A 71,811-nucleotide genomic window follows, 5' to 3' on the forward strand; every position below is an offset into this window, starting at 1 on the left:
CTTTAGGCGCTCAATCTCCTAACGATCAGACTGTGCCTTAATGGGCATCATTTTAGGGTTACCTAGGCCTTAGAATAGTCAAAATGTGCCATTTTCCCAATTAAATTCAATATTGTGACCACTGAGGATCCATGTGCAAAATCCTAGGAAAACTGGGAAAGTTTCAGGGCTGAAATATAGTTTTTGGGAAGGTGATGTGAATTCCAACTAAGAGAGGGGGTGTTTCTGTGAAAAATTGAGCACAGAAGGGCGCCTCTTATCTGCTAAACCCAGAATGGCGCCTCTCATACTATATTAGCATACTCCCCTCTCCTTAGCAAACCCTAGGATGCCTCCCCACTCATTCTTTTCACCTTTAACAAACCCTAGTTGCCCCTAACTGCTAAATCCTCACCTTCCATACCTTTTAATCTCCACCCTCCATTCTAGGATGCCCTCTCTTTAGTATTCTAATCCTAGGGCGCCGCCTAACTTCTAATCCCCACCATTCAGCTTTTAGCCACTAGATCTCAGCCCTCTATTTCACTCTCTATCTCAGCTATTCAATCTAGGGTGCCACCCAATCCTTTTAATCTTCACCTTTCAATCCTAGGTGCCCAAACCTCCACTATCCAATTCTAGGTGCTCAAATCTCAGCCCTACATAATATTGGGCAATATATTTTTGCAAAAACCCTCAATTCTCAACCTTAGGATCACCTTAGAACAATCCTAACCTTCAATTCTCAACCCTAGGGCACCCATATTTATGCAAAAACCAAGCTGCCGCCCCCCTCTTTCTCTCTAATCCCAGTTTTATCCACCATTCTCTATAAAAAGGTCCCCAAGGGCCCTGGAGAAAGGGTTGGTCAATTCACCAAGTTCACAAGGCTAAGGTTTCTTGAGGAGTTTAAGGGTTGTAGAAGGGAAGGATGCCCAAATCTTGTCAAGAGGGGTTCCTTTAAGCAGTCTAGCCAATTTGCAACTACCGCCACTGGATTTGATCAACCATTCTTTACATTTTCTTTATTTTCTTTTATGTTATTTTTATTCCAACAATCTTTTAGATTTAATTTCTTTTTGCTTGTTTGTTTTGCATATTTGAATTCGTCCGATTCAAGGCTAAGGTGTCTCGAGGGGTTCGAGGGCTGAACGGAAGGAGAAAGCTTGTATTTCATCTTCCTGAACACTTACCGCCACTGGATCCAAATTTTGGATCACTTGTATTTGTTTCTTTTGTTGATTTCAATGTTCTTTAATTTCTGAATTTCAATTATTGTCTTGTTTAATTTCCAACCTTTAATTTCTGCATTAATAAATTCAATTTTCTTATTTTCTACAAATCCCATATCCATTTTCCTTTTATCTGTCCAAAACAAAAAAAAATACAATTTTTATTCTTGGTTCCCTGTGAGTTCGACCCCTTCCTCACCACGTACTACGTTGTTTAAGGTTACGTGAGGATTGAAAAAATTTATAAATCTCTAAACTGGTGTTCCGAAGTGATTAACGACACACTTCCGACTATCCCAAGTTTTTGGCACCGTTACCGGGGAAGCAATGGAGAAAATTTGTTATTTGTTTTGTCTAGATATGTTTCATTATTTTTTTTTTATTTTAATTCTTGTTTTCCTTTGATTTTGTAGGATGTAATAGCAAAAGGTGGGGTACCTAAGCATTGCTAGACTACTGAAGAAAAGAGAAGAGAAGAGAAATTGGGAATGCGATTCAAGTGTAGTCGTCCCAATTTAGTCTTGTATTTTTGTTGTTTTTATTTTTGAATCCCTTTTTGGTAAAATAGTGTTTTTGAATTCTTAGTTAATTAATTTTTTTTATAGATCCGATTTATTTTTTTAGTATTATTTTTTTTTTGTTTTTAGATCTATTTTTCTTTCTTTGTTTTTATTTCTTAAGCGAAATAGGTTTTTGTTTAGGATTGTTAGGTTCTATCTTTTTTCTTTATTTTCAGATTAAAAACTCACTTCATTTTTTCTTATTTTATTTTTTTATTTATCGTCGCATATTCTTTTTTTGTTATTTTTTGTTTAATCCTTAGAGTAGGGATTTCCCTTGTTAGTATTTATTTTTTGTAGTTGTTAATTCTTTTTTTTAGCATAATTGATCCTTTCATTTTTGGTTTTCAGTAGTTATTTGTTGCTTTACTTAATTGCCCTTTTAATTAAATAGTTATTTAATTGATTAATTAATTGTTGATTAGAATATTATTCAAAATTTCGAATTTGAGTTTAAATTTCAAATTTGAATTCAAAATTTGAATTTTAATTCGAATCTGAATTTGAATTTAAATTTCAAATTTTAAATTTCAAACAAATTAAAAATTAAAAGAAAATTAATTAGTATTTTAACATTTTTGCATTTTCATTCCAACATATAGGGTTTGATATGTTCTAGAGCATGCATCATATAGGGTTATTTAATTGCTGAAATTATTTTTTCAGTTGTTAATGTGTTAAGGTTTTTCATTTTTTTAATTGCTATTTTTACGGAATTAGTTTATTTTATTATTTTATGTTAAATTGCTGAATTGCATATTAGAGATAACTATTCATGCATTGTAATTAGTTGCATTTATTTTGTTTATTGTGTTTTTTTTGTTAATCCATTTAAGGGCAATCCAATTTAAATAAGATAAGTTGGGGATTTCATCATCCTTCCTTGGCCCAAAAACCACCACCCTTTCACGTGTGGTTCACCCTAAAATTTAATTTAAAATTTGGATAGCAAGATCCTTTAGGGGGCTCCACACGTTTGGTTCAAAAGTGTGCTAAATTTTAGGGAAGCTTGTGATTACTTTCCATAACCGGCAGTTGGTGTCTAAGGAAAGAGGTTAAACAGCTAAGCCTAAGCGGGTTTTGTGATTACTTATTTAGGTCCTTGCGAGAGTAAGGGGAGCCTCCCACATCCCCACCTCTTACCTGGCTAACCAAAGGAAGTGTAATTCCAAGTGAATTTAAGAGGATTCGCATTGGTTGAAATTCTTTCATCTTTTTTAATTTAAAAATTCAAATTTAAATTTAAATTTCAGGAATTTAAATTTCCAAATTTAACTTTGAAATTAAATTTCAAAAATTTAAAATTGGAATTAGAAAAAAGAAAATAAAAAATTAAAAAAAATCCAAACTTGAGTTTAAATTTAAAAATCTAAATTTGAAATTAAAATTCAAAATTTAAATTTCCAATTTAAAAAAAAAATCAAAATAAAATAAAATGAATTCAATGTCCAGAGTTTGTGGAATGAAAAACTACTTCCAACCTGAGCCACATATAGATTGGAACCATGTGTCTTAACAACTAGATAAGATCAATGGGATGACCCAAAGACTTGATCAAGTCCTTGCATTTCATGAACAAATTGGCCCATACCCAACCTTGTCATCCTACCCAACATGTTCCATCTGTGCAAGCCTGACCCATCATGTTAGCTAGTGCCCTGTGGCGGGCCCATGTTAACCAGTCATTCCATAGCAAGTACATGTGGCCAATGGATTTTCCAACCCAATGTTAACCCATTCTTTCGCCCATATAACCCTAAGTGGGAAAATCAGCCCAACTTCACTTATAGGGCCCAAGCCCAAGAAACCACCCTACCAGATGTGCACTCTCTCAATGGTCTGAAGCCTAGATTCACTGTGAGTACAATGATTACCTTGGGACTCAATCGGCTCAGCCATGTCAAACCTACACACTGTCCCAGTAGTACCATCCATCTACTCCATGGCCCAGCAATTTCAGAGGCCACAGGTGCAGAGCCAATTCCAGCAGACTTACCCTAGGAACTAGCCGGTCCAACCTTATCAAGTTTACCCACAACCTCCTCAAACCAGTTCAGTTGATGACAAATTCATGCAGCTTCAACAGTTGATTCTAACCCATCAATAGTCCATAGCTAGATTAGAGAGCCAAATAGGATAGCTAGTCGAAGCCAATGTGAGGAGAGAAGTAGCAAAACTACCAAGTTAATCAGTTGCGAACCCTAGAAATCAGCCACCGGGTTTTCCTCCTAAGAACCCTCAGTTCGAAAATGCTAAGGCTATCACAACCTTAAGGAGTGGAAGGATTTTAGAGGACTCGTATGAGAAAAAGAAAGTTAGTGAAGAAGAGGAGTAAGAAGAACATAAGTTGGGTGGGGGGGGGGGAAGAAAAAGGAAAGGAAAATTTAGAAGAAGAGCCTATAGTGAACCGACCTATAGTTCCCTTTCCAAACGCACTCACAATCGGGCCGTTGCAAAAGACGAAGAGATCAAGGAATTATTCAAGCAAGTCCATATTAACATCCCACTCCTTGACGCGATCCAACATGTCCCGACCTACGCCAAGTTCTTGAAAGAGTTGTGTACTCAAAAGAGGGAGCCACGATCGGCCCTACAAAAAGTGATGCTCTTGGTAGATGTTAGTGCAGTTCTCCTAAACCAACTCCCCTAGAAAATGAAAGACCCTGGTTCTCCTTTAATAAGTTGTGTCATCTCTGGGATCACTTTCGATTGGGCCCTATTGGATCTTGGGACTGGTGTAAATCAACTCCCCTCTATTATTTATGAAAGGTTCAGGATCGGTAAAACCTACCCCAGTAATTTTGCAATTTATTGATCGACCAGCCAAGACTTCTTGAGGTGTTATTGAGGATTTCATTATCAAGGTAGAGGATTGTTACTTCCCAGTGGATTTTATCGTCCTAGACATGACCCCAACCGAGGAACTTAGGACATTTGTTTCTATCAACGATCAATGCAAACATCGACTGTAAATTGAGAGAAATGAACATTTCGTTTGGAGAGTAGAAAGCTTAGTTAAATGTATTTTGTGCCACTAAGTATCCAAACCTAGGGGAAGATGAATTCAAGGTAGATGTAGTGGACGATTTTGTAGATGCCCTATCTACCCCTTGGTTAGCCCAATCTGAGTCTTATATGTGTAAAGAAGAAAACGAGTCTAGGAGTGTAGATGAGAGAAGTGTGTGAATGCGTCTGACTGAAAATGTTAAACTTAGCACTAGTTGGGAGGCAATCCAACGTAGTTTTCAATTGCTTTTGTTTTTAGAAATTAGAGTTTTTGGTTTCTTTTCTTTATTCAAGACTAGTTGGTAGACCTTGAAGCCCTTGGGAAAAACCCTCTTGAATGTCCCCTTTGGCCCAAGTCCCTTTGCAACATTCTAGTCATGCAATTGGGGATAATGGAACTTAAGTTGGGGGGGTGAGGAAAGAGAGAAAAATTGAAAAAAAAAGTGAAACCTTTAAAAATGCAAAACTAAAAATTTTTATTAAGAAATTTTTAAGTTTTTCCATTAAAAGAGATTCCCAAATAGAAAAAGTTAAGGAAACTGATAGAAGAATATTGAATTTTGTAGAAATTGGTAGCAAGTGGCATGAATTAAATTGGTCTTATTTTGAATGTTGTCAAAATCGTTTAGAAATTGAAAATACTCCCAAGTTTGCCCCTGCTAAGATAAGAAGAGAAAGATTGAGAAATTAGACGCAAAATTCTTCAAATTATTAAAGGACAGTGGACCACCCTGAACAGTGTTTAAAAAAAAAAAAGGAGAGAATAAAAGGTCAATTGACACTCTAGACTTAGTAACCGGGTCTCTTCACCTAAGTTAAGAGTCGAGATTCACATCAAACAGAAAAGGGAATGCCAAAGACAATCACCTAACACTTAGTAATCGGGTCTCTTCACTTAAGGCAAGTGTCGAGATTCACATCAAACGGTGGAATGTAGCAATAAAAATAAGTGTGTATCTCAAAGTTCAATGGTAGAAATCCATTGTAAGAAATGATAAGAAGAATACTTGTCAGATTTTGAAATCAATCTCAGATTTTCTTGATAAATTACAAATGGAAGAGCATACAAGATTTTTAAGCTAAGTTTTTGAAATATTCAAAGCAAGATAGTTTTACCCCTTAAGCCCAATACTGATCTATACAAAGTTTGAGAATTCTAGAATTAGGATACTTGGCTGATTTTGTCAAGGATGATCATGCTATGGGAATGACTTCTTTCTTTACTCAGTGTAATTTTAAGACTACATTGCTAAGGGACTAGGGACCCGCTCGAGGTTCCTGATGAGAATAAAAGTTATCATATTTTTATCCCTAAATATTCAGTCTTTTATACTTAATTAGTACTTAATTGGACTCCTTATGTGTGTATTTCAATTCAGGGCATGAAAGAAGGCGTCTGGAGAAAAACAAGGCTAATCAGGTAATTTTGTATAGTTTCGGCGCCGCTTAGTAATCTGGGCATAACTCTCCTATCCGAACTCCGATTGAGATGATTCAAGATGCATTGGAAAGATAAGAAAGAATTCTATAAGTTTTATATTTTGAGTTTTGATAGATTCGGAATGCATCAAAGTCAAAATTGGGCCCAAAATCTAAGCAAGTTTGTAGGGAAGCCCAGCTCGCAGCAGAAGCCCAACTCGCGGCAGAAGCCCAACTCGCGGCAGAAGCCCATCGCAGCAGCCCAATTCATTGAGGAAGCCTAATACGAATGCAAGAATAAGAAACTGCAAAGAGTCCTATCAGATTTAATTTTCTGATGTAATTCTAAAAAGATAAAGGAGATTGAGATTACTAGATAAGAGATAAGAATAGGATTAGATTATGACTTTCTATTTTTGAGGAAGAACTCAAAGAAGGAGTTGGAAACAGCCCCTCCTTTTAAAGCTATATAAAGGGGCGGCAGACTAGCAGCAAGGAATCAATCAATCTCTGGAGAAATCAAGGAGAAATCCTCCAAGAAAGCTTCAGCCTTCAAGAAGGCAGTCAACAACATAGGAGGAGAAAAGGAGGAAGGCAGCAGCAAGGAGAAGACAAGCTCATCAACCTCAACCTCAAGGGCGACATCATGAGTTCTTTCTTATACCTTGTTTGTTTAAATTCCTTTATCATGAATTAGTTTATTTATAGCTAGGGCTATGGAAAGCCTAACCACGACCATGGATTGATTTTTATTTAATTCAATCAAGTTGTTTTTATTTTCATATTGTCTATGAGTTATTATGCGTAATGCGATTAGGAGTTTGGCCATCTCTTAGTTGATTTAGTTTATGTGGGTGAATCGGAAGAGGAATTCATATAATAGACTAAATAACTCATAGTGTGAATTGAATGGTATATAGGAATATATATACATGATTCATCTGATGATACAGGTTTTTCATAGAACTTAATGCACTTTCTATCTCGAGAACTCTAGATGAGGAATCAAAGGGTTACTTGATAGAAGTATGTTTGATATATCCTGGGAGGGAATATTAAATAAATTAGGAAAAACTTCAGCTTATGAAAATAATAAATTATCTTGGTTAATTTAATAAATTGATGTTCATTGGAATGGTTAGGTGGACCAATAGTCCTAGCGCTTTCAATTAGATCGTTGTAAGTTTAGTCACTGATTGCCCTTGTTTTTATTTTTATTTTTTGTCTTTAATTTTCAGAAGTTAAATTTGTTAGATCCAAAATTCGGTTGTCCAAATAATCAAAGGGAAATTATAGTTTTAGTACTTATTTTGTTAAATCCTTGTGGGAACGATATTTTTATACTACTTGATAACTAGTGCACTTGCTAGGGTTATATAATTATTGCTATCAGTTCCCTCAAGCTAGCGTTACTCGCACAGCTGATGTCTTTTGGCCCGAGGGTCCCGGGCCGTTTCTGTAGGGCGCTTCTATGCCTGTGTCTTCTTACGGCCGCTTCAACCTCGACCCATTGTCTAGCTGCCCCCTCCTCTAACTAATGCCAAGGCATGCTCCTAGCAACTGCCTTCCTGGCAGCTCTCTTAGACGCTACCTCTAGAAACTTCACCTTTTTATTGCCCTCCATTTCTACCAACAAGAGAAACAAATGGATTAGAAGAGTGCCAACAAAATTCAAGCAATTTCACAACTAGCACATAGCGGGACCATCCATACCAAGGGAGCAGGACTAAGGCCGGCCATCACTAAGGGTCTGGCATGAGTCGTCTCGCCCAACCCAAGTCGATTCATCACGGCCTTTTCATCGCTGATGCATGGCTTAGTCCTCTCGGTCAACATATCTAGGTTCCCCCAACCAGACCGAAAGGTCCAACTTTGGGGGCAACTAACAAAGAAGAATTTTTTCTTCTAATTGTAGATAAACAATGGGTTGTCCACTACCCTTCATCATTGGCCTTGGAAGTACCACAAGCTGCCCCGTTAGGATGCTTTCTCAATGTGAAAAAAATCAGAATCATTGTCACTGACACCTCTCGGAGATGGGTCATAACCAATATGACTATTATCATCCTATTGACATTAGGAGCGAGCTGGTTAAGGGTGAGGTTATAATGGTTCAGGATCTCGAGAATGAGGGGTGCAAGGGAAACTAGAACCCAAAGAGAAGGTAATACTCATGGAGGCACACCTCCGCTCAGGAGCAAGCCATGACCTGTCACCCGCGGAGGGGACTCTAACCCAGTAGTTCCCTGGAATGTAGTACTTCTCGTCCAGCATGCTAACTTGCCCCTTATTGATTGTGATGTCTAAATCAGAGCGGGGATAATGCCCCAACATCACGCCTCGGCCCATTCCTCAACTTCTTCCACATTCACCACATCAGGGTGCCTAAGAACATTCCCTAGAGCATTGGCCCTTGGCCGCGTGGAACTGTTATTCTCATTGGCAGAGCCCACACTCTGTTGGTCATGCTCAACCCTGCAAGATACGACCCCTCTTGCTCAATACTTAGATGCTAGACGTCTGAGAGGATCTCTCAAAGTCACTATTGTCACTCCCATCACTACTAGAAGTGTTGCTAAGAGTACTCCAGTTATGAAGGTTATAAGCATCACAACCAGAATCCAAGGCTGACATGTTGAGGACAAGAATTCTTTAAAGAAAAATGTATGGCTCATATCCAATTGATCCAACGGCCATGGACTTGCTGACCTAACAACCCAAACCAACAGGCTCCACGTGGCACTAACCTCAGGAGAAAAAATGACGCCAAGAGACAGGGCTGGTTCAACTGTTGACTTCAGCTTAAGGATGCACCCGTCCTATGTATGGACCTAAGGCGGATGATGTCAACACCCGTATAGGGCACATGAAATGCAAGCGAATAGCCTGCACCTATACAGACCATAGTCACACACCCTCGACCTGGAGCAATCCTTTACTGACGCAAAGAATGAACGGAGAAGTAGGTGCCACAGAGCTACTAAGAAGAGTTCCGCAGTCAAGGTTGATGCCTCCATGTGAATGTACTATATTCTCTTTAGTCGAAGTTGAGACCTCGACACAACCCGTCAACCAACCTCGACTGATATGGCCTCAAGAGTGGGGGGCAAGTAATGTAGGTGTATGTGGCCGACCTGCAGATCTTGACACGTGGCATCGGTCAAATCCATCCCGACCATCCCACGGATCCTGACACATGGCGTTGGTCGGACACACCTTAATCATTCAACACCAACCAGTGCCAACCGCTGTCACCTGCTCCTAATAAAAAAGGGTTCCCACATTGAGATAAGCACTCTTTGGAACTCAAGCTCTAAGTCTCTCTCTTGCTTGATTCAACCCCTTACAACCCTTTGCTAACTTGACCGTCGAAACCTTCACCCTAGGGATAAATCCCGGGGCCTCTCACATGTTCTTTCTCTCTCTTAGCAAATTTGACCTGTCGGCGTTAGACGGTAGAAATTGTTGTCGTCAGCTCCGTATTTGGCAACAACACATTTGAATCATATAAAATTTTATTTTGACTTGTTTGCAAAATGCTGCAAGGAAAAGCCTAGAAATTCGTTCAAATAGATGATGTAGGAACTGTTAGGCATTTGTTTAAGCCATAGCCATAGGGCAAATTCATTAAACAATCAAAGGATTAAATCTCAGAGGAGATCAATGACCCTACAAATACCAGTTCATTGATTGAGAGCTCCTGATAGCAAATTTGGTGACGCCGCGTTAGCGCTACAATGACGTTTTTGAGTTCAACGTCAATATTGTGTCTAGAGATGTTTTGCGTTAAAACTGTTATAAAATACTTTACATGTAATTTCATGTTTGGAGGTATTTTAAGAAACAATATTAATCTGATGTTTCTTTCTTTGGGAAGCAAAGTTTCAACATCTTCGCTGATGTGGTGCTGAAATTGATGAAAAACATACATTTTCAAGTACAGTGGTATTTGTGTTTCGAGTATAAATTGTTTTTCAACGCAGGTTGAAACTCCAATCCAATGATACCAAAACACAACCCTAGTGATGTGTGTGTATGCATTCAAGAAGTCCGATTTCTAATACTTCAGCTCTTTTTTTAACTACTCATCCAAAGGATTAATATTTTCTTTTTGTGTAGTTTGACCGTTGTTTTTAAAACGTGGTTGACCTAGGCGGTTGAATCATTCAAATTGGAAACCGACCAACATTTTGGTCTCGTTTATCACTTGATCCGTTGTTTTTGAAAAAATGTTGATTTGGTCAATGAACCGCATTGACATGAACAGTTTGATTATTGAATCATTTGACCCTGATAACGGTTCACGGGTTAACCACAAAATCATTAAATTATTTTGTTAAGAAATAAAATACCAAAAACACTAAGATCTGGGATCTCTATACCGACAGAAAGGGATTCGAGAAAAAACAGAGGGAAAAAAAGAAAGTTAGAGAGAAAGAAGAGATCTTTGAGAAGGAAAATAGAGGAAAAACTGAGATCTGGAAGTAGAATTGACAAAGAAGCCACTAGTAGCGGAGATTTGAGATTAGATCAGGAAGGATGAATAACCAGATAGAAAGAAAGAGGAACACTGATGACCGGGCAAACCGCTAGCTGCAAGTCTGCAATGACGGCAACAACAACGGTAACTAGGACGATCATGGTAGCAAGCGTGAAGCGGCGGTGGAAGCGCCAACACCTCCTCTTTCCTCCTCCTCCACTTCTTTTTTCTCCCCCGTTATTCCCTTTTCTTTAAACCAAAATGAAGCTTTTCTTATAGTTGGCCTTGCACATATCCGACACAAAATATCTCTCCCTAACTCTCTCCAACCCCTGAAACAGAAAAGAAACGACACATTATTAACTAATGCGAAGTAGTGGATGATTGATAATATCCATGTGGATGGTAGAAGAGAGGCCTTGGAAAGCAGGGAACCATCTATGCAGGGACAGAGTAAACAGGTGGCCCATGGGAGCCATTGCCCCCCTCAGGGGTGTAAATGAATAATCCGATTCGAGATTTGATCCGATTTGGTCGAATTCTGATCACCCTTGTTCGAATTTTTGGATTGGATTGAGTTGGATAAATGGGATCCGATTAGAAATTGGATTGGATTTAGATCACCCCCTATCTGATTCGATATATATGTTATATATTTATTTAAATATATATGTTATTTATTTATTTATAAATATATTATTTATATTGTATTTTTGTAAATTTATTATATTATTTATTCTTTATAAAAACATGTATATATATGATGAAAATAATTAAAAAAATACTTATAGTTTTTTCTTTATTTACATTGGTATATTTTATTTTTTTATTAATTTATTAAATTTTAAAGAAAATAAATCGGATCGGATTAGATCCAAATATTCAACTTCTCGATCAGATTCAAATCTAGATTCATGTCTATCAGATCCGATCAAATATTTGGATCGGATCTAATATGCAATTAACAGTGTTGGATCGGATTTGGATATACTTCAATTCAAATTCAATCCGATCCATTTTCATCCCTAACCCCCCTACCTTGAAAATTCCCACAACACTCATTGAAATCCAACTTATATTTTGGGCCACCTATCCTTGTTTACTAGTTTTGGTCCCCTCAACAAAATAACCTAACTCCACCCTGTAGATGTGAAAATAGCAAAAGTGCCCTCTTCTATCCCTATGTTTGCCAATACATCAGTACATCGATTGCACTCCCTCAATGTATGAGAGAAAGAGATGTTCATCTGATTAAGAAGGCATTGAATCCTCTTCAATATGTAAGAAATAGACCAAAAGGGATGTAGTACCTTTCATGATGCTAAGGAAAGTTTTGTTATCACTTTTGATGCGACGCAATCTGGCTGCTCCTAGCTAGAGGTGATTTTGCTTCCAGTGGATGACGGAGTTGGTTGATCTGCATAGAGAGAATCAGAAAACCTGGGGGTGCTTACCCGACAAGGTTGCTCCGATGCTTAAGTCAGTAATTCGCAAGATGATAGTGGTTTAGAGAGCAAGAGAGCTAGTAAGCAAAGATTGCGCGTACCTTTTCCCCCGAAGGGTTGGAGTCTTTATTTGCTAGAGTCCTCACGGGTTTTTCAGAGTGGTTCCGGGATTCTTGTCGTGATGAGGCCCGTATCCATATTAGCAAGAGATAACGTTGCCAGCTGATAGGGTTTATTGCTTCCACCCGATTCGAACGGGGGAGATAAGGCTGGCAGTTACGAGGTGTGATCCCGCAAAGCATGGAATCTAGTGGCGATATCTTTGGGGTTAACATGCAGAGGTCGATCAATATTACCCGAACTAGTGCCCCTTGGGTCCATCCTGGTATGAATGCCGAGGTGTCTTATAACCGAGGTGATCTTAATGCAATCGTGTCCCGAAGTGGACTTGCTTCAGAAAACGGTGTTGCATCTGTAGCATTGATGCCAAACATATACATAGAAAGCAAGTAAAGGGAACGAACCAACAACACTTCTCACAATACCATCTCAACCACTCTCTCCCAGGTTGCCATGGCTAGCTCTGTCGATATTTAATTTGAATTGGTTAATATTTGGAAACTTTAAGGAAACCCAATGAGCATCTCTCCCTTTTGAGAGTTATGATTAGGGGTGTTCATGGTTCAGTTAACCAAACTGCCTGCCTATTTTTGAGACCGAACCAATACTATCGGTTTATGAAAAACCAGTAACCGAAGCCGAATGGTTAACCGGTTGACCAGTTCAATTCGTTGGTTTTTTGCTTTTACAATATATATTATAAAATATATAAATACATAATAAAAACTATAAATATATATAATATTATATTTTAAATAAAAAATAAAAAATAATATATAGTATATTATAAATATATATTTATATATAATGCATATTTATTAAATTATAATATATATATATATATATATATATATATATATGTGTGTGTGTGTGTATGTGTGCCCGTGTGTGTATATATGTATACTGATCAATTCGGTTAACCATTAGTTTTCTATATTGGTTAACCGAAACTGAATTGACCGATTCAGTTAACTAAATTTTTCAGTTTAATTTTGATCAGTTTTCTGGTTCGATTCAGCTTTTCAATTTTTCTTGCTCACCCCTAGTTATGATAGGTATCTTTAGAACTTATGAGCAAGGGAGTTTGAGCTGATGTTCTTTGGATTTTCCATGAGATTGTTGATGTCTACAATCCACCTTGTGACTTTACTAATAAGCAGTTGACAAGACCAACCAAAACCTTCATAGATACGAGAGCATCTATCTTTCCAAAGAACCCATAAGATAATAGTGGGAATTATTGAGAGCGAATTATGCTAATTAGAAATGAACTTCGGAGTCAAATTTGCTGAAATTCCACAATCTCCTGATCTATCAACTACAACAACAAAAAAAAAAAAAACTATTCTGATTCCGATTCTAGAATCAACAGGAATGAGATTTCACTCCCAATGGTGAATGCCATTTCAGTAGAAAGGGGAATAGAATTCTGATTCCACCCAACCAAACAGTTAAAACCGGAATAGCTCATTCCGATTCCGGTTCTAGACCCTTATTCCTGCGAACTAAACGGGGCATTAATAAAATTTGTGGAAAATCATAAAGAATTTTCCCTCAATTTTCTGTTTCCCTAATTTTTTTTTATAAAATGAAATAGAGCCTAAATATTGTCTTTTTCGTTCATGTACAATGGGAGAAAAGTTAAACAACCATAAACATGAACGATATGATAGGAAGAAATTTTTTTTCTCTTTAATCAAAAGAATTTTAGTTGGAATCTGACGCTACTAGATCTTAGGTGGTTCAAGAACCGAGGTCAAGTCAGATGATCCTTTGCAACTGGGTAGAGCCGAGGTGGAAGGATGGAACTACACAATGAGGTCTACGAGCAAGAAACAAGTTAGAGGCCTGAGGAGTTATCTCCGGTTAGGTATTCCAACGCTCAAGTCAGTAGAAGGCAATGGGTGATTGAGCCAAGCAATTGGAGGACAAGGCCGGTCCGAGCAAAGTAGTAGTATGAGAATCAGAAGTTTGACCCCTTACCTTGAGTGGGGAGTACCTTTTTATAGTCGAAAATCCGTGTCCTGATCGGATTAGGCTTCCGGGATTGTCGGGATGAGGCTAACTGCCGAGGTCTTCGGGATAAAACCTAATCCCCAGTGGTGTTGTTCCCATCTGCTCTCCTATCTTGGTCGTGTCTATCCACATGACGTAGAGTTGTCATGGCTAGAAAGGTGGAGTGGGGCTGCGAAGGTGTTGACGTAGCCGAGAAGATAGAGCGACCACGTATACGCCACGCAGTGTCCAGAGCCAACTCAACCATAACCTGAACAGATTGATTAAAGAAAATAGGACAAAATACAATTATGACATCAAAGGCTTGGGAAAATTGACAAAGAGATAAATAATGAGGTCCAAAGTCTATAAATCATTTCCCATTACTCCAGTTTATTTTCATTAAGTAGAGTTTTCAATGGGCTTATTTTCATTAAGTAGAGTTTTCAATGGGCCAGGTCTACCTGTTAAAATTGAACCAACCAAAATATAATCAGGTAGAGAAGCACCTGCCTAAAGATTTTACCTATACTATTATAACATATTTGCCTTAACTTTGGTACAAGACATGAAAGTTAAATTAGATTATAAATATCAACTTATTTCTTTACCTTTCACATATACATGCCCTAACAATGCAAGGGAGGACGTAGCCTCACTTGCCTCAAACCCCAGATGCAATAATCTCTCTAGCTAGTCCTCATGCATTCAGACCCAGCCAAAACAAAATAAAAACAATTAAAAAGAAACCTAGACACTGATAAACTAGAGTGCTCATTGCAGAGCAGCAATTGATTCAAAGCATTCGTAGCTGAATCAATACCCATATTTGCAAGAGTATGCATGTGGACCTGTATATGTGATAGAAAGACATTTTCTTACCACGATTATAACTAGCATTTGATTATCACATTCCACCAATATATCATTCCAGCCTTAGTTCAAACATAAACGAAGACCATCACAGAGGGCATTCATTTCGGCTTGTATCAACATGCACTAGTCATATAAAGAAAAGAAACGTGAACTCTGCCTTGATTAGGGCCTGTCTTCTAAATGCTAAATGCGAGAGAGTGGAGATATATTTAAGGATTTAAAGGGCAAAACACAGGCTAGCTAGGAGTAGGGGTGTCAATTGGACTAGATTTGGTCCAATCCGATCTAGTTCAATGTGAATCCATTATAAATGGACCAGGTCTAGTCCAGTCCAATGAATATTTTGAATCAGTCTAATTCAATATCTGGATCATCCAATCTGTTCAAATTTGTTTTGATTTAGATTGGTTTCAATCCAAACCTAGTCCATTGACACTTATATTGTTATCTTATATCAATGGATCAGATATTAGCTTAATCCAACCCAATCCAATATAAATTTATTACGAACGGCTCAAGTCCAATTCAATCTAATAAATATTTTATACCAAATTGGTCCAATCCAATTTATCTTGCTGGTTCATTCAATCCATCCAAATTGATTTTTTAAACTGAACGGGGTCCAATCCAATTTGTCTCGTGGACTGAGGGTAATACAATCTCATGGAGCTGACAAGTTGTCTAATCTCTAATGCGGTACTTGTATCGAAACCTTTGTCTTTGAGAGTGCGCTATGACTGCTTAGGAGGGAAACCATGAAGCACATGTGAACACGCACCATTCCTTGAGTGGCTCTCATGGTCCCTGGAATACATGATTATTGGAAAAAAAGAGATAAGATTTGCTTCTCGCATGTTTGTTAAATTAAAAAAGATTCTAGAAATATACAGAGCCATACGCATAGCCTATATAAATATATAGCTAGGAGGTGAACACCTCAACGAAGGTATATTTTTCTTAGCCATTTTTATCCTAATTTCCTTTGTTGTTTGGCCTTTCTTAGTTTTCATTGTCTACCTCTCTTTACTTTACCTTTAGGCTGTGTTTGGTTCAAAGGAAAAAATAAACCTATTATAAGTTTCTTTACATTTTCCTTCCTTCTCTTATTTTTTTCTTCAAACCAAACATAAAGTCCCAACTTAGAAAGCCTACAAATTATCCTTATTCCATTGGTTTACACTTTAATTGCTTTTGACTTGTCCACTTTATCCTGAACAAAACCTTACACATTGATGATCCATGTCTAGGAGTGAGCTTTTCATCAATGATAATTATTTTCAGCCCGACCTGGCCTCGCACGAAAGCTGGTTTGTTTTTACTTATCAAAAACTAGCCGGTATGCTTTGGTAAATTACCTAGAATTAGTTTATCAAAAACTAGAAAAAAAGATTAAAAAAAAAAGAAAAAAGAAAAAACTACTCCCACACTTAGCAGAAGGTGCTAGAGGCTTTTGGGAGTAGATGCTTAGCCATTTGCCGACTTTTCTCAGTATTTAAGAATAGATTCCCTATCCTTTTGGCCCGTATTTGGCCCTTTAAGATACATAAACTTCATAATGCAATAAAAAGAAAAGAAATTTAGAAAAAAAAAGGAAAAAGAAAAGTTAGCCCAATTGGGTATTCGTTGTTCTTCTCTACATGATCCCATATACTTTTGCAACGGAAGGGCTCATGTGGCCAATCCACATCCATCCATTAGAATCAAATGCTTCCTACCATTCTATTCCACATTAGCTCTTTCTGAGTGATATTAGCCATGAAAATACTGATTTCTTTTAATTGTCCACGAAAAAATTTCTAGTTAAAATCATGCATATCGGTGAAAACCCCCAAATAACCTTGACAGCAAACCACTGAAACCGACTTCTATCATATCAAAAAAATTTTCCTCGACAAAATTGTTGGTGTCACACATTTTATACCAAGATTTTTATTGTTCAGTACATTCTTCTACCGCATAGTTGGGATAGGTGTCGGGTCGGAATTGATGTTAATACATACACCAGTACCGATGTTTAGGTGGAGATGTTTAAAATTTTTAATTATCATAAGTCTCCATTAGAAATAAAATTCTAATATGGAGTTTAGTGTAATTATTATTATTATTATTATAACACGTGTCCTTTTCTAGATTCTTCTTATCATCTCCTATCCTCCGTGAGTCCCATCTCTCACACAAAGAAGACGCAAGCAAGACAAATTTCCTGGACGAAGATGACAATCAGAGAGGAGAGATTAGCGCTGCAGCCGGAGATCGTCGGAGAAGAAAAAATAAAGAGGTACAGGTACAGGTACCACTGCGTTAAACAAAGTTTCGTATGATCAAATGATGGAATAAGCTTTATCGAAAATCAGTTGTAATAAATTAGCAATCCTTCCACTGAATCAATCGGATAACATCAAAAAATTTGCTTTTCTTTTTTGTATTTTGTTTTCTCCTTTCCAAATGCCCACATCAATAACAAGAACAAATGAGGAACTGGAGAATAACAGAAAAAATAGAAAGAGAGGAAAGAAAAAGAAGAAAAACAAGAAAGCTGAAACAAATTATATATCCATCATATCCTGCTGGAGAGCTTCTTCCAGATACATCTCAGACTCTTCCATCAAATCAGGACTCAATCTGAACATGAGAACGCAAAACTCCATCTGATTGAGAGCCCCATCACCGTCGACATCCCCTTCCCTCAACATGCTTTGCAGTTCGTCGTCTGTCAATCCTTGTAACCCCAAAAGGGCGGCGTTTCTCTTCAAGCTCTCGAAAGTGATGAGTCCCTTATCAGGGTCCATGAGCAACTGAAACCCATTGCAGATCTCTTCGATCAATCCTTGCCCACCCAACTTTTCGGCCATTATTGGCAAGAAATCTTCGAAATCAACCGTCTTTCGTCCCTCCATCTGGTGAATGAATTATGATGCTCTGCTTTTAGTTTTCGGTTGCTTGGGGAAAAGAGAATAGAATAGAAAGGAGAACAAGTTAAGACAGGAGGTGGGATGGATGAGGAGAGTTAAATAGGCAAAGGAATAGAACTGAAAGGGGGTGTTCGTGGAAGGAAGGAGAGGGTTGTGTGTGTGGGTTCATGGATGGATGCCAACCAAGTCCAGTCGGAGTAGGGAGTGGGTCGATTCATTCCCGCAGTTGCTTTCCTCTTTCGCAGAAGGTCGCCAAGGGTAGAATCGTCTCTCAAGAAAGAATGGTTCTATTTCTGTTGTTTGTCTTTATTCTATTCCCGTTAATTTCCTCGGGGTCGGGATGAGCTGGTGCCTGGTGTGCCGGACTAGAACATTATTCATTGACCGAAAATTCCTTTATATTCGAATATATTTACGGGAGTACAATGTTAATCGATGGACCTTCGTTTGGTGGATTAGTCATTAGTCAATGGGTGCACTTGCACATGTTAATGCACTTACACATGTTAATCGAATTGGTCTTTACACGTGATGAAGGATAATTTTATCTACCAATGATATCATGATATGTGGCATTGTAGAATAGTAGGATGATATTTTGGTATCTCATAAGGATGATATTTTGGTATCTCATAAATAACCCTTAGTAGCACCTTGAACACTTCATGAGTCATGACTATGCCATCGGCCTCAGCATAACCCAGTAAGTCGAACTTCAATCAGCTAGCAAGACCTTAGGTTGGTGTAAGAGGCAATTTGCTTCTATCGACCTGACCTAACTCTGGTTAATGATCTATTTTGCATGTCTATTGCCTCCGAATTCCCCAGAATCATAATGTCACGTTAGAAGAGCTACCCATCAGCCACCCACTTCGGGCGAAAATGGATAACCATCATCTACTTATATGGAGTCTGCCTCCAAGCATGAAACTACCTCCGAACCAGACGACGGGCTTCAAATTCTAAACATGTTTTGTGAGACCTATGATAGTTCGCTTATATAAAAGCCTCACCTCCTACCCTAAAAGATACATGTGATTTAGCATTCACAGTTCTCTTATTTTCTTGCTTTCTAGCTCACAAAACCTCCAATTCGCTTCACTGATTTAATCATCAAAATATCCACATCAGATAAAGCAACCAGAACACTAATTCTATCTCTTTGCAATTCAACCAAGTGACCTGCCTAATCTAACTTCTGAGCTTTCCTCCAACAGCGAGCTACCATATCGCACATCATCTACACCTACCTCAGAATTTATAAATTTTTGAAGAGCAAATCAGATTTCCCTTGGATTATCATCATCGGTATCAAATCAAATGGATAGGACGATCCAGAGACTTCGTCGTAGTCACAGCGGATGTGCAGTCGAGCTACAGACCAAGACCACGCACTTTGTTTTGACCAATGTTTTTTTAAATGAAGGGCGTGGTTGATAGTTGACAAATACTTGGAGAGGATGAGTTGCAAAATGTCAGAGTGGAAACACATCGCTGCGGGGGTCAAGTTTGTAAAATACCACGAAAATGATTTTACCGCCAAAAGTTAAGAAGCGATCTGCTATTGCCTATTGCCTATTGGCTTATTAAATTTGTCTAATTGCCGGAGGCAGGCCGAGTCAACTCACCAATAAGAAGCTTGGATTCCTTTCTGGTTTCTACTATACTCCTGGCGAAGGAAGTCAGCGGAATTATTATTATTATTATTATTTATTAGCCATCATGTCGTTAATGGGATACAATAGCTGTATTTTCAATTCATCTTCCCTCAGTTCATACTGTTGTTGGATTATGTCGCTTATTTACGTCAAACGTCATCGAAAAAGTTATTTTTACTTCTATGGTAGAAAGGGCCTTCGGTTTATATATGGGCCTTCTCGGCCTGGCCCATCGCCTAAGCAAAGACCTGGACCAATTTCATTATTACATGACTCATAACCATATATCTATTTATAGACTTGAATAAATTTAAAAGATAGGAGGATCGTAAATTATATGGAAAATGACCCTTTTCCATGTAATATATATGTATTATATATTTTATACATGGAAAATTATATTATATATATTATAGCGTTAAGGCTGAAAAACTACAGATATAGGCATGACTGGGTCACCGAGGGTAAGGGACTAATAAGATGTAAAAGCGGGCTTTGCTGGGTTTAATAATATTAATACCTTACACATATATAGTTGAATCCAGCTACAAATTAAGTACCATGAAACAACAGCTTGCATTGAACAATGCATGCAGGTCTAACGACCTTCAACCACACTAATTGTGACTTCATTAATGGAGCAAGATGCTGTTCCTGTGGCAGATGATGATGAGTCTGCATATGGAGCTCTCTTCATTATAAAAGCAGGTTGATTAGGAGGTGGCATAATAGTTTGATTGGAAAGCATAAAAACAACATTGGACATGGTAGGCCTGTCCGACGGACTTTCTTGAACACACAAGAGACCAACATGAATGCACCTCAACACTTCATCTCCAGGATAGCAATCGCCCTCACCCATACACGAATCAACTATGTCCAATACTTTTCCTTCTCTCCATAGTTCCCATGCCTGATCAAATAACAGTTCCAATATTACTTTCCATCAATCTTATTTCAGAGAAGCACTATTTTTGGTAGACAGAAGAAATGTCAGTAATTAACTCTACTGCCTTACATGTCCTATCAAATTCATGTAGGGATCCTTGTAATTATAGCCAGTGTTCTTCTTGCCACTGACGATCTCTAACAGTAAGACCCCGAAACTAAATACATCAGATTTTACAGAGAATAGCCCATCCATTGCATACTCCGGTGACATGTAACCGCTGCATTCCATTGAAATGTAAATCACAAATTTAAAAAATAATAAAAATAAAGACAAATAGTCAGCTTGCATTTTTCTATCTTAAAAAATAAAATAAAAATGAATTGATCCTAATTAAGGGTACCAATGGGTGGGTGTGGATGGATTGGCTGTTGGTTGAGCCACAGTCCGGTCATTTAACCCATAAAAACTAGTTACCCCTAGAGTTGGGGCTAGAGTTGGAAAATGCTAACCCAATATAGAATCATGTTGGATTAGGGTTGATGAATTGGATAAATTGACGACTCAAGCTGAACCCAACGTATTGTGTATTATTTGTATTGATTTTCGTATATTTGTATATTAGGCTTAGTTTGAAAGGAGTACAAATGCAAATATATACAATAAAAATACATACAAATTACAAGGTTTTGCACTCTATATATTTGTGTTTGTACTCCTTCCAAAAGATGAAGGACAATGGCAGCATGTAGTATGTAGCTTCAAAAGAGAGAAAGAGAATTCAACCCAATGCAACCCACTTATTAAGGAGCCATTTTCTAATAGCTTAAGGCGGTGTTCGGCACCGCGTTCATCTTGTGGACGGGACCGATCCACATTATATCATGGACCAGTCCCATCCACACCCCAATGTAGTGTCAACGGAAAAAACTCATGGGTACTTCCCTCCCCCCTCCCTCCACGGTTTATCTTTGATCCCATGCTTTATAATTTCTCTAAAACCTATTGTTTGAAACCCTTCTTACTCGAGCTATGGTAGTCGTAATGGTAGGTGCTTGCAACTAGGAAGTGAGTGAGAGGGGGCGTTCTTCCAAGTGTGACTCCTGTCTGATACCTTAATAAATAGTTCAGGTGATGATCACCAACTTCAGTTTTTCTCAACCAAGGGAGGAAAACATGGGGGTTTGTAAACGGTTGGAGGAGGCTGTGGGTGCGAAGTCTCCTCTATGGTTAGAGAGCATAGTTGGACGAAGGTCTGAGAGCGATGCAAATAGTGAGAAGGAGAGGAAGAAGAAGAGGAGAAGAATAGGAGGAAGAAGGAATAAAGAAAAAGAAGAGAGAGAGAGAGAGAGAGAGAGAGAGAGAGAGAAGAAGAAGAAGAAGAAGAAGAAGAGAGAATGGTGGAGGTTTTGGTTGCCACCATCACATTGTTCTCATCTAAGGAGAAAGACAATGAATAGTGCCTCCTTCGATCAAATTAGGTTAAATTAGAAAGTTTGGTAAGTTTTGATAATAGGGATAAGGGTAGTTTGGTAACTTCAAAGAAGTCTATGGGTAATTTGATAATTTTGGAAATGCAAGGGTAATTTGGTTACTTGGGGTCTAAGGGGGTCAAGCTCAAGCAGGGTAATTTAATTATTTTACTATTGTTTTGTAAAAAAAATTAATATTTATTAGTCAATATCAATTCATTGATGCATTTTTCAAAATATTTATCATATAAAATGCAAAAATTAGATATTTATTATTAACTTTGTATAACATTCATAAAATGTATATGAGATAAATGGAATAAAAAAAGTGTGGTGTGGAATGGTTCACACCACGCCACAAAATGCCACTATGGGTGTGGACTGATTCAACCCACAATTTGTCCACAGTTCAGAATAATTATAAATTGTTGTGTAGTGTGGATTGGTTCTTATCATAGGGTGTGGTGTGGATAAGTCCACACCCACCAATTTCTCATTCACACTACAAACACCCCCTAAGTGGCTGAAGTTAGTTGCATTCACACCGACCTTATAGCCACATCCCACACCTGTGTAATGAGAACATCTCCCATTCATAATAAACATAAGTACGGAAGATGTTTCCTATGGATAGCCAGGACATGTTGTGAGGTGTACTATGTGAGGAACAGATCCGAACTCTTGGGTATATGTAACCAACTTCACTGAAGTATATGTTCTCTTTATCTAAACAAAGAAAAAACGAAGAAATTAAGGATCAACTTACTATGTTCCCACTACTCTGTTGGTGTTGGCTTCCGTTTGGCTCCTTCCAAATATTCTGGCCATACCAAAGTCTGAAATTTTTGGGTTCATATCAGAATCTAAAAGAATATTACTGGCTTTTAGGTCCCTGTGAATAATTCTCAATAATGAATCTTGATGAAGATAAAGAACTCCTCGAGCAATTCCTACTATGATTTCAAGGCGTTTTTCCCATTGCAGGAGCTGTCTTCTAGTTTCATCTATCCAGAGTTCAAATCAAATCGTTGTTTTAAGTCTAAACATCTATTTAAATGCACAGCCAAATATTGATGGACAAGTAAACTTATATCATTATTTGAAGAAAACGAAGATAACCCTACTGGGATGAGTAGAATGGTACCGAAAAGAAAGTAATCCAAGCTTTTGTTGGGCATGTATTCATAAATCAACATCTTTTCTTCATCTTGAATACAGCAACCTAAAAGCCTAACTAGATTCCTATGCTGAAGTTTGGCAATCAACATGACTTCATTTTTAAATTCTACCATTCCTTGTCCTGAATATTTGGATAGCCTTTTCACTGCAATTTCTTGTCCATTAGATAGACGACCCTGTATGAGCATTACAACATTCATAGAATTACCCAATATAGTTAACAAAGAAAAGTAAATATATATATTTTTTCCGGATTTCAGCTGGTAACTCAATCAAAAGCCCTACAACCTCAATTTTCTAATTGGGAGAAGAAGCATATACGAATACCATGAAACAGACAAGTTAAATGAAAATACAGCATGACTTATAGAAATCAAATTACCTTATAAACTGGGCCAAAACCACCTTGTCCAAGCTTATTGCTGGAGGAAAAGTTATCTGTAGCAGCTACTACGACACTTAAATCAATGAATGACAATTCTGAATTTATCTCAGCTTCTTGAAGCTCAGCAGCCACAAAGGAACTTTTAAATTCCTCTGGATTAGCATTGGAATTAAACAAGAGCTCCTGATGTGGTTGCATCTTAGTCGTAACTGTAACATTATAATAAAAATGATTACAAATAAATCTGTATAGATTCATCCACTTTATAAATTTTTCTATATAGGTTTGTATAGCTGGGAATGGTGATAGGGGGAGGAATGTATTTAATACATGAGGTACTCTAGCATAGGTGTGGGGTTGGAACAATACATTCACAAAACCAATAAAAAAATTCTAAGGAGAAGGAATAAATTTCCCAATATTTACTTTTAGAATATGGTATTTGAATGGTTAAACATCCTCTCCTAAGCCCTCCTAGGCCATAGCAAATAATAATTTCTTTTTTCTTTCATAATTTCTTTTTTCTTTCATTTTGTTTATCTTAAATTCCAAGGACCACCCCTAGATTGTTTGGGAGCCTGGACCTCCTGACCACAACACATTGCTGTTAGACAGTGTATGCCCTTAGCTCTAATCATATTGATGTACATTATGACATTTATTGTAAATAAATAAAGTACATATTTGATTCATATTATTGTGGTGTGTTTCTGTGTAATACCCTTAAACTAGACACATATGAAACTCATGTTAGTTTAGAATGTTCACAGCCAATTGATTGATCTGGGGAGATCTATTCTGATAATGCTAACACTGATGTGCCGTCAAGTTGGTTGGGGTAGCCTGTCTCAGCTGCTAGGGTGAAACCTGAGGTACATGCAGTGTAAGTTTAACTTGAAACCTTGAACCGAACCAGAATTCTAGTGTTGCCCTGGACCTTGGTGATAAGTGGGCAAAACTGGAATGTTACACTTGACCCCTAGACTCGATTATGATACTGTACTAAGTGTCAGATTGGGGTGTCTTTGATATGCCAATCAATGAGATCCTTAGAGGGGGTCAAAACCTGGGTATGTTGGGACAATTCAAGAATTCATCTGAGTGGGTGATCATAGTGACAAGATCAGCCCTTTTGTCGAACAAAGGTAATAATCGGGAATGCACTCTCTCTAATAGAAACCAAAACTATTGGCAGTTGATTTCAATCGTTGAAATTTGTTTTGCAAAATATATATTTATAAATATATATATATATATATATATATATATGATTTCTAAATGTTTGCAAAAGGTTTTAATTCCCGGGATCCATGTGAGCAGAGAGTGCAACACTGTTCCTTGTAGCCGAGGGAGAGGTCATCTCTTGTTGAGGAGTCTTTGATCATTAAAGGCTGAGAGGTTAAGTGTAAGACCATTAAGGGTTATACCTGATAGGCTAATCTTGCATCTGCCCACAATCCCTGGGCTTTTATAAGGTGGCTTGGCCCAGGGACCACTTAGCGTAAGTGTTGCCCATGTGATGGGCTTTAGGGGGTTCACTGTCATTTCAGTGAATTCGGCCAGGCCTTGTAACAGAGGCTGGGCTAAACCCATGTAACTAATGTGTAGATCAATGTTTGGGTCCCACGCCATATAAGGAAGCCCAACTAGACAGAAGTTTGGAAGGTTAGTGAGCACATAGACTTAATGGGCCTAAAGCCCAATTCGAACTGGTATAATTAGATTATTTAAAGAGGGGCGGATCTGGGGTTTGGATCAACAGATAGAATAGGGTCTTATCCCTATCCACTCAGAGAGTTCAGATCCAAATATAGATTTAAATCTGGAAACTCCTAATAAGATTAGGAGAGCTGATCTAATCTACAGATAAGATAAGGATCTATTATCACTTAAAGAGAGTCCAAATTCAAATAAGGATTGGAATCAGGAAACTCCTAATGGGATTAGGAGCTGATCTCTTTAAGTCTATAAAATGAGGAGAGGGTGAACTATTCAGATCATCCAAAACTCCAACCAGAGACATCAGATCTCAGATCATGCAGAGAGAAGACAACAATAGTGTGACTACGCCATCTTTTCCCTACGTTCTCCTCTAGTTGCCACCACAGCCAGTTTGATCTCCATTGTTGTAGGAGCGATTAAAAAGTGTTCTTGATATCAGTTTTTGAAGAAAAATTGATTAGAAGTCATGCTCACATACCCTCCAGCGAATTCTTGGTGAAGGATTTGGTTCTTTTGGAAGAATACTGTTGATTCTGCTCCATCATGTACTGTGTCATCTTCAGTGAGAGCAGTCTTTTGATCATTTTTTAGGCGTGAACACCTCCATTGTAAAATATTATTTCTTCATATAAGGTATCTCCCTCTCCTATTGTTTTTGTTTCAGATCTTGTTCGTTCTTGGTTCAAGATTGATCATTGAAAAAACAGTTTTTCTAAATTAGGGAATGTGATTCCCAATTGGGAGAGAGAGAAATTTTTGAAATTTTGCCCTACTTACCTGCAAGGTTCGGCTATCCATATGATGGATCTCTCATCCCTTCAATTGCCGGCCACACTTATCCAACCACACATCAGGAATATCGGCAGTGTAAATACAACTGATGTTTTATATTATTTGTATATGTATTCATAATGTATATATTCGTATTTGTACTCTTACCATATCCATGCCAAAATCCTCTTATAGTTCACCTCTGATCTAATGAAGGAATCAACCGCTTGCTAGGAAAATCTCAGTCTGCTTTGAGGGGATTTCTGGGTTTTGGGGGAGGGTTAGTTCTACCAGCGAATAAGAAAACATCCTCAATCTCAGTAAAGTCTATGTGGTTGTTATAAAAGCCAATTACCATCAATTGATATATTCATTTCTGATTTGGTATTTCTAACCTGATTTTCATCCTTATTTCTAGGAGAGAGTGAGATATACCTTTCCTTTGTCTCTTCTGCAACAAGTAGTAACAACACAGGATAAATGCAAGTAATATAACAGGTACCGTTAAAAGAGCTACCAACATCCGCCTCTTGTTCAAACCTTTTGAATTTCTTCTTGCTGCAAGGACAAAGTTCCAGTTAATCTCATTATTTTTGTGTGTACCAGTACCAGGCCAATTTCCAACTTGTTTTGGGGTTATACCTATACCCAAGTTATTATATATTAATTAATATGAAGAAGCTGGAAAAGGAAAAGCTTATTCTCAACACAGTCACAGAGAGGAAGGGCAAGGGCAAGGGCTCTAGCTCTTTGCACAGGGATTGATGAGAATGAGATGGATAGCAGATAGAATTACGTACCTACACGTACGTATAAATCCTGTCCTCCATCTGAATAGTGTCGGATATCCATCAGTTCTCCGTACCAAGACATGCAGCCGCTTCCACTTCCCCCTCCGCTAATGTTTACTTTGCTGTAACCAGTGCAATTGCAGTTGCTCAAGCAATCCTTCTCGCACTCCTCTTGGTTCATACTTCTGTCATTCAGTACTCGAGCGGCCACCGTATCCGGCAGCTTCACGTGTTCCAATTTCAAGAACTCCTCTGCCTTCCCAAGGCCACATTCTAATCTTCTCTCCCTCACGCACCCTTCCGACCCGTCTCCCCCTGCAGCAGCACCAGACTTATTAGGTTGGAATCCTGGCACACACGCGCACTCAAAACCGTTGTTTGCGTTGGTGGTGCAGCTACTGTACCCTCCGCACCGTCCGTACTCGTCGCATCGTTCCTTGAGTGCTTCCCAGTATCGTGTCCATACAGGCTGGACGTTGCTCCATATTAGCCATTGGAATGAGCCGGAGTCGTTCAACATGAATACGGCGTAAATCGAGAAGGTAAAGTTAGCTGTGTTATTGTACGTCACATAAACCTCATCACTACTGTTCACGTACTGGTAATGGAAGAAGGTGCCCATCGGCTGATGTACGCCGCTCCAGTTATCACCCATCCATGGACCACTTCGCCAAACCGGAACTGAACCCTTGTACAAGAATAATTGTGGGGATCCTTGTGGATCGAGCTGCAATGAATAATCCCCAGATGCCGGGTCGTCTGGGGACTTCCAAGATGTTAGGGACTTATTTTTGCCGGTTTGTCTGTTGAAGCCGAGTTGCATCCCAGGAAGGTGTGTATGTGTAGGGTAGTCGAAGCTCTGCCATACAATATTTCCGCTATCATCTTGAGGACTAAGAACCAGATTTCCGTTGTCTAATAGCTTGGCGAAATATTTGTTGGAGGAAATCGAAACGTTATTGGCCGACCACAGAGGGGGACCCTCCTGATTTCGGTCGATGATAACAAGATTTCCTTCTCGGCTGATCTTGAAAACTCCGGTCGAGCCCTTAATTGGCTTTTCTCTATTAGCGACCCACACTACCATCTGTTTTGAAACGTTATACCATATCCCGACGTACCGGTTACTAGAATTTCCGGGGCTGAAGAATCCTAAAACGAAGTGCTTTCCAGCAGAGACTAGGATTTGACCGTCGCCGTCTTCGGTGATAGATTGATTTGCGGTTATGGTGTCAATGGAGTGGCAGAATTGAAAAACAAGAAAGAGGGAGAATGTATTCATCAGAAGACGTTTATGAGATACCATGGCTATTGGGGTTTGGGTATGAAGGCAGTGGGCAATGGCTGATTTGAAGTTGAGCGGTGAGGTGTGAACTGTGAAAGAGCCGGCCTCAGTCTAAAAATAAATAAATGAACGGCAAACGCAAAAGCACGTCATCGAGGTGATTCTTGAAACACATACAAACCTGCAGACCTACATCGACATACATACTGTTGCAATATAATTAAGATCTAATGAACTTGTTCATCTACAATAACTTTGTCATTTGTGAACGTACGCTTCTGTAATGTTGGATTGATATCTTACATTGAAGTTGTGTCCCAAACGTGCACTTGTCCTGTTGGAGTGATGAATCGGGCCATCGGATTCAGTCCTCACCAAATCGTTCCCACACCATATTTATTATTCCTCACCAAATCGTTCCCACACCATATTTATTATTTCAGCGGATGGTGAGCAAGTGATATACGCGGCAATTTTTGATTGATTGGTTGAACAAGTGATAAAATGGAATAGAGGAAAGCGCCTCGTAAGTTGTTGATGGATATCTGAACCGAGAGCGGATTGACTGAACTTAGATGGTCGTGTTACGTCACGGGCGGACCAACAACGACGCCATCAGTCATAAATGCAAAAATTAGAGATGGTTGCGAGATAACAGAGGTTACAGCACACGGAAACGACCTAACATAATTAAGTAGTGCATTCAAAAAACACAATTATTTTAAGTGATACCAACATCAACATGTCCTTCATTTCGTACATTTGCGTGGCTTGGCAGTTGGCACGATTAATTGATTCACATTGTCGGCATAATATAGGGTAAATTATATACAATCACATGTTCTCGTATGCATGGGAATATTTTTAGGAAAATTCATTATTAATAACCCTGTATTTTGGGCTAGTGTTACTTTAGTTAATTGATCAGTGGCATTTGAAAATATCCAAATTTTCTTTTGAGTATTATCTAATTCTCTTTATTAATTATCCAAATGTCAATAAAAAATAATAGTCTCAATCTTTACCTCCTTTATTAAAAAATGTTGAGGTTTGTCCCAATGGACATTCTGGTAATCTTATTTTTCTTGAATAGAAGAGGCAAAAATTATTCATTTTTTAGCGATATTTGGATAGTTGATAAAGAAAATTAAATGACACTTGAAGTAAATTTGTATCTTTTTAAATGTCACTTAACAACTGGTCAATGGTAGGTACTAAGTTGGCATATTTTGAAAGTTCAGGTACTAAATTTTCGGATTTTAAAGTTCAAGGACCAAAGTGGTAATAGGTCCAAAGTATAGGGTACTAATCGAGAAATTTCCCTTTTTTTTTTTCTATTTCCCTAATCCCTTCAAGACTTATCCCTGAATGGGGTAGGGGTGGAATGACTTTCCCCCCATGGAAACAGGAATAGGAAAATTTTCATCCCCATTGGCATGGATGTAGAGCGTTCCCTCTACCTTGTGAGAATTCCTAGTTTGAATATGTGTGAATCTGTTTTGATAGGATTATAAATTGTAATTGTTTTAAACTAAAAGGAAATGAACATCATAAAAAGTGGTGGGGAATGGGAATCTTCGTGGGGATAGAGATCCCCATGGGGAAGGTGTGGGGAAAAAACCCTATCTCTGTTGGAGTGGACTAGGATAGGAAAGGGGAGTGGCCCTCCATCCCAGCCTTGCCCCGCTGCCATTCCTATGTTCTCCCCAAACTTTGTTTTGTGACAAAGACTCCCCTGCCCTGATTTCTGGATTCTAGCACTGTATTCCTACCCATTGATTAGGTTAATGGTGAAAGCAAAATAACTAAGTTGCTATTTGAGATCCTTTGGGCTAATAATAACAAATAACAAAATGCTGAAAATAACTATATGAAAGCCGAAATTGTTTTTACGGCATTGATGTTGATCATCTTAAGGCATTCTTAAGGCATTCTCAAGAAACTTTGTTAAAATAAAATCAAGAAAAACATGTGGGAGTTAGAAAATTAATACATATTGTATTGGTGACCCTCCAATATACCCCTATAATAACTGTTTTGAGGTTTGACCTATTTCAGAGGGTAGACAAGTCTTATACCAATCTACTAAACCAATTTGAACAAATAATAATAATAATAATAATAATAATGAGGGATGATTTGGCTGGTCAAATGATGTGATGACATGTGGAGTGATGGAATAATGTGGTGACACCTCAGTGACCTCGGCGAACTCAACAATCCCAGTCACCTCAGGCACATCAGGTCACCCAGCTAGATCGAGGCTCGGGTAGTTCAATTATAAGCACCGATCTACTGGGGTGCCACGTAACCTTCATTTAGAAGCAAGCCATCCATCTCCGATCTCCTCGAGATCACGACCCCACATCAACAAATTTTATCTTCGATTTGCTCGATTCGGACAAACCTAGATAAAACTTATTAGCTTACTCAGAATCCATCTTTGGGTGCAAAACCAACTCCGGACTAGACGGGTCGACAATCTCAGACACGCATCATGAGGCCTATGGTAGCTCGCCTATATAAAGGCCTTTCCTCCAATATCACACGGTACGCGTGACTAAGCTCTCTAATTCTCTTGCAATCTAAACTTTCAAGCTCTCTCAAACCTCCAAATCGCTAGCTTAATCATCGGAGTGCCCACACCGAGTAAAGCACCCTAGACACTCTGACCTACTTGTCCTACAACTCAACCAGGCAATCTCACTAGCCCAACATCCAAGCTGTCCTCCAACAAGGAGCACCAAATCCCTCTACATCAATTGGCACTATATGTGGGAACCATATAAAAATCCAAGTCCTCACTTCACCTTACTACTAATATCTCATTAAAATCTTCAAGCAACCAATCTGCCAACAACAACCAAGTCACAAGGGGTCAAGACCAGCCTACAGTACATCTAGAGGTCCCCACTATAACTATTAGGCAGTTCATAGTGCCTTTGGCCCTTCTAGGCATTCTAGCTATACCGAACCTAGACTTTACCCTACACCAAGTGAGCACGCCTCTCCCTCCAGTCGAGACATCAATGATTCCTATTGGGATTGATGTGCGCCAGTTCAATGAATTGGTGTAGTATGTTCGTGGCATGAACCTACAAATGAGGACGTGGGAGGAGCGATTTGTCGCCTTGGTAGGAATGCACTAGCAGCAATAGGCACATTAGCAATAGGAGTAGAACTAGCAACCCAATGATCAATAGCCTGACAACCAGAATCAGGACTAGGTTTCGGACCCTCCTCTTCACACTGATGATCGGAACTAGGTCCCTATCAGAGAGCACAACTGAGCAACTGCACCGATCAAAATTAAAGGAAACAGCTCGACCAATGTGTTGAGGAGGAGGCATTGCCGATGTGCATGCCACAACACTAGGAGTAGCCACCTCGCTTCCACCACCGGTCCAAGTGATCATCTTGACAACTTCCAAGCTCTGATGCAGTTACATAGGGTGAATGTTGCGAGCCTATGCATGGCCTTCCCGACCACTTTCCAGGATACAACTTGAATGTTGTATTTTGGGCTGGTGTGGGCTCCATTAAAAGCTAGAACCAGTTTGTAAACTTGTTCATGACACACTTCACCACCAATAAAAGATGTCCGAAGTCAAAGACCTACCTCCTAAACATGGTCCAGAGACTAGATGAGACACTTTGGGATTACATCAAGCGGTTTAACCTAGAGCGCCTACAGATCACAAATCTTGAATCGTCCATTCAGCTCATTGTAATGGTCAATGGCATCCAACACCCCGACTTGCGCTAGAAAGTTGAGTTGAACCCTCCATCTTCCGTAGAGGCGTTCCTCCACTAAGCCAATAATTTCACCAAGGCAGATGAGGCTTTCGGATCACAGTTAGAGCTAAGCGGGAAGAGGAAAGGGGCAGGAGAAGAAGTTGGGAGCAACAAGCAGAGGCGCAAGAGTAAGTCACCGAAGAGAAGCAGGTCCCCTTGTAACAAATGGAGCATGTCACCCAGAAGAAGAAGATCCCCATCCAGAACAGAAGCTATACCGTCCTCAATGCAAAGAGAGGGGAAAAACTAATGCACATCAAGACAATCGAGTACGTCAAGTGGCCACCCAGAATGAGAGGCAACCCCATAAACAGAAACCCAAACAAGTACTGCCACTTCCATCTTAACATCAGCCATGACACTGAGAACTTTCGCAACCTCAAAGACGAGATCGAAGAGCTAATTTGTCGAGGCTACCTCAAGTAGTTCATCAAGCATGATGACTGGAGTTAACTTGTTGGCCAGCCAAGAGAAGTGCTAGAATCGAGCAGGGGGCAGAATAGGGACCAGCCACCTTGAGATCCACCACCAATAGAGCGGCCCATTCACAGAGTAACCAACATGATCACAGGAGGATTTATTGTGGCAAGATGCAGTACCATGACAGGGTAAAACTCAATCCAGGAGCTTGAGCACGAGGATGAAAATCCCCCAAAGCACCCTCTTGTGGAATAAGTCGTACTTCACTGAGGACAACACTCACAGAGTCCAGTATCCACATGACGATGCCCTCGTTGTTAAAATGATAATAATGACTTTGAGGTAAAGCGAATTCTATTTGACTTTGGAAGCTCGATCGACATCTTATTTCTGGACGCATTTGAGAAGATGTAGCTTGAGAGGAAATATTTGCAACCAGTATACATCCCCCTAGGATTAAAGTAACAGTCACAGTAGGCTTGGAGCCAAACTCAACCGTGCTTCAAGCATAACTTTCTAGTTGTTGTGACTCTGTCCCCCTACAATGCCATCCTAGGTTGACATATCCTGCTTGCACACCGGGCAGTAGTGTCAGCCTACTACTTGTCGATGAAGTTCCCGATGGGCTATAGTGTAGGGGTGGTGCAAGGTGACCAGTTGGAATCTCATAAGTGCTACATGGCGGAATTGAAGGGCAAAAGTAAGCTGGCAAACAATGTTAACCTAGAACCGACCTCAAAGAACACTAACAAGTGAGCTCGCCCCATGGAAGACATCGTCTTAGGACCGGTCTTAGACAACCGATCCTAAGAAGATGGTGCAGATTGGAGCTCGCTTTGTAGAGCCATTGCGGTTACAATTGATAAGTTTTTTACTTAGTAATTTAGATATTTTTGCATGATCGACAACAAAAATGCCCGATATAGACCCCTCTATCATTACTCATAAGCTGAATGTCAACCCTTTAGTCAAACCAGTTAGGTTGAGGAATGAGGAATAGGAATCTCACCCCAGAGAGGTGGAGGATAGTTGACAAAGAAATCAGGAAGCTTCTCACAGCATACTTTGTTAGAGAGGTCCAGTAATCAAGTTGGGTTGCTATCCTAGTGCTCATGAAAAAAAGCTAATGGCAAACGGCACATGTGTGTCGACTACACCAACCTCAACAGAACCTACCCAAAGGATAGTTTCCCGCTCTGCAGAACAGACCGCTTGGTAGACGTAACCTTAGGGCACTATGATTGTACTGCTCTAAAGTAATACCCTCTGGGTTGAAAAATGCTAGAGCAACTTTCTAGCGACTTGTAAATAAAATTTTTTAAATTTAATTGGAAATAAAATTAAAGCGTATGCTGATGACATGGTTGTGAAGACTCAATTTTCTAATTCTTTGATTTCTGATCTAAATTCTATTTTTGAAATTTTAAGAAAATATAGCATGAAGCTTAACCCGAACAAGTGTGACTTCGGGGTCACGCAGGGAAAATTCCTCGGTTACATAGTGCACCGACGTAGAATCGAAACCAACCCAAATAAAATCTAGGTAACCTTAGATATGAGGCCAAATAGGTCAATAAAAGAAGTCCAAAAACTAAAAGGTTGTATAATCGCCCTAAACCGGTTTATGTCTAAGTAGGTTGAGCGGTGTCTACCATTCTTCAAGGCCATAAAGAAAAACAAAAATTTTGAGTGGACCGAGGAGTGCCAGCCTGTGTTCGATGATCTCATAAGGTATCTGAGTTCACCTTCACTATTACCTAGACTAGAACCAGGAGATGAGCTAAAACTTTACTTCTTTGTTGTTGACGAGATAGTTAGCTCGGTATTAATTCAAGAAGTGGATAGGGTGTAGCAACTTGCCTATTATATAAGTAAAGTTTTACATGTAGTTGAGACCATGTACCCTGATATAGAAAAGTTGGCCTTTGTGTTGGTATTGGTAGGTCAGAAGTTGCACCCATAGTTTCAAGCCCATACTATTGTAGTCCTAATCGATTAACCTCTTAGGCACATTTTTTAGAAGTCCAAGGTCTCAAGAAGACAGATGAAGTGGGTCATCGAGTTAAGCAAATATGACATCCGGTTTGAGTCGTGCCAAGCAATCAAAGTGCAGGTCCTGGTTGACTTTGTCGTCGAGTGTACATTCAGCACACAGAACCCTGGAGTGGCTGAACTTGCTACCACTTTGGAGGAAACTACCAATGTGACACCCGACCCGACCTGGAACGAGGAGCCCTAGATCCTCCATGTGGATGGCTCATCCAACCAATGTGGAAGCGGAACTAGGCTGATATCTATGGGTCTAGCAAGGTGAAGTTGGAGTATGCCCTCTAGTTTACATTCGAAGCTTTGAACAATGAAGCAGAGTATGAGGCACTAATAGCCAAACTGTCATTAGTGAGGGAGGTTGATACAAAGCACCTCATGGTATGTCATGGTTCTCAATTGGTAGTGAACCAAGTGAAGAATGGGCAGTATGAGGCCAATGATCCCACCATATCAATTTATTTGACCAAGGTGAGAGAGCTCCTTCCTGACTTCCGCTCCTGGTACATTCAACAAATTCCAAGGACCAATAACACAAAAGGCCTATGCTTTTTCAAAGTTGGCCAATGCAACAGAAATTACAAGAACAATCTATGTTGAAGACCTTCTGTGACCCAGCATAGAGAGGGTGGTAGAAGGGGTTGCTTCTGTTTTGGATGTTGAGCTGAGCTGGTGGATCTTCTCGTTGACTACTTACGCCACAGGACCCTACCAACAGACTACAACGTAGCTCGAAGTATAGAGCATCAATCAGCTCACTACGTCATCATTGGCGAGCAGTTGTACTATAGGTCATTTACATTCACCTACAAGTGATGCTTGTGTCCAATCAGGACAAGCCTGTGAGATCCATGAGGGTCTTTGCAGAGGGCACCTAGGGGTAGGGCGCTTACCTAGAAAGCACTAAAGCAGGAATATTACTGGCCTACAATGATGGCAGACGCACTCAAAGTCATTTGGAGGTGTGATAACTGCCAGAGGCATGCTAACATACCACACTAGCCAGCCGCCGACCTAAGATACCTAACCAACTCATAACCATTCACTTAGTGGGGGATTGACATCCTCGGTCCTTTCCCACTTGTGACCAAGGAAAGAAGGTTCTTGGTTATGATGGTTGACAATTTCACTAAGTGGGTGGAAATCGAGCCACTGGTATCCATCACAACCCAGAATGTATAGAATTTTTTTCTAGAACAGCATTGTTTGCAGATTCAGAGTCCCTAAAAGTATTGATATCAAAGAACGGGAAGTAGTTTGAGGACATCAAATTCCAGAATTGGTGTGTCGAGATGAGGATCTAATAGAATTTCACCTCGATAGCTCATCCCCAAGAAAACGGGTAGGCTGAGGTAATGAACAAGGCAATCCTTTATGGACTTAAAGCTCAGCTTTCCCAAGCAAAGGATTTGTGGGTGGACGGGTTGCTCAGCATTCTTTGGGCCTACTAAACTACAATCAAAATGGCAACTGGAGAGACTCCCTTCAATCCGATGTATGAGATGGAGGCTATTATCCCCACCGAAATCAAAGTGCCAACCTTGCGGTTTAAAGCTTGTGATGAGAAGACCAACAACAACAAGTTCGAACCAACCTCGACCTAGTGAATAACTTGTTACTATAATGCCCGAGTCAAGAGACACTAATTCCGAGTTGGCAACCTAGTACTCTGAAAAGTTATGGTACCTGAGCCCAGTGCAGGAAAGCTAGGACAGAACTAGGAAGGTCCCTATAGAGTACTTAGGGTAATTGGTGAAGGAACATATGAGCTCGAGGCATTGGAGGGGAGGCAGGTACCTCGTGCCTGGAACGTGGATAACCTAAGAGATACTACATTATTTGAGCTAGGGTGTTCGACATCCACAACTTCTAAAAATTTCATTGTGTAAAAAGAGACCACCTACCTCGGCAACCTGGTCAAGCCGACCTACATTATGGAGCACGTTGACTAAACTACATCTGAAAGGGGATGCCAAGTCACTCTTAGCCTAAAGGCCCCTTGTGCTGACCTGGCAATGACGTCGGTAGTTCGATATCCCATACTATGCTTAGCCGCTTTGGCACCTAGGTGTTTCAGGTCATTATGCCATACTATGCCTAGTCACTTTGGCACCTAGGCACTTTGGGTTAAAATCCCATACTTAGTATATTTTTTTTTAAGTTTTAGGTGTAAAGAAAGAAGACATGAGGCATTCAAAAAGCCAAATTTCATTAAAGACAAAGTTTAAGTTACATCATCATAAGAAAAAAGAAAGTTTTCTCAGACCTAGCTTGGAAGCTCGTCACATTACATATTTATAGGGGATCCAAGAAAAGAGGCAAAATGATTCAAACATCACATGGCTCCTTGTCCCCATCATCGGCCACCTTGGCAGCATTGATGTCAGCCCTGGCAGCTCCTTCGCCAAACCTGTCTTCTTCGTCCTCAGAATCAGGCTCCAAATCAACCTAATCCATCATCTCATTTGTGCAATCCAAGGACTTTATCAAAGAAAGTTCGAGCTCGGAGTACACCAACCCCACTAGCATCCAACATAGCTTGAAGCCTTAGTGAAAAGTGTCGGTGCCAAACTCTTCCCTCTCCTGTAGTAACTCTAGCGAAGTTTTGAACTCCTTGATAGCTTGGACCCTGGAAGCTTGAACCTTGTCGAGGAGCTGTGGCTCGCATTCAATGAAGTGAGTGTCCTTTTGCAACTCCTCTTGAGCATTTGGACATGAAGTTCCAGCTCACCAATCCGGTTTCGATCAGAGACCAACTCATTTTTTAGCTCATCGATGAAGGAAACAGTTCATTCAACCCGAGACTAGTACTCGTTTGCTGCCAACTCGGCAGATTCATCCCTCGCTAGACACCTTTCAGATTGCTTGACTAAGGAGTGAATCAATGTGTTCGCCTACAAAAGAAAACATGAGCTAAGTATGGAACACAGATTGGGAATAGAACGTTGAGGAGATTGGGAACTTACCATCATGAGGTAGCGCATCACTTTGCCACTGAGCTCGCCAGGGCGTGCTTCACTAAGTTTAGTGACCTCCTTGTGGAAGACAACCTCCTTGCTCTTGATCAGGGCTGTGCAAAAGTCCATGATGGTTCACCTCCGCTTAGGAGCTTCCTCCGCACCTAAACTACAAGTCGTCGGGGCCCTAGGTGGTAGATGGCAGCGCCTCGAATGTCTAGGCTGCCTCAGTCTCCAATGAGGTCCTCTCCAAATGATCTTCTTTGACCAAATTGACCACTAGGACCACCTTGGTAGCATTTGGCACTATGGGCATGGGAGTCGATGCCTGAGGTGCATCCTTGTGGGCCAGCTTTCTCTTCTTCCTCCTCATGTTCTGAAGTTGCCCAGCAGTTGGAATGCTCAACATGTCTCCTACACGGGAAGCCTAAGATTTAGTCAAACTAAAACAAAGAAAGAAATGAAATGCCCGAACTTGTCTACTAGGTTCCGCACTCTAGCTTGCACATGCTCGCTCAAATCTTCTCCATTGTCTATCACTCCCTCTCTCCAAGATATCAAGAAGGGCCACCTAGTAGACAATTCAAGGAAGAAGTACTTGCTCTTCCAAGCCAACACTTTAGAAGGAAACTCGTGCAGAATCTTGTACCTGGGCCAGTAAGACAAGTAGTAACTAACCTTACCCAAGGTGCTAGCAGGGTTCTGCTTTATTTGGCAGAGGCCAACAAAGGTCTTAATATCTAGAGGAAGGCTGGTATGGAAGCAGATGGAGATTGTACCGACTAGAGTATGGATGGGGTTCAGGTGCAACTGACCAACTGACATTATAATAATTTAGGACCTTGGGAATAAAAGGATGGAGAGGAAACTAGAGACTTGCCTCCAAAGCCTCCTCAAAAATGGTGACCTCATCCTCATCATGCTCCCAAGGAAATGCTCCAATAGGAAAGGAGTAACTGAACTGGTCAAGAATCATATACTAAGCCGTGAGACCATGAATCTTATCAGTAGAAAATTTAGAAGGACCGAAGTGGTCCAGCACTCTGGCCCTAGGTGGCCGATGGGAAGAAAAAGCCCCTTTATGGGAACCTCGTTGGTTCAAGACCAAGGACCCCTCCTCAGCTTAACCGAGTTGCCTCCTCTCCTCAACGGACTCACCACTAGACATAATGGAAAATAGCAAGGAAAAAAGCAAAGGAAGACAACTCACCTAAGGAATGAAATGATCGACCTCACCGACCTAATTGATGACTTTGACAACACCATGCTTCGTGACCTTGATAGCAACTAGAACTTAGTTAGGGACGAAGGAAATGGGTCCCTAAGGGCCCTATTTATAATTGCCTAAGCTAAGCATTGATGGTCCAGATTGAACAAATCCAACGGTTCCTAGGGGTGCAATTGTTCGTATTCCGAGGTGAAAACAGTTGAGCGCATTTTTTACGTTCGTGGAGCTTAAACATCGTGTGATGCCTATGCATGCCTGAGATGTGACCTCGCCCCCAAAGTTGAGCCAGTTGAGTCAACTAAGTTTGAACTATTGGTTAAACCATGCCTGAACTAAAGACTAGGCCAAATCCTTTTAGCTTGACGATACTCTCGCCCTAAGTTGACCACATCGGGCTTGGTAGTGGAGGGCAATTGATGAGGGATGATTTGGACCGTCAAATGATGTGATGACACATAGAGTGACGGAACAATGTGGTGACACCTCAGCAACCTTGAGAACCTCAGCAATTCTAGTCACCTCGGGCACCTCGAGTCACACATCTAGATCGAGGCTTGGGTAGTTCAACTATAAGCACCAATCTACCCGAGTTCCATGCAATCTCCATCTAGAAGCAAGCCAATCGTCTCTGATCTAGCGCGATCCGGGCACTCCTAGCTGGCGGGGGCCTGGCTTCTAGCTGGCGACGGACAGCACCTGAGAAGAAGAGGAAGATGAAGGATTCCCGGGGAGCTCGCCTAGCAGGAACACACCGACGCTCAAGTTAGAACTCTGAGAGAGAGAATTGTAGAGAATGCAAAGAGAGCTAAGAGTGCAGATAGTGCGAAATCAATTACCTTTGCCCCTTGGGGGTCGGGGCCCTTTTATGCTGAAACTCTGTCAAATCAGGCGTAACCGCCTCTGTCTCTCTGCCACAGCCATTACTGCCAGAGCTGAGGTGGTGGGCACAGGTAGTCGTTGCAGAGTACAGACCTGCCAAGCGTGAGACACCTTTCAGAGTTGGCAAGCACGACGCCGCCTGACGAAAGACGTGGGTGTAGCCTCTAGATTTGGTAGGTGCTATTGTTAGGCAGATCTTTTCTGTAAGTTATCGAGCTACCCCATGCCGAGCTGTCTTGTGCTAAGCTACCCTGTGCCGAGATGCTAGTGATGCACCAAGATACTTCTACTCGAGGCGGGCCTTGAGGCAAGTACGGACAGGAGTGCTAATAGTGTTTACCTGAAGTGTCACCAATTCGGGATGCTTTTTAACTAGGGATCTTAGATCGAGGTGTTCCCTTCTCGGGAAGGAGGAGCTCGGGAGCTCCTTGGGAGGAGCTTGGGACTTACTTAAGAGGATCTTTGGACTCCTCGCTTGGAGGGACCCCGGAGTGCTCCACCCTTAGGAGAGAGATCGGGGCAAGCAGGGCATCACTTTGTAGCGAGCTACCACTTCTACCGAGCTATCAGGATGGGCTTCATCGAGTTCAATACGCCGAGTTGCGGCTAGGCTATCATGCTGAGGTGTCTCTTATGTCGAGTCATGCCCACGTGTCCCCCTGTCAAGAGGTCAGGCCAAATCACTCTCCATCAATTTCCCCCCACTCCCCGTGCTAGGGGTCTTGACCCAGCGCGGGGAGTTCACAGTGTGACAGGTGGATTTGGCTCAGAGTTCAGGTCGTCTTGTCAAGCAGCTTGTTAGTCAGACCAGTTTGTTGTTTGGCTCAATCAAGGGTAACCCAAGATGCGTACAGCTCACGCGCGGACATCACGTGATCTATAAATGCCACGGACGTCAAAAAATGCACTAAACTGATTTCACCTTGGGGGTTGCGTAGCTGGATTTATTGAGAGCCGTCAGATCGTATTGATCTTGACCGTTGATGCCCGAGCATAGCAGCTATAAGTAGTGGGCATCCTGGGTCATTTTTCCTCACCACAAGTTCTTAGCATTCGCCCTGAGCTCGCGTCTAAGATCTTCAGCTCGGGTTCTCCAGTTCGTCAAGTTTTCCCAATTCGGTTGCGTTCTTTTGGTGAGTCCCCCTAGCTTCCTTTTTCAGTTTGTTTCTTCCTTTCGTTAGGATGTCTAGCTTTGATAGCCTCTTAGATGAGCCCAAGGTGGGTACCTCAGCTTAGGGTGACCCTTCCGAGGTCCAGTCTTCTCATGAGGTGCGGGAGGCCTCTGGCAATTTGGCAACCACCTCTCACCAAGGTTGGATACCGGATAAGTTCGATCCTTCCACCATGACCCTGGAGAGACTTCAGTCTCTTATACAACAGTATAACCTTCCCAGGGAGTACACCTACAGCCTACCCGCGGGTAACTTCCCTTGGGAGCACGGTCACGACGAGATCGTGATCTTCCGGGAGCAGCTCGTAGCCAAGCTCCGCCTTCCTCTTCACCCTCTCATTGTAGAAATCTTAAAACATTTCAATGTCACCATAGACCAACTCCACCCGAACTCCATCCGTAACGTGGTCGGGACCATCTCCCTTTGCTTTGACTACGCCCTTCCCCTAAACTTAGACATTTTTTTGTCAATCTTGTCAATACAAAAGAATGCTTCGCGCGTTCTTCCCGAGCACAGGCGGGCCTACTACCTGTCTCCTCACCTAGGCTACAAATTATTACACAAGCTTCCCAGCAAAGTCCTGGCCTGGAAACAGGACTACTTTGTAGTCCGAAACACCGTGGGGTGGCCCTTCCCTACTCATTGGAGGGCGGCTATTCAGGACTCCGGCATTATGCTAGACCGGGAGACAAGGAAGACGCTCTAGTCTTGGGCAGAGCTCGGGTTTGATTACAGGGATTATATTGCCGAGAGCAAGCTCATACAGGTCGGCTTAAGCCCGGGTAGGTCGTCTTACTTAGAGTTAGTACTTTAACTTAGTAGCTAGGATTTTTGAGTTATTGATGTCGAGCTTTGTTGCAAGACCCATGGAGCAGCAGCTCAAAGGAGAGAGACTCTTTCGAAAAATGAAATGAAGAAGCGAGCTGCCAAGAGAGCTTGTGTTGAGTCTCCGTAGGACCCTACCTCCGAGCCCAAGTTTCCTGATGCTCCCCCGGTCATTGACTTAGAGGAGGAGAACTTGCCACCTCGGCAGCCTGAGATGATGGCAGAGCCTGTTCCAGAGGCAGCTGTGGAGCCCGAAGCCACTACCAAAGCCACTGCTGAAGTTGTTGCTGAAGCCTCTACTGAGCCCACTCCTCATCCCGCGGTGCAGCTTTCGGAAGAGCAAAGGGTCTATATATGCCGAGGAGGTCACTGACTGGCCCAACCTCACACATGCTCAACTTGGAGCCCAGGCTGCTACCCACTGACTGGGCCGACCTCTTTTGATAGGTGAACTCCACTGTGCACGCCTTAACCCTTCAATCCGAGAGGCACCTGAAGCGAGCTCTGGCTGTTGAGGACTCAACTCGTGTAGCCCACACCGATCTGAGGGCAGCTCGTAGCCAAATCCATCGGTTGGAGAGCGATACCACAACCCAGAAGAACGTCATTGAAGCACTGATGGCGGAGAAGGAAGAGCTGCTACGCGAGAAAGAGGGGTTGCGGCGCGAGGTTGACACCCTCAGGGTGGACAAGGGGGCCCTGGAGCACGAGGTGGAGAACCTCAAGGCAGACAAGGGGGCCTTGGAGCATGAGGTGGAGAACCTCAAAGCTGATGTTGAGGAGCGAACTGAGATCCTCACTCAGGCCATCGGGGAGGCCAAGGTCAAGGCCATCAAGGACAACGTCAGGTCGGATGAGTTTGACTCGGTGCTGGTGGAGGCCTACCGCAAGGGCTTCAAGCTTAGCAGCTGTCTGATCAAGCGTGACTTCCCGCAGCTCGACACGAGCGTCATCACCACCTCGCGGATTACAAACAATATAGCCCGCCAGGCCACGGAAGACCCGGATTTTGAAGAGTCTGATGCTATCGACCTAGCTGAAGCTCATGAGGAAGTCCCAAGCAAAAATGACGAGTCCCCGAAGTAGTTAATGTGGTCCTTGTACTTCAAACCTACGAGCTCAATTTTTTATTTTTTTGAGCTCATTGTAATAGAACTCTTCAGTAATGAAATTTGCCTTTTTGCTAAGTGTTGTGCACTTTACTCTTTTGCCGAAGTGGCTATTTTGTCCGAACTGTTAGAGTTAAGTGCTCGAAGTGGGGTTTCTTAACTGTCATCACCCCGAATTGTCTCCCAGTACTTAGTAGGTGTGATTTTATAATGTACACCGAGGTGAGCGACATAGTAAGGCATATGCCCGACCTGTCTACACCTGGGTTACTTGAATTGACACCGGTTGTCCCTAGCGAGTCTAACCTATTGTGTACCAGGGCGGGCTATGCATCGTAGGGTTCACACCCGAGCTGCCTGCTTCCTTGGCATTAATACTTGGCCTATGTTGATGAGGTGGTAGGTCTTGTATGGCGCCAAGGACCTCAGTTAACTCGGCATTTTAGCCCTTAGGCTGGGGGAGTGACTTATAGTCCACTCTCCTAGAGTTTGCCCATGCCGAAGAGGCGACTGGGTCTTATAGTGCCGAGGTCTTCATTAGCTCGGCATTTTGGCCCTTAGGCTCCGGGAGCGACTATGGTCCACCCCCTTCTAGAGTTTGCCCATGCCAAAGAGGTGACTGGGTCTTGTAATGCTGAGGTCTTCATTAGCTCGGCATTTTGGCCCTTAGGCTCGGAGAGCGACTTGTACTCCACTCAGCTCGGTAATTTACAAGTAATATTGTCTTAAGTTGACAATATTCCATGCCCGAGGTACTTGTTTCCCCTCTAGGGTTTTGAGCTCATACGTTCCTTCCCCAAATAATCGCTTTACTCAGTAGGGTCCTTCCCAATTTGGGCTAAGATTACCAACACCGAGCTCAGGTACCATAACCTTACGAATAACCAGGTCTCCGACGCGGAGGTTCCACTTCTTGACCCTGGCGTTATAGTACCGAGCTACTCTCTGTTGGTACCGTGGTCCTAATGTATGCGAGGTCGCGTACCTCGTCAAGTAGGTTGAGGTTAGTGCGTAGTTCATCTTCGTTTGTTTTGTCGTCATACACTTCTAGACGTAGCGTGGGGACCTTGATCTCAGTTGGGATGACTGCCTCGGTGCCATAAGTGAGGTTGAAGGGGGTCTCGCTTGTTGCAGTCTTCGCCGTGGTCTGATAAGCCCATTGTACACTGGGTAGCTCATCTACCCATAATCCTTTAGCTCGATCGAGGCGTGCCTTCAGTCCACGGAGAATGGCTTTGTTCGTGACCTCCGCTTGGCCGTTTGCTTGAGGGTGCGTCATCGAGGTGAAGTTTTGTTGAATTCCCATATCTTTGCACCAGTTCTAGAATTTAATATCTTCGAACTGCTTACCATTGTCAGAGATCAGTACCCGGGGTAGTCCGAAATGGCAAACTATATTCTTCTAGAAGAAGTTCTGCACATTTCACGCTATGATTGTTGTGAGAGGTTCAGCTTCTACCCACTTAGTGGAATAATCATCTGCCACCACTAAGAACCTCCTCTGCCCTTTCGCTGGTGGAAATGGTCCGAGTATATAGATCCCCCACTGTGTGAAGGGCCACGGGCTGGTGAGATACTTCAGGTCGGTGGCAGGCTGGTGGTGGATGTTGGCATGCTTCTGGCACTTGTCACATCTTCTGACGAGCTCGATCGCATCTGCCTTCATCGTTAGCCAGTAATATCCCTGTTGTAATGCTTTCTGGGTGAGAGGCTTGCCCCCCAAGTGTCCGTCACACAGGCCCTCATGAGTGTCGCGGAGCACGAGTTCGGCCTCGAAAGGTCGCAAGCAGGGCTGATAGGGGAGCGTGTAAGATCTTCGGCACAGTCATTCATCTATCATGACGTATTTGACTGCCTGACGCTCTACCCTTCTGGCGGCATTACGGTCTGCAGGTAGGGTTCTGTGCAGTAGGAAGCTCATGAGCGGATCAGTCTAGTTCAGCTCTGCTTGAACGACAGGAGCGACCTCCTCTGCCCCCCGAGAATGCTAGGCCGAGGCAGGTTCTCTATGTACACGGTTCTCATGGTGTTATCACTCGTGCTGGCTAACTGGGACAGGGCGTCGGCCTTAGCATTCTCAGATCTCAAGATTTGCTTGATGAAGTGAGACTGGAAGTTGAGCATAGCCTCTCTGACTTTGGCTAAATAGGTAATCATGCTTGGCTCGCGAGCTTCATATTCACCTGTAACTTAGTTGACCATGAGCTGAGAATCACTACAGACGATGATGTGCTTGGATTTTACTTTGTTTGTTAGAGCTAGCCTGGCTATTAACGCTTCGTACTCTGCTTCATTGTTGGACGTCGCGAACTCAAAGCGTAGCACGTACTCCAGTTTCAAACCGCTCAGCCCATACAGAATGATTCTAGCTCCGCTGCCCTACTGGTTTGATGAGCCATCCATGTGAAGGATCCAGGGCTCCTCATCCCAGTTTGGGTTCGATCTCACTAGGAGAGAAGCCGCACTGGTTGCTTACTCACGGTGCTCGAACTCAACCGAGCTGGGGAGTTTGATGCTGAAAGTGCATTCCATGACAAAGTCAGCTAAGGCTTGGACTTTGATTGCAGTTCACGGCTTATACTAGAGGTCATACTCACTGAGTTCGATGGCCCACTTCGTCAACCTACCAAAGACCTCGGGCTTGAGCAAGACTTGCCTTAGAGGCTTGTTGGTGAGGACGATGACAGTATGAGCATGGAAGTACGGGCGGAGCTTCCGAGCTGCAATTACTAGCGCGTACGCCAACTTTTCGATCTCTGGATACCTCATCTCTACACCCTGCAACACTTTGCTAACATAGTAGATAGGTCGTTGGACCCGATCTACCTCTTTTATTAGTACCGAGCTGACTACCTCGTCACTCACGGAGAAGTATAGTTCCAAAGTATCTCCTACCTCGGTTCGGGTCAAGGTTGGGATGTGGGTGAGGTACTTTTTGAGCTCATCGAATGCGAGCTAGCACTCTTCAGTCCATTCAAAGCCTTTTGCTTTTAATTGCCATAAAGAAAGGCAAGTAGCAATCTGCTGATTTGGAAATGAAGCGGCTCAGAGCGGCTATACGACCATTCAACCTCTGAACCTCCTTCAATTTCTGGGGTGCTCTCATATCTAGGATGGCCTTGATTTTTTCAAGGTTGGCCTCAATGCCATGTTGGTTGACGATGTACCCTAGGAATTTACCCGAGGTGACACCGAAGACACACTTGTTCAGGTTTAATTTCATGTTAAACTTACGCAAAATTTCAAAAACAGAATGCAAGTCTTATATTAAATCATGTGAAAACTGGGTTTTGACGACCATGCCATCTACATAACATTCCACTTTTCTACCAATTAATGGCTCAAACAATTTATTTACAAGTCTTTGAAAGGTAGCCCCGGCATTTTTTAGTCCAAAGGGCATGACCTTGTAACAGTACAGGCCTAGTTCAGTTATAAAATCTATTCTTTCCTCGTCGACAGGGTCCATTCTTATCTGGTTATAGCCCGAGTAGGCGTCCAAGAAACTCAGCAACTCGTGCCCTGAGGTCGCGTCCAAGCTCGGTTCAGGTCGGTATAATCGACGCACATGCGCCATTTACCGTTGGCCTTCTTTACCAGGACTGGGTTGGCTAGCTTGGGTAATGGACCTGTCTGATAAAGTTGGCTGCGAGGAGCTTCCCGACCTCCTCGTCAACTGCTCTCCAGCGCTCTGGGGCTAAGTTGCGTTTCTTTTGTCTAACGGGCCTAACTATAGGATCAGTATTTAGCCTGTGAGTTATGATGTTAGGGTCTATGTCGGGCATCTCTGCCGCGGACCATGCAAAAACATCTAAATTTTCAAGTAAAAAACTTACCAGTTGAGATCGCAGAGGCTCCTTGACTGAAGCGCCGATCTGGAGTGTCCAAGATGGGTCCTCTGCCGAAGTCAGGACAGAGGCAGTCTCTTCCATGGGTGCAGCTCGCTCTTCGCATTGCTCCGTAGGTCACTCCAGCTCGAAGTCGTCGGCCACCTTGGCTTTCCCTTTGAGGGCGGCGACGTAGCACTTACGAGACTCGAGCTGATTGCCTCGCGCTACCCCAACTCCGAAGTCCGTGGGGAACTTCATCGCCAAATAATAGGTGGAGACCACTGCACATAGAACATGGGTGATGGGCCGACCTATTATGGCGTTGTACGGGGAGGGAGTTGTAACCACCAAGAAGTCATGGTTGAGCCTTACTATGCTAGGCCAAGTGCCGACCTCCACAGGTACTGTGATTCTCCCCAGGGGCCTGACTTCCTCTCCGCTGAAGCCTACCAAGGGAGTATTTGCCGGCTTGAAATCATTCTCTTGGAGTTGTAGCTTGTTGAATGCTGCCTTGAAAAGAATGTCTGTTGAGCTGCCGGAGTTGACGAAGACACGCTTGACTTTGAAGTCGTTAATCCTTATCTTTATGACGAGCGCATCATCGTGGGGGTAGTGGACCCCACGCGCATCGTCCTCTGTGAAGAAGATCAAGTCTTCTGTCCTTGGCCGCTTTGAGGAATTCTGCTCCTCCCTTCTGACCTTGCGAGCTGATGTCCGAGCTATAGCCCGCGACGATCGATCCTCTGACGATCACATGAATAGTCCCCCGAACTGGTCTCTCTTCCGGGGGCTACCTCTGTAGCTGCTCTGCTTGCCTGCTGGATTCGGGAGCATCTCTACTTTACTCCCCCTGCCGACCTGCTTTATTATTACTGTATTGTACAAAATTTCTTAAGTATCAACGACGGATGAGCCCTTCTATCTCGTCGCGGAGGTTTTTACAATTCTCGGTACTATGACTGTCATCTTTATGAAAACTACAATACTGATTCTGATTTCTTACATTAAGGTCCCCTCTCAGCCGGGGTGGCCACTTCACATACGGGGCGTCTTTGATCGTCATAAGGATCTTGGCCCGCTTCGCGTTCAGGGGTGTGTAGTTCGTCCTTTCTACTGACAGAGCTCGGAAAGGCTAACCCGGCCTTGCCCCTCGAGCTGGGTCTTCCTTCTTCTTGCTGTCCTCGTGGGTTGAGGACTCTGCTTCCCTTTTCCTTTTCTTAGGGACCTGCTCACCCTTCTGGTTGATCTCCTCCTTCGTCCCTATAAACTGGTCCGCGAGCTTGAGAAACTCGGTTATAGTCTTCGGCCTATTGACAACCACGTGCCACTTGAACTCTTTGTGTGTGATACCTCTCTTGGCTGCTGTAAGCTGCACTGCGGGGTCCAGGTCGGGTATCTGCAAACAAGCGTCATTGAACCGCTTGATGCAACTCCAGATGGACTCCCCTTCTCTCTGAACTATGCCAAGGAGGCTCTCTTGGGTTCTCGGGCACCGCTTGCTAGTGACAAAATGAGAGGTAAAGACCTACACGAACTGCGCCCAGCTTTTTATTGACCCGGGCGCAAAGTTCTTGTACCATGTGCGGGCTGCTCCTTTGAAAGTGGTGGAGAAGGCCACGCACATGCAGGACTCACTGGCCCTAGCCAAGTGCATCTGCGACTGGAAGGCGTCGACGTTGTCATTTGGATCGAACGATCCATCATACTTATCCAAAGGGGGGACCTTGAAGTCCTTAGGCAGGGACGGCTAGAAGTTCTAGAGACAGGGGGGACGAAACTGAGAGGAGTGAAGTGGCTTTCACTTTGTCCGAGCTTACCTCTTCCTTACTCTTAAGCTCGGACAGGTTGTGAGTGGCAGTTCGGCGAGCTCGACGACATCTCCGCTGCTTCTTCGTTGGCTCGGCATTAGTACTACTTGCTTCTGTGTTGCCGAGCTCGATGGGCCCAAGGAGGGGCTCGGACTGCTATTGATGGTTGTGAGCTGAAGGGCCTTGTCTAAAGTCCGCGGCCAGGACCTCGAACTAGTTCTCGGCAAACGGATGCTCAGACTATGAAGGCCGAGGTGATGCGGGTCTGACTGGCTGAGAGGCCCCCAACCTGACTATAGGCTGCAAGGTGGGGGGAGTAACTTGTCTTTCCCTCTTGCCATGGGATGAGACCTGGCTCTTGAGAGGGTTCTGAGTTTGGGAGGTCTCTCCTCGGCGGGGGTGACGCTCGTTGTGATGACGGGGTGTCGAGGTGGAACTTGCTGTTGAGGCTGAGGCAGCGGTGGGAATTGCTGCTGGTACTACTATTGGTAGACGTGGTGAAGCATCTACTGCTGGTACAACTAGAACTGGTGGACCTGCTGCATTTGAGCTTGCATAGCTTGCACGCAGTGTACCAAGTTTTCTAGGTGGCTCTGTCCGATCACCGGGAGAACTGATGACTCTGCAAAGGTCACCTCTACCGGCGAAGGGAGTGGAGCATTTACTGGCGCCATGAACTGAGGCGCACTCAGGGTAGGGACTCCGTCCGCGGAGAGGGGTACAGTGAATTGGCCAATGCAGACGGTAGGGAGCTAAGGTCGTTCCCCGGAGGTGTTTTGGTCGGCACTTCGTCCGGCGTTGCTGGAGGAAGCCATTGAAGTCTTATTGAAAGTTGTAGTGTTTGGTGGAGTAAGGCTTTTTGAAGCGATTCCCACAGACGGTGTCAAATGATGCAGCGTGATCCGGGCACTCCTAGTTGGCGGGAGCCAAGCCCCTAGCTGGCGACGGACAGCACCTGAGAAGAAGAGGAAGATGAAGGATTCCCAGGGAGCTTGCCTGGCGGGAACACTCAAACGCTCAAGTTAGAACTCTGAGAGAGAGAATTGCAGAGAATGCAAAGAGAGCTAAGAGTGCAGATTGCACGAAATCAATTACCTTTGCCCCTTGGGAGTCGGGGCCCTTTTATGTTGAAACTCTGTCAAATCAGGCGTAACCGCCTCTATCAAGTCAGGCGTAACTACCTCTGTCTCTCTGTCGTAGCCGTTACTACCAGAGCCGAGGTGGTGGGCGCAGGTAGCTGTTGCAGAGTACGGACCTGCCAGGCGTGAGACACCTTTCAGAGTTGGCAGGCACGATGCCGCCTGACGAGAGACATGGGCGCAACCTCCAGATTCGGCAGGTACTGCTGTCAGGCAGATCTTTTCTGTAAGTTACCGAGCTATCAGGATGGGCTCCGACGAGTTCATTACACCGAGTTTCGGCCAGGCTATCATACTGAGGTGTCACTTATGTCAAGTCATGCCCACGTGTCCCCCTGTCATGAGGTCGGGCCAAATCACCCTCCATCAGTCTCCATTCTCCTCGGGATCATAGCCCCACGTTAATGGAATTTATCTTCTCCCTGCTCAATTCGGAAGGACCTAGATAAGCCTTATTGGCTTACTCGGAGTCCATCTTTGGATGCGAAACCAACTCTGGACTAGACGAGCCAATGATCTTGGACACACATCATGAGGCCTACATCAGTTCGCCTATATAAAGGCTTTGCCTCTAGTCTCAAAAGGTACATGCGATTAAACTCTCTAATTCTCTTGCAATCTAAACTTTCAAGATCTCTCAAACCTCCAAATTGCTAACTCAAGTATTGGAGTGCCCACACTAGGTAAAGCACCCTAGACATTGATATCATTATCCACACGTCCAATCTGTCCTCCAATAGGGAGCACCAGATCACGCTACAGCACATAATAATAGTAAAAATAAAATGAACCAAAGATAAAAGCCAATACTCCCCATTTGGCATAACACTTGTAGCAAATCTAAATGCATGTGTGGCTTAAAGTAGCATGTCACTTGTAGCATTAAGTCTGTATACATCTTTTGGAAAGAGCACAAAACTGATTCCTTTACTAGCAAAGCTAATTGATGGGGTAGAACTGACCTCCAATAAGACCGTAATGCATGATAGCCTCGTGAGAATAATAAACACCTTGGACATTCCCAACAATTGCCCAGTTCGAGGTACCTTGATGGTGAGTGATGAAGGCCAGCCTGACATGTGAGCTGATCTAAGTAACCAAAGAAGCATATCTTGTCAAGTCGAATTAGCACCAAAAGAAATATATTGGAGCTAAAGCACGTGTGTATAAAGACAACCACCTTGGCGTTGCAGTCATCTCATGCCCACTGTCTTTTGGTAGGCACTGTGCTTCCTCCATGTACGCATGAAACTGGCATGCGAATCCATGAATCCACCAAGTGTCTCCTCTATTACCACTATGGCCCCATGCACTTTTCAGTAAGTTAATTATTAGGGTAAATGCAATTATTTAGATAAGTTTTTTCTGGAAAATATTTATTGGGATAAGTACATTTACCTATGTTCTTTTATTTTCTAGGTAAATAATGCAACGACTATTTTAACCATAAAAATCCATTATTAAAAAGAGCATTTTTGTTCCATTCAAATATTAACAACTTCCCCCCTACGTGCGAAAGTTATTTATCCACTTTGAAAATGGATACTGCTCCCGACATAAATCTGAAAAAATGAGCATAGGATTCTTGGTCAATGAGAACCAAAATCCCATTGACTAACTTTCCCCCCTCTCAAAATTCAAAAAAAAGAATGCCCCCATGTATTAATTGGCACGGATGTCCTTGCCTATATAAAGGTAAATTCCAAAGTTCACAAGGTAGTTGGACAGCTCAGCCCATTACAAATTTGAACGTCGGAGTCCCAAGCCCGGATATCACCCCAGGCTTTTTGACTTGTTTTTCTTTGCAGGTCATCACCTTCCATCTACACCGATTTCTTGTCACAGTGCTGGGAGATTTTGATCTTCATCACTAATATTTTCTTTAATCTCAATTTGTAGCGGTGCAACATGTGGCACGTCAGTCCCAACCTAATCCTAAAATGTTAGGTCGGATTGAATGGGAGCATTCCCTTCTGTTTAAAAAGAGCCTAATCTTTTTTTTTTTTTTCTTTTTCCCAGCATCTACTAACTTATTAATTGATAATATCTTATGTAATCTTGTTAAGGCTCAGTTTGGGAAGAGTGATCATTACTGAAACCATGTCCCACACATTAAAGAGTTAAAGACATGATCATATATAACTCATCAAAAAGAAGGAAAAAAAAAAAAGAAAAACTATACATCTAGAGGATGCCGCCTGCAGGAACCTTATAGTAATTAAAAGTTGTTAAAAATTAAAGTGACCAGAATTCATCCAAGACTCGCAGCCATTAATATGGTTGATCATCTGTAAACCGAGTTTTGAAGATTCCCATGGGGCTCTAGAATCCAAAATGCAAAGTAATTTCCTATATGCAGAATAAATTGGAATTGGAGGATAATCAATTAACAGGGTATAGGGGGCTGTTATAGACAGAAAACACTGCTAACTAAACGAGGTGGATCCTTTTGGAGGGATTTTCTATCCTTCTTGAATGGACAGTCTGATGATACTGTTAACTATATCGATCATTTCTTACAGTAAACCATGGAGATGATGCAACAAGCAAACCTTGATTTTGTATTTCATATATACCTTTTATTTTTCACCTCTAAAAGATAGATCAGGTGATGCTACTACAATTCCCTCACAAGATCAATAAGTATGGTTTTCCTATAAATAAACGAATCTGAGAGTAAAACTAAACGACGAATTCATGAGGTACATGTAGCTCAATTTTGCCTTGTGTGTCCTCGCGGAGTTGTCCCACAATAGTGACCACTAAGGGTCTATCGACCTTCTAATACCGTAGCACTTAAATCATTTGCAATAGAAGATTCCTGTTTACTGGAAGATGAGTCTGTCATTACAGGATACCTTTGTGCAAAAAACCCAGGCTGCTGAGGTTTGGCCAATGCACACTCGCTGCTCAACATCAAAACCACAGACGCCATGGTCGGCCTATCCTCCGTGTTCTGTTGAACACACAAGAGACCCACATGGATGCATCTTAGTACCTCTACCTCATCCCCACAACATGAATCCCTCATTGACGGATCTATCAACTCCATTGCTCTGCCTTCATTCCATAGTGACCATGTCTGAAACAAAATAGTCATCAATTAAGGAGATGAAGGATTGTTTACGTACACACAGATCGATCTATCGTTTCCTTTTCTTTTGGTTGTAGCCATACTTACGTGCCCAAGAAGGTTTAGTTGAAATTCTGGATGACAAAATCCCCTGTTCCTTTTTCCACTTATTATCTCCAACACTATAACGCCGAAGCTATACACATCCGATTTCACCGAGAAGATTCCATCTATGGCATACTCGGGGGGCATGTAACCACTACATTGCAACAACAAAGAATTAAATTAATTATATTTGTGTTTGCGAAAAATGGGGATTTAAATTTAGAGCTGGAGATGAGATGGTAGCACTCACAATGTCCCCACCACTCTGTTAGTTTCTGCTTCTATTTGATCACCTCCAAAAATTCTTGCCATGCCAAAGTCTGATATCTTTGGCTCCATTTTGCCATCTAACAGAATGTTGCTTGTTTTTAGATCTCTATGAATGATTCGTAGCCTGGAATCCTGATGTAGATAAAGGAGTCCTCTAGCAATTCCCAGAATTATGCGGAGTCGCAATTTCCAATTCAATAATTTGCTTCTCGCCTGATCTGTAGCCAGCCAATGTAAATTGGAAGTAATAAATTAATATTGAATCAGTGAAAATCTTCTCTGGAGGCCATGCTTACATGTAAAGTAGTGAACAAATGCATGGGAACGAATTATTTGGAGAGCAAATGAGGTGGTACATACCAAATATAAAATGGTCTAAACTTTGGTTGTCCATGTACTCATAAATCAGCATCCTTTCTTCAGCATGAATGCAACAACCAAGGAGCCTAACAAGATTCCTGTGTTGAAGCTTTGAAATTAAAATAACCTCGTTCTTGAACTCTTCTGGTCCTTGTAACGAAGTTTTGGAGAGCCTCTTCACAGCTATTTGTTGTCCGTCTGGGAACTTACCCTATATATACATATTTATAGACAGATGCCCGCCGGCCATTTAATTACTTTTTACAGTGAGATTTAATATTATCCTATATATAGATATATATATATGTAACTGTGTTTTACTGTGAATTCAGTGTACCAAGTTCCAGTTTACCATGTAAACGGGGCCAAAGCCACCCTCTCCAAGTTTGCTTTTGTCTGAGAAGTTGTGGGTAGCCGTTGCTATAGTGACAAAATCGAAGGAAGGTAGCTCGAGATTGTCCATATGACTTTCATCCAAGAGACTTCTGTCTGTAACGCTTTCAGCAATATTACCTAATTCTGGAGAAAGGAAGCGAGTACATTAACGACTTCTTGGCCCTGAGCCCTGAGGCTTAAGATTAACATTGCATGCAACTAGCTAGCATTTCTTGGAGTGGGCGAGTTAATATCATCGTACCTTTGGATTTGGTCTTCTTCTTCCTCCAGATGATGCAGAAGCCACAGCAACCCAAGAGAAGCACCGCTAAGGTTACTGTGATGGCGACTACCAGTTTCAAACGTTTCTCCGTCCTCGAAGCATCTTCACACACAAAAATTTATATGAATGCCAAGACATGCTGCATACTGCAATTGTTATATGGTAATGAATGATGGTCATGCAAAATTAACGCTTAGCATTCATTTATCATTCATTGGCTCAAAAACAGTATATATACAAAAAAAGAAGAAAAAAAAAAAAACATGATAGTTAAATACGTACTCAATAACAATGAGAGTGAGAGTGCCCTCATTGGATCGTCATTCTTAAATTAAGAGCCAAATCTCATATCACCTCTATACACCATTTTAGACGTTTACCATATACATATATGATTAATCTGAACTAGCCCAGACACGTATGAATTGTATAAATACACACATAGATATATTTAGCTTATTATACTTCTAAATTGAGCTATAAAACCCAAAGCAAACGAAAGGCAAATGTAATCAATACGTCCGAGACTGAACAAGCCTTCTTGAGCCCACACAAGCTCAGACACAACCTTAATTTAAGTTATTTTGGGTTTAACTCTGGTTGGGCTGGGCCTGGATCCAAAGTTAAAATGTCAGGATTGGGCCTAGGGATGGCCCTAACCAAACTGCCCAAATTTCGTCCATAATCCAGTGTGATTTGGTTTTTGTCTGAATTTTAAAAGAATGGAAAGATGCTTTTATGGGATTTTCTGAAAGCAAAAACCCTGCACACAATATGATTACCCACATATGGTAAAATATCTTTCCTTGAATTTATGTGTAAGAAGATATGAAATGTGTGGTTGGATGCGGTGTGGGAAAAAATTTTGACTCCAGATTATCGGCCCATGAGAATTCTGCTCATATTTACTCACAAGTCACAACACACTACCTCGTGAATTGGAAACATCTACCCTTACATAATGTTACATATATTACATAAGAGGGTGACTCAAAAATTTTGCTTTCAAGAAATCCAGCTGGGTCAATTCGATGGGCGGTGGCATCGTTCAGGCTGAAGACGGACTTGACCAGTCCGTGTGTATAGAAATTAGAGTTGGCCTTTCTCTTAATGACCAGCAACGGTATTTATTCATTTCTGCGATAGGACAAAGATGACACTGGAAGGTCTGACCGTCTGAGTGACCTACTTGTCACTCCACTAGTTGAAATAAACATTATTCGGCTTTCGATTCACGGTCAGCATTTATCGGTGGAGTCAAAGATTTCCAAGGGTACTGAACAGTAAAAATCCTAGAAGGATTATCTATTTGGCTGTTAGTCTGTTCGGTTAAGTTCATAAGGAAAGCGAAGCAAAAGAAAAGAAAAAGGGTGCATTTATCACTCAAAAATTACGTGTCATAATCTATGGGCGGTGTATGCTCAGGCCCCATTTTATCATGGTTGGGCTTTTCAAAGCCATAAAGCTTGAGAAAAAGACTCCTTGTTGTTTTTTGGTTTGGTCGTTCGGTAAAGTGATTTTTGAAAGCCATATTCCTCTATAAGTTGGAACTCCAGAAAGATAAAAAAATAATAATAATAAGAGGCTTTAAATTTCTTTATTCCAATGCCTAGCTTTGAGCTTCCATTCTAAAACCTAGAAATCTTTCTTGCTTGAATCAAATAAAAATAGATTTTATCACCCCATTATAGGTTGAATGGTCCAACCATCCGGTTCAATTGTTTGGCTTTTTCAATTAAAATATTAAAAAATACAAATGGTTTTAGATTATATACTTAAAGTTTTTCTTTTAATTTTTTTATACCAAAATAAGCTTAAAATAATAAATATTATAGGTTGTAACATGAGTATGAACATGTAAGTTTGATAAATCAACAACTTCAAGAATTGGGCTACCTAAAAATCTGTTTTAGCTACTAATTTTGCGTTTTGTTGGGTTGACCCGTCCGGTTAGTCCATGTTTGAGAATGGTTGTAAAATGTGTTATTAATAAGGCAACTAGCAGACACCGTTGCTAATTTTCCATCATTATGAGATCAAAAGCAAGGATTTAGAGAGTAGTATAACCAAACAAGTCTTCCAAACTATATTATTGTCTTTTGTAGGCTGAAGAGATCTTGAGTATCTCAACTTTGAAAAATCTTTTAACATCCAAACAGCGGATTCTGTTTTTCCCAAAAGCCAAAACAACCAAAGTTATTCTAATGGTAATTTATGAGTGGCTCATCCGCCAACTGCCAACGCGAATTCATGTCTACCCTAGCTAACCCCACAATGGTGAAGCAGAGTACAGGTGTGTTAATTACTTTACTCTGGTTAAAGGTCAATGATGCAGAGGATTCAAATTCCTCTCATGCAGGTTTGCAACGGAGATGACCGGTGGGAAGTGGGAAGAGAAAGTAATTCCTTACCTAAGTCTGAAGCAGCCACTCGAATGTAGAGCTCTTGTCCACCTCCATTACTTGGAAACTGTTTAATATCGATCAAATCACCGAACCAGAGAACACATCCGCTGCCTCTTTCAGTAACGTCAAAATTTGCATAAGCAGTACATGAACAGTTTCTCAGGCATTCTGCCTTGCATTCCTCAAGATTCATGCTCTTGTTCAACCAAGTATGTTCCGCATCCGGCAATTTCACACTTTTAACTATTAAGAACCCCTCCCCCTTTCCCTTGCCGCAATCCAAGGATGTCTGGTGTGTGCATCCATCGGACCAAATCATTGAGTTCCAAGCAGCCGGAGATTTAGGCTTGAACCCCTTCAAACACTTGCAGTATGGCGATGCATTCATGTCGCAATTACTGTATGCACCGCAGGCGCCATACTCGTCACAGAATTCTTTTGGCAGCTTAAAGTAAAATTCCCATTTCTGTTGCCGATCATCCCAGTAGAGGCGTTCAAACTGGCCGCTGTCGTGGCTCATTTCTAGGACGGTTCTCGAAAGAATACTGCCATTGATGGGTTGGTACAGGAAGGATACCTCCTCCTCGTTGAACGTAAAGTGGTAAGTAAACATCGCGTTATCTTTCATACTATGAGATGCTCCACTAAACCCTCGCCCATTCCATGGTCCACTTCTGTAACGTTTTCTGGATCTAATCCACATGACTGCTTCTGGGTCTGCGTAAAGTTCCATCCCATGAGTAATCTCTCCAGGAGAAGGATCATCTTCACTCTTCCACGCTGACAGACGCCGATTTAGTCCCGTCTTCAAGTCCCATCCCATTTTCATTCCAGGTAGTAAAGTATCACAAGGATAATCGAAGCTCTGCCACAAAAAGTTTTGATCTGGGTTACCGCCTTTCCCGTCGCTCAGAACAAGATTTCCAGACCCTAGGAGCCGTAGTATTAGACTCTCTGTTTTTGCTACTGCTTTTGATGAATTCGACGACCAGAAGAGGCTATTTGTTTTATTGACAAGGACAATATTTCCCTCGTCGTCAATCTTTAAAACCCCTGTGGAATCTGTAAGCGGGTTGTCTCTGTTTGCAACCCAAACAACTGTTTGAGTTGGGATATTCTTGTACCAGATCCCCACGTAGCGGTTGGATTTTCCTGGACTGAAGAAACCCAATACGAAGATTCCATTTTGAGAAACTAAACTCTGCCCATCACTGATAGATTTAGATCGAGTAATGAAGTCAGCAGCGATGGAGGTTCCAGAGAAGAAACAGAGAAAAGCAGAGCAGGAAATAAGAAAATAAAAGCCGGCAGCCATTGGTTCTGATTTGCCTATTCGCTTGCTCTGGCTCTGAAAGACTGAAATCCTCAAAATTCAGAATGTGAAGAACTGTAGGTGCATAAGCTACATGCATTAAAAATTGTCAAGGCTGGTCATTGCTCGTTGATTGATTTGACAAGTTACAGATCACAATTTGCAAACCGTTGCAGGTATTGCAGGAAATATCATACAGCTTGTATATAAAATACATTTGTTATACTTTTCAAACGCTTTAATGCAGACAGAGACAGAGACGGACAGAGACAATTAATTTTCAGCCTTTCCATCCAACTCGAGCAGACAGAGACAGACAAGTAGAGACTTGTGTGCAGCGAATCCTGCTGGACAAATTAAAGCATAAATGAACACTGAATATGCCACTGTTTCGTATTCATGGGTCGAATTACTTGGTTCAAAACTGGAGAAGTATTTGGATATGAATGGTTGATAATATCAAGCACAAAATGCGTAAAAAAATGGGTCCTTGATGTTTTGCCACATGGGAGGCTCTTAGTAAACTCGTTGGATAAGTTTAGCAAGAGAAATGATGTTCTAAACTTAGCTCCATTACATCTAATGAGCTTCCACTTCCAGCACAAAATTTAGCATATTTAGTGTTACCATGGTTGCATCACTTGTTTGCAACTCCGAATTAAAATAAAACGTCATTGAAGGAAGGAAAATTTAAAGCATCGTATCAAATTTTTTTATTAGTAGGGGAAATTTCACTTGGGTCTAGTGTCACTTCGGTTCTCAAATTTTAAAATGTTATAATTTAATATCTGAATTTTTAAAATGTGTTAATTTAGTATTTGTCATTAATCAGTCCGTTAATCAGTCAATAAGTGTTATTTGAAAAGACAAATATTCTTTGAGTAGCATCTAATTTTCTTTATCAACCATTCAAACGATGATAAAAAATGATCAGTCCCAAATTTTTGCCTCTTTTGTTCAAAAAAGTTGGGGTTACTAGAATGCCCATTGAGACGTAACCCCAACTTTCTTAAATAAAAGAGATAAAAATTTGAAACTGCTCATTTTTATCAACATGTGGATAATTGATAAAGAAAATTAGATGACACACAAAGGGCATTTGTATCTTTTCAAATGTCACATAATGGTTGGTTAACAGAGTAGTTAATGACAAATACTGGATTGACACATTTTGAAAGTTCGAATACTGAATTGTTGCGTTTTAAAATTTAGGGACCAAAGTGGCACTAGGCCCAAAATACAAGGTACTAATCGAGAACTTTCCCTTATTATTATTTCCTTCACATTTCACACTGGTGTGTCCATTTTTAATTAGAGGTTTAAAAGAAAGTGCTTAGATATTGATAGAAGGAAAACATAGTTTTTATTTTCTTTTCTCTACCTTTATTTTTATTATTTACATCCAAAAATTTGTAGTAGTACATATATGGTGGTATCCATGTCATGTTTTGTTTGTTTGCAATGGGCACACTAGATGTGTATAATATATTGAGAATTTAGGGGGCATTCTTTTTCTGGGTTTTGAGAGAGGAGAAAGTTAGTCAATGAGATTTTGGTTTCCATTGATCAAGAATCCATGTTCCCTTTTCAGATTTATGTGGGGATCAGGGAAAGTTTATTTTTCTGGGTATTATTTACTCGGGTAAGTGATACTCATCTCTTAGGTGGGTAAACAACTTTCCCCCGCCAACACTTGAATGGGACAAAAATGCCCTTTTTAATAATGAATTTTTATAGCTAAAATGGTCATTGCCTTATTTACATGAAAAATAAAAAAACATAGGTAAATGCACTTATCCGAGTAAGTGTTTCCTAGAAAAAAACTTACCCAAGTAACTACATTTACCCGGGTAAATAACTTACCGAAAAATGAATGGGGCCTTATTAGGAGAATTGATTCCTTACCAAGTGCTTTTTTGATATATGTACAAAATTCTTTAAATGGTATATAGACCTGTTCATGGGCCAGGTAGCCCGACAGGCCAGCTCGGCCCCCGGACAGGCTTGAGCATGTATTTTAGCGTGCGGGCTTGACCTCGGGCCTAAAAGCTCTAGATCGACTATTTTACGGGTTGGGCTCGGGATTTGTTAAAAAGGCCCGGCCTGACTTTTGTATAAGTTAAACCATAACCCTAAATATTAATCCCTCTCTTCTCAACCCCTCTCTTATCACTCATCTCTTTTTCTTAGCCGAACAAACTCCCTTCTCAGTCACAATCTCACATAGCCAAACATTCTCAAGAAGACAAAACCGGCACAACCAGTGAACTCCAGTAGTGATTGGTGAGTCCTCTCTCTCTCTCTCTCTCTCTCTCTCTCTCCTTTTCATTGTTCGGTAGTTCCTCTTCTCATTTCTCCTTCTCACTCTCAAAATCTCAGCTCAGTTCATTTATCAGACGTGAACTTAGGAACCAGTAGTGAGTCCTTTCTCTTTGCCCTTTTGTTCTATTCCTCTCTTATTGTTTGGTCAGCGGTGAATACAAACACAAACACAGGCACCGGCGGTGAACATAGACACAAGCACTGATCTATCTTTTTGTTAGGTCGGGCCCGGGCTTCAGACTTTTTATTAGGGCCGGGCTCGAGCCCAAGTTGTAGGCCCATTGGTTGGGTCGGGCTCGGGCTCGGGCCTAACAAAATCTTGTTTATGAAGAATAACCCGGCCCATGAACAGGTCTAATGGTATATGAAGCCAATTCTCAACACACTAAGTTGCCAATAGTTTAAGCTTATTCAATGTTATTACTTGTTAGGTTAAGCCATTAAGTCTGAATTCTGAAACGTTTATATTAGTGATGTCCGGCGACCAGGTCATCCTGGAGACAAGGATAATAAGAGCCGGGCCACTTTCACTTTCATAAACAATATCTCCTCCTAAAAGCAAAACTTAAAAGGTTGTGTTTGGTTGCAGTTATTTGCAGTGTTGAAAAACTGTGATAGTGTAAATGATTTGAGTGCAGATTTTGTTTTATTTTTGTGTAAAAGTTTACCTTATTTTGTTTGGATGCATGCACTACAAATGAACTAACAATACTTGAAACAGAATAAAGTAAAACACAAGATAAAATTAAATCAAAATTTGCATTCTTTTCATTTGTTCTCTTATGTATTTGTATTAGTACAAATAAAATTGTACCGAAACCAAAAACTTCAAATAGATCCTGAGGGTGCGAATAGACTTGCAATGTGGGTCGTGCCGTGCAGGCATGACATGCATTGAAGGCGGCTCGAACGCCATCAATGTTGTGTCGTACCATGCCGAGCCTCAGGCCTTGGCAAGCCGTGCTTCGGCAGTCTGGTCTTCTTCCCAGGTCAGGCCTGGCATGGCCCGTGGCCCGATTCCCAGCTGACAGGCCGGGGCTGGGGCTACTTTTTCTTTTTCAATTTTTCTAAACTAAGAAAAATTAGAAAAAATTTAAAAAATAGCACACAAATGATACAATATCAGAAAATTAACATGAATAATAGAAAATATATTAGAAAAATTGTGAAAATTTTATTTCATTTCAAATTCAATATGTACAAAAAAAATAAAAAATACATTGAAAAAATAATACAATTGAGTTAAATTAATAAAATGATAAAATTGAAAATAAAAATTACAATGGGATTGGATTACTGAAAAATATTACAATAATTTTTGAATAAAATTAAAAATATTACAAACAATTTTCAAGTCAGGGTTGTGCTGAACTAGCCCGTATATTGTGCTGTACCGTGCTTATGGGCCATTTGACTGGGCCGTACTTTGGGGGCCCGGTCCCCTCTGCAACCTAGGCCCGAATGGCACAGTACTGTAGCGACCGTTGTATGCCAGGCACGGCCCATATTACAGTTCTAGGTGCGGAACACAGTGGTCGATGGCCTAACCAAATCCAGTACTAGACAGAGACATCTAGTGAGGTGTGGTCAAATGTCATTATTCTATTTGTACCGTCGAAATGCCCGACCTTGATTTCGGGTAAAACAATGCAGAAACTGCACACAGTCAATAGGTTTCACAACCAAAAAATAAAAAAATTGGATAAATAGACTAAACTCTCCCTCAGAAATCTGAAATTACAGCCAAAAGTAAAGTAAGGTAGCATTGCGTGACTGTTTCGAAATTGAAATGCCCGAACGTCTAGGGCAGCCATATCAAACACCCACTTAGATGTTGATGCTGATTGATGCCTAGAGGTTAAATTTTTGGGAATAAAAATAGATTCAGACATGTAGATGTAGGCTGGAACCACTATTTCTAGTTAACTTTATCCACAAAGGTCATGTATACAAAATTAAAAAAAATGAAACTCAAAACAGGTTTTGCAAACCGAGCCTTAAAAGGATATACAAGAAGAAGATAAAAAAGGAAATAAAAATATGATGCTTGATGGCCGTACTCTTAGAGACTTCATTGTCATGTCTAAGAGGTTCTTACCTGAAATTGGGTAGAAGAGAAACCAAGCTTATGTGTTTTCGGTCTCTAATCTCTAATCTTCGATCCCTTATTTTGGTTAAACATATTTCCTTTTGAAACTATTTGGGTAATCAGATTGGACTATCCAACCCTATTTAATTTCCCAAATTTGTCAATCATTCAATCAAGGAAATTGAATATATTTCTAACTGTCTCGTCACCTAGATAGCATAATTCCAAGTTATCAGAACCCACAAAAATTAATTAGAAAAGTAGCCATAAACTCATAAAACTATCGAGTTATCAATAAAATCCAAAACTCAGCATCGCTTTCTTTACCCCTATTATCAATGGATTGATAGATTTATTTATTTATTTTTTAAATCGATCCATTGTTTTTACGTCTGTTTCATTTATTCTATCAAGTCCAATGGGTGTGTTCATTCGCTCCTTCCTTTTAATCAAATCTTGTTTGTAATCTTAAATTAACTGTTTTCTCTTTCACTGTCCCTTTCTAAACGTAACATAATTTCTTTCTATAATTTCTGTTATAGTTTTATATGTTTAATGCTTTCCTATAATTTCTGTTATTTTTTGTAATTTCTGAATTTTATATTTTTTGATAATTTTTGTTATATTCTTTTTGCAGTTTCTGTTATTTTTTGTATTTTAATATTTGTAATAGTTTCTGTTATTTTTCTGTATTTCTACATTTTTTTTCTATAGCGTTTGTTATTTTTTGGTGGTTTTTATTTTCTTCATTTTCTATGATTCTGCACTTTCTGGTTTTTCCTTGTTTTTTTTTTTGTAATTTCTATTTCAATTGGTTTTCTTCATTTCTTTGTTTTTTATAATTCTAGTTATATATATTTTTTAATTTTAATTATTTTTCTTAATTTTTATATTTTTATGTAATTTATGTTATTTTCTACATTTTTTATTTTTTACTATTTCTGTATTTAATTTTCTGCAATTTATGTTATATTTTCTACATTTTATGCTATGTTATTTTATGTATTTTTCTTAATAAGTTGGGCGGGTTGGATTAGGTTGAGCGGGGTACCATTTAATTTTATCTAAATGGATCATTAACAGGTTAGATAAGTTTGGTTGAAGCTCAACCCAAACCTAACCCACCCAAACCCACCAGAGGAGTTCCATGTAGGGGGCGGCGTTCCACAACATGAATGTTTTTGTTTTCATCTATTTTTGGAATCTCCACATTAGTAAAAAAACAAAAAAAAAAAAACAAAAACATGTTCTTGAACTCTTTTTGTTTTCAAAGGAAAAAAATAAATTGATTTTGTTTCAAAAAATAATAGATATTTTTAAAACAACAAGATATTAATTTTTAAAACAAAAACAAATTTTCTAGTATGAAAATTATATGATTTATGAAACATGGTGTTAAATAATCTGATGAAAACATGTTTTTGGTTTGATTTTTGATAGGGTGCATACAAGTAATTTGTGAAACCACATGATTTTGTTAAGTATTTAATACTACCTTATAAAGATTTTTAAAATGCCTACCAAATCAAAATACTTGTTAAAACTTTTGATTACTATGGAAGAGGAAGCCCATTGAGTAGATAGAGTTTCTTGCCTTTTGAAAGATGGAAAATCATAAGATCATTTGGTAATACCAATCTCATAATAGCTAATGCCATTGTTTAATTCATAATTTTGACTCTAAAAGCATGTACATATCCATATTTATACCATTTATAAAAATGAGGATGGTAATAATGTTTCGTCGAAAAGCCTGATTTTCACTTTCCATTTTTACTCTTTATTATATTTTTTATTTTTCTAATTTTATTTATTTAATTAACAGTTAACACTTGCAATTGGATAAAGCAAACACAATAATAATAAAACTACTGTGGAACTTACACCTCTCTCGCTTAGACCTTATTTGATCTTCTCCCAAAGCACCTACCTATCAAACCTCTTCATTGATTAGATCCAACACGTGTCAAGTATTAGATGGTTTGTCTAAACTATGAATTCGAATTGAAGGGAGGAATGGACTTTTTTTACCTCTTTGTTTTCATCATCAAACAATCAATTAGAAAAGTCGGTTCATAAATTTCAACCCTAACCCTAACCTGAGCATCAACCCGACCCAACCCATCCTGACTTTTTCGGGTTGGGTTCGGGCCAACCCGACCCAAGTTGCAGCCTCATTTGTTTAGTAGGGCCTACAACTCATGTCCTCAGTCATATGTAATATTGTGACACATTATGAATTGTTCGACTATTTTATTCTTGGACCAATGTGCGGAAATGCTTGACAAGCCTAAAAGGTGTTTGCATAAATGTTACTTCAGTGGTTGGTTGATAAATTTTGCTTCCAACTAATTACTTTATCTCCTCTTAGGCCATGTTTGGGAGTACTTAAAAATAAGTGTTTATTCAAAATAAGTGCTTTTTTGGACAATTAAGCATTTATTGGTATTTTGGAAATGAACCCGAAATAAGTGCTTATCTCAAAAATAAGGGCTTATTTTTTAAGCCCAAATTTCAAGCTTTTTTTAAGTGTTTATACAATAAGCACCTATTCATTTTTTTCTTCCAAAATTATCCCTAGTTGAATTTTATAAAATTACTTTTATGAAAGTGCTTTCACAAAAGTACTTTCATAAAAGTGCTTTCAAAAAAATACTTTCGTAAAAGTACATTTAGAGAAGTGCTTTTGTAAAAATGCTTTTCATAAAAAGTACTTTTACAAAAGTGCTTTCGTAAAGGTGCTTTCATAAAATTGTTTTTATAAAAGTACTTTTATAAAAGTGTTTTTATAAAACAATTTATTAAAAGTGCTTTCAAAGGGTATGTTTTGAAAATTTGAAAGAAAATGAAGGACAAAATAGTTACAAATGCTTATTTAAATTCTTATTAGAGAGAGACTACCAAACGCCCAATATAAATAAACACTTGTTTTTAAACACATATTCAATAAGCACTTATTTTTAACGTAAGCACCCCCAAACATGACCTTAGTTAAAAAGTAAGAGGAAAATATTTTTAGGCCTAAATTTAAGTTATTTAATAGTCATCTTACATAATAACTTCTGCTATTCAATGATTATTTGAGTAAATTAACATAATAGCTTTGTTTACTTCTAACCATTAATAGTAATTATTTTCATAGGTTTTAGGTTATCACAAAACAGGAGATCTGTTAAGAGTGGCATCTCCTATTTTCCATAAATTTTGTGTTTCATTGGGATGAACTGTATTTGTATATAATATTGTTGAATGTAATTTTATCATTGTTTTTGTGCATTAATGTTTCAATCTGATGCATTTGCAACCAACATTATATGCATATTATAAAATTAAGATCTTGGAATTTTGTGAGGATATTCTTTTTTATGTCTTATAGAATTGTCTTAGGATTAAACAGTATGTGAAATTTCATCTATGCTCGAGATATAAAAGCATAGTCAAACATCACCATCAATATCAAATATCCTGTGCATCGCACGGGCCATTCCACTAGTTCTACTAAAAAGCAAGGATGTCACCAGGTTGGGTCTAAGTAAAACTGGAGACCGACCCAATAAGAAATATTAAGGACTTAGAATCAGAGCAGACCCGATAGGGTTTGTAATTTTAGACCTAGAACCAAATTGATTAGTTCCAGAAATAGTTGGGTCTGATCTGAAGTACTCGAGTATAATAAATCTATTGAAAATATTATATAATATTAATTTATTTAATATATTGTACATTTAGTGTTATATATATATATATATATTAAATATTTCCTTTATTTTAAGTAAATTTATTTTTCAAAAATACTGTTAATTAAAAAGTTTTGAGAATTTAAATCCCCATGAGAAATCTATCTCCATTGGGGATCGGGGACGGATGATAACTTTTATCCCCAATAGGGATCAAGGTTTATGGATAGGAATTTATTTTAAAATCAGGGTCAAGGATAAGAAATATGATCACTACCCCATTGCCATTCCTAGATGATGACCAAACCCAAACCAAAGGATTGAGAGACTTTAGGTTCGATTAGAGTTAAAGATTGATGGTCATGAAGGATTAGGGTTAGGGTTGAGGTTTCAAGACCTTGGATTGGACTATAATTGACCTCAACCTAACCTAACCCAGCCCAACATGTAGGTTGTACTCCTACATAGTACTGTTAGTTGGTGGTTGGCCAACCAACAAGACATATTGGATTGGACAAATTTGGTCCAAAATATTTATTAGATTGAATTTGACTTGTTTCTTTTGTAACAAATTTATATTGGATTGGGTTGAATTAAGCCAATATCTAGTCCATTGATATAAGAAAAGAATACATATGTCAATGGACCGGGTTTAAGTTGAAACAATCAAAATCAAAATAAATTTAAACAAATTGAACAGTCCAAACATTAAATTAAATCAATCCAAATTGATCCAAAACATTCATTGGTTTAGATTGGACCTGATCGAGTCCAACTGACACCCCCTAATCATGATAGACCAGACCCAATTCTAAAACCAAATCGTACAAGGACCCAGAACTTATCCAATTAACCAGCCTTAATTACCAGGTCTTACTCCATAAGATCATATTACAAGTAACTTGACAATACTTATTTTGGTACTAACGCAACGCCTATGTACCTTTGTCATCTACCAATGTACTTCCATAATCGTTAGGGTCTGGAACAGGCAAACCCAATATTGGCTCCATTACAATTGGGATCAATATCGTTGGACTCAGACTGGATGTAGAATCATTTTGGTATTGTGTCATTTGTCAATGGTCCAGTTTGATCTCAAAGTGCAAAAAAGAAACAAAAAAGATGAAAAAAATATAAAATAATTATTAATTATCTTTTAAACATTATAAGATACAATTCTTACTAGGGAAAAACTATGCTGCTATAATACTATAAAGACGTGATATCAGAAGAACTTTGATTAATTAAAACCCCGTGAATCTTGATAAATACCATCTGATTGGCGACTATTTCTCTTATATAAGTTGATTGGTTATAAGATTTTCTAATATCATATGTTTCCACTATCATGATAGAACCCTATTTATTAATATAATACTTTTGAAAACTGGACCAGAATGAGTGGTTGGACCGGTTAACCCAGTATCTGATCATAGGTCCAGGTCCAGTTTTTGAACCCTAAAACTGTTTAATCCGGGTTTAAATTGGATGGTTGGACCGTTTGATCTAAGAACTGATAGTCAAAATGATTTCATTTTCAATTTGATTTTCAAAACCATGATTTGAAGTAAAATTGAAGAAATCAAACATTTTTAAGATATTAAGCAACTGATGGTGGCTTTGTTGATGGAATCTCTGATTCATTGTAGCAGAGACCTTGGATCAAATTAAGGGGATGAGGGATGGGCTACCACGTTGTGTGGCCCCACCAAGCAAAAACATTTTTAATAACTTGAAAAAAATGTATAAACCCCAAACAGATGTGATTATTGATAATTAGGACTCAAAATATAGACCTAGACCTTATGTAGCAGGACAAGAGGGTTTTGTCTGTTTGGATTGACCCGGGCAGTTGGCATCCTGGTAACCCACACCTGAGAGGCTTGTTCAGATTTGCTACTTGTATTATTAAAAAGTCACATATAGGCCGCTTAAGAACGAATTTGGGAGATGTTCCCAACATATAGCTGCAGACCTGCAGTGGTCGTTGGGACCCTCTATTGGGACTAGATCCGATCTCCTTAAGAACCACCCTACACCTACACAATTATAATTCAAAGTAATCACAAACTTGAGCTGGGACTCAAATAGCCAATGAGTAGATCTTACCATATCATTATCCACCCTTGATTTTTGTTTTGTTTTGTTTTTTTCTTTTCAAACAATAATTTGTTCACACTTCACAACCACATCATTTACCAACCAATTACATCTCAACATTTTTTTGCCAATTCCCAACTCGGTTGTTGGGATGCAAGTATGAGTTTCTATGTTAGAATTTAAGGAAAAAAATAAAGATGTAAAGAACTTATATACATAAAGATTGACCCACAACGTAATGATTCAAACTTCTGGGTTAAATGTGGTGTCCACTGATCTTGCGTGTAAGTCCTTACTCATGAAATGAAGAAAAACCATGAGCTACATATGTTATAGTGCAAATTAAGTAATGAGCTCTAAAATCAGGTGGTGTGCCTTCCAAGTTCCATAACAACCAGTCGAGCACCCAGCAGCTTTAGGCTTACTTAACAACTAACCAACCAACCAAGAGGAAGCCAAACAGTAAGCGAACAAAACAGGGCTCTTATCGACCCTCCAACAATGTAATACTCATGTCACCTGTAATATAAGATTCCTGCTTACTAGAAGATGAGTCTGGTGCCATGACAGGATACCTTTGTGCAAAAAAGCCTGGTTGCTGAGGCTTGGGCAATGAACACCCACTGCTCAACATCAAAACCACAGAGGACATGGTTGGCCTATCTTCTGTGTTTTGTTGAACACAGAGGAGACCCACATGGATGCATCTTACTACTTCATCAGTCGCCGAACCTAACTCCCCCATTGAGGGATCTATTAACTCCATCGCCCGTCCTCCATTACATAGTGTCCATGCCTGACCTTATAATATATATATAGAAAAGTTAGAACTTGCAGGATTAGGTACTTATTAGTGCTTGGCAGTAGGAAGAAAAGACTTCTGTAGCCACACTTACATGCCCAAGAAGATTAAGCTGAAATTCTGGATGATAAAATCCCCTGTTCTTCTTTCCGCTTATTATCTCTAACACTATAACCCCAAAGCTATACACATCCGATTTCACTGAAAAGAGTCCATCTATTGCATATTCGGGAGACATATAACCGCTGCATAGAAATACAATCATCAAAGAAGATTATTTATGTATTTTTCTAATCTTTTTTTGGATGGCTAATTTGAGAAAGCTAAGGAGTGCTCACTATGTTCCAACTACTCTTCTAGTTTCTGCTTCAGTTTGATCTCTTGCAAAAATTCTTGCCAAACCGAAATCAGATATTTTTGGTTCCATTTTGCTGTCAAGTAGAATGTTGCTTGCCTTGAGATCTCTATGAATGATTCGCAATCTAGAATCCTGATGGAGGTAAAGGAGTCCTCGAGCAATCCCCATAATAATGTGGAGGCGCATTTCCCAATCCATTAATTTGCTTCTTTTCTCATCTGTAACAAGGTGAAATTGATCAAGGTTGCTGTTTAATAAAACCGAAAACACTGAAATTCCTGGGCTTCTCATTAATTCTAGCTTTGGCGTGTAGACGTAAAAACCACGTAAATTTACAAGAATCGAAGTTGCACATATGATTTAAGAGTCACATACCGAATATAAAAGAGTCTAAGCTTTTATTGTCCATGTACTCGTAGATCAACATCCGTTCTTCACCTTGAATGCAACACCCAAGAAGCTTAACAAGATTCCTATGTTGGAGCTTGGAAATTAATATAACCTCATTCTTGAACTCATCCAGTCCTTGTATCGAATTCTTGGAGAGCCTCTTCACAGCTATTTCTTGTCCCTCCACCAATTTTCCCTGCACATTGTCACCAACATCTAATCTACACAGTAAGATGGTACAATTAACTAGCTGATTTTCATGTAACTTTAATCTTATGGAATATCAAGTATTTTACCTTGTAGACAGGGCCAAAGCCACCCTCTCCAAGCTTATTTGTGTCGGAGAAGTTATCAGTAGCTTTTACTATGGTAGCAAAGTCAAAAGAAGGGAGCTCAAGGTTGTCGATATTACTTTCGTCTCTGTAGCTTCTTTCTTCATTTCTCTCCACTTTACCTACTAAATGAATGGTGTATACATAAGGCTATTACTTTATATATTGTTGCCACCACTTGGGGTTGGGGCATTCGATCACTCCCCTCAGGCCTCAACATTCTCTTATTATATATATTGGACAGTGCAAAAGGTGGTAACATAAATATTAGCATGTAATTGGATCCTAGAAGGAGCCGTTCGTCAAATGCTCAGAGGACTAGATCGATAGAATCATTTCTGAATTCAAAAGGTTCTAATAATAGAATGAAAGAATAGTACCTTCAGATTTTTCTTTCTTGTAGAAGTACCAACCAAACCAACCTAACAGAAGCATCCCCGGAACTACTGTTAGGACTATCATTATCACTCGTTTCTTCTTCTTCTTGGAATCATGTGCTGTACGTGTTTCACAAAATCAGTGAACCATTAGAAAGTCGGATGCAATAGCAGTAGGTGAAGAGAAGCCAAATGGTAAATACTTGAAAGAAGAAACACCTTGGCAATTTATATTTGTTGCAGGGCACTGAGAATGACCATCCACTTATAATCTATTAGATCCTACCTCAGAGGCTTCACTTTTTAGTTTTATTCAATATATGGGTTGTAGGCTTGTAGATATACAGACAACTGCAGGCTTTTAATCTTACCTTCCACCACCCTTAGAATAAAAGCACATCCCTAAAATGGGGGCAGTCACGTGCACAAGGCTCCCACTAATGCAGGATTGAGTCTTACCCCTGTAATCTGTAGTAGATATACAGAGAGGCTGTTTACAATATGTGAACCTTGGTCACTCAGGTTGCAATGGAGCAAGGTAGCTGTTGCGCCAAGAACCACCCTCAAAAGAACATCTTAAAAAGAATTTGGAATTCCAATATAAAGAATTTTAATTATAGAAATGAATACATGCATAACTATGTAAATCATTTTGAGAAGCATTTTTGTACTTTTAATGGTCACTCAATAAAAAATTTATTTGTATTTATGCCCTTTAGCTTTTTGATAAGTCACTTGTTCGGGTAAATAAGACAATTACCATTTTAGCCATAAAAATTTCATTATTAAAAGTGGCATTTTTATCCCATCCAAGTATTGGCAACTTTTCCCTAGATGAGAAAATTAATTTACCCACCTAGGAGATGGGCATGATATGGGTATCACTTACAGAGATATTACCCAGGAAAATAAACTTTCACTGGTCCCCACATAAATCTGAAAAATGAACATGACTTTGTTGGTCAATGGAATTTTTCCCCCTCTCAAAATATCAGACTTATATGTGTATATATACACACTATCATATATTAGATATATCTGGACTCAAATTTTGGTCAAATTAAATGCATCCAGATGCGTGCAGGTTTTAACATCCTAAGCACTATGTTCCATGCTTCTTCCATCATCCTCAACTATGATCAGTTCATCATGTGGGTAGGTTTAGATCAACCAAGCAGAAGTTACCAACCTTCAATTCCTATTTCTGAGATTTTTCTTTCCCTCCACGGTTTCTCTTCTTTTATAAGATCTTTGGAAACGCTTTATACTTCTTTTGCGTTACCATTAGCTTTTATGATTTACCTCTTTCAAATATTTTCAGTAGGAGTGTTAATTGGACCGGATTTGGTCCAATCCAACCCAGTCCAATAAGAGTCCATTGCAGGTGGACTAGGTCCAGTTCAATTTGATGAATACTCTTGATAATTTTGGATCAGAACAATCCAATGTTTGGACCACCCAATCTGTTTAAATTGATTTTAATTGAGATTGGTTCATTGACACTCATAATTTTGTCTTTGATCAATGGACTGGATATTGGTTCAATCGGACTTAATTTAATTATAGATGAATCAAGTCCAATCCAATCCAATAAATGCTTTGGACTATTAAGTCTTTACCGATCCAAATTTAATATGTCTTATTAGTCCGCTCTATCAGTCTAAGTTGATTTTGATTTGGATGGGATCCAACCCAAAACCAGTGCATTGACACCCCTGATTCTTAGCATGCTTAATATTATGGATCGGACCAATTCATTGCTACAGTCTGAATGAAGTGGATTAAATTCAAATT

General features: G+C 40.4%; 4 protein-coding genes across 9 annotated transcripts in view; all 4 read right to left on the minus strand.

The window, feature by feature from the left end:
• Nucleotides 1-17,505: 17,505 nt before the first annotated feature.
• LOC148875618 (calcium-binding protein PBP1-like) lies at nt 17,506-18,176 on the minus strand. Its single transcript, XM_088964956.1, has one exon. The coding sequence runs from the start codon at nt 18,007-18,009 to the stop codon at nt 17,659-17,661; it is 351 nt and encodes a 116-aa protein (XP_088821082.1). The 5' UTR covers nt 18,010-18,176; the 3' UTR covers nt 17,506-17,658.
• A 1,987-nt stretch (nt 18,177-20,163) lies between these two features.
• LOC148875619 (G-type lectin S-receptor-like serine/threonine-protein kinase At1g11410) lies at nt 20,164-28,329 on the minus strand. 3 transcript variants are annotated; one of them, XM_088964959.1, is made up of 8 exons: nt 27,296-27,343; nt 26,901-27,206; nt 26,536-26,658; nt 23,605-23,816; nt 23,188-23,398; nt 22,810-23,047; nt 20,701-20,851; nt 20,164-20,595 (listed from the first exon to the last, which is right to left on the minus strand). In XM_088964959.1, the coding sequence occupies exons 2-8, from the start codon at nt 27,070-27,072 to the stop codon at nt 20,281-20,283; spliced, it is 1,422 nt and encodes a 473-aa protein (XP_088821085.1). In that variant the 5' UTR covers nt 27,073-27,206; nt 27,296-27,343; the 3' UTR covers nt 20,164-20,280. The 3 variants fall into 3 exon arrangements, with proteins under 3 accessions (XP_088821085.1, XP_088821084.1, XP_088821083.1); XM_088964958.1 differs by having other exon boundaries at nt 22,810-22,879; nt 26,901-28,329; XM_088964957.1 differs by having other exon boundaries at nt 26,901-28,329.
• A 23,590-nt stretch (nt 28,330-51,919) lies between these two features.
• LOC148875620 (G-type lectin S-receptor-like serine/threonine-protein kinase At4g27290) lies at nt 51,920-57,741 on the minus strand. The gene is made up of 7 exons (XM_088964960.1): nt 56,262-57,741; nt 53,830-53,952; nt 53,545-53,711; nt 53,193-53,403; nt 52,813-53,050; nt 52,566-52,716; nt 51,920-52,466 (listed from the first exon to the last, which is right to left on the minus strand). The coding sequence occupies exons 1-7, from the start codon at nt 57,568-57,570 to the stop codon at nt 52,155-52,157; spliced, it is 2,511 nt and encodes an 836-aa protein (XP_088821086.1). The 5' UTR covers nt 57,571-57,741; the 3' UTR covers nt 51,920-52,154.
• Nucleotides 57,742-67,788: 10,047 nt separating this feature from the next.
• LOC148875621 (G-type lectin S-receptor-like serine/threonine-protein kinase At4g27290) overlaps nt 67,789-71,811 on the minus strand; it is a 6,398-nt gene continuing 2,375 nt past the window's right edge. The window contains exons 2-7 of one of the 4 annotated variants that reach the window (XM_088960504.1): nt 70,021-70,137; nt 69,605-69,765; nt 69,294-69,504; nt 68,899-69,136; nt 68,655-68,805; nt 67,789-68,554 (exon numbers count right to left, since the gene is read on the minus strand). In XM_088960504.1, coding sequence (XP_088816630.1) covers nt 68,243-68,554; nt 68,655-68,805; nt 68,899-69,136; nt 69,294-69,504; nt 69,605-69,765; nt 70,021-70,137 — 1,190 coding nt within the window. In that variant the 3' untranslated portion in view covers nt 67,789-68,242. Of the gene's footprint in view, nt 68,560-68,654; nt 68,806-68,898; nt 69,137-69,293; nt 69,505-69,604; nt 69,766-70,020; nt 70,138-71,811 lie in introns of all 4 variants that reach the window. The other 3 variants (XM_088960511.1, XM_088960522.1, XM_088960515.1) reach the window with 3 other exon arrangements.

The sequence above is a fragment of the Nelumbo lutea genome, chromosome 1, assembly GCF_056320005.1.
Source record: "Nelumbo lutea isolate HS-2025 chromosome 1, American lotus-T2T, whole genome shotgun sequence".
NCBI classification, from domain to species: domain Eukaryota; kingdom Viridiplantae; phylum Streptophyta; class Magnoliopsida; order Proteales; family Nelumbonaceae; genus Nelumbo; species Nelumbo lutea.

Excerpts from the sequence above, each read along its gene's own strand:
- LOC148875619 (XM_088964957.1), bottom strand. The coding sequence starts at position 28,197 with ATGGTATCTCATAAACGTCTTCTGATGAATACATTCTCCCTCTTTCTT. Across the intron at positions 26,659-26,900 it reads GGATTTATACGTACGTGTAG|CAAGAAGAAATTCAAAAGGT; the intron begins GTACGTAATTCT and ends TTGTCCTTGCAG. Across the intron at positions 23,048-23,187 it reads CTTGGATTACTTTCTTTTCG|ATGAAACTAGAAGACAGCTC; the intron begins GTACCATTCTAC and ends AACTCTGGATAG.
- LOC148875618 (XM_088964956.1), bottom strand. The coding sequence starts at position 18,009 with ATGGAGGGACGAAAGACGGTTGATTTCGAAGATTTCTTGCCAATAATG.
- LOC148875620 (XM_088964960.1), bottom strand. The coding sequence starts at position 57,570 with ATGGCTGCCGGCTTTTATTTTCTTATTTCCTGCTCTGCTTTTCTCTGT. Across the intron at positions 53,953-56,261 it reads AGTGGCTGCTTCAGACTTAG|ATGCTTCGAGGACGGAGAAA; the intron begins GTAAGGAATTAC and ends TTGTGTGTGAAG. Across the intron at positions 52,717-52,812 it reads AACAGAGTGGTGGGGACATT|TGGTTACATGCCCCCCGAGT; the intron begins GTGAGTGCTACC and ends GTTGCAATGTAG.